General features: G+C 32.5%; 3 protein-coding genes and 1 non-coding gene across 6 annotated transcripts in view; 3 read left to right on the top strand and 1 right to left on the bottom strand.

Moving 5' to 3' along the window:
- The first annotated feature begins 32,801 nt into the window (after positions 1-32,801).
- LOC115711761 (small nucleolar RNA R71) lies at positions 32,802-32,908 on the top strand. Its single transcript, XR_004010638.1, has one exon. It is a non-coding gene; the product is annotated as a small nucleolar RNA R71 (small nucleolar RNA).
- Positions 32,909-37,695: 4,787 nt separating this feature from the next.
- On the top strand, positions 37,696-42,472 carry LOC115711511 (transcription factor MYB27). Of its 3 annotated transcripts, XM_030639861.2 has the most exons (5): positions 38,230-38,299; positions 39,212-39,280; positions 41,381-41,506; positions 41,598-41,727; positions 41,840-42,472. In XM_030639861.2, the coding sequence occupies exons 3-5, from the start codon at positions 41,386-41,388 to the stop codon at positions 42,321-42,323; spliced, it is 735 nt and encodes a 244-aa protein (XP_030495721.1). In that variant the 5' UTR covers positions 38,230-38,299; positions 39,212-39,280; positions 41,381-41,385; the 3' UTR covers positions 42,324-42,472. The 3 variants fall into 3 exon arrangements, with proteins under 3 accessions (XP_030495722.1, XP_030495723.1, XP_030495721.1); XM_030639862.2 differs by lacking the exons at positions 41,381-41,506; positions 41,598-41,727; positions 41,840-42,472 and adding exons at positions 37,696-38,061; positions 39,708-39,950 and having other exon boundaries at positions 38,189-38,299; XM_030639863.2 differs by lacking the exons at positions 41,381-41,506; positions 41,598-41,727; positions 41,840-42,472 and adding exons at positions 37,803-38,061; positions 39,465-39,701 and having other exon boundaries at positions 38,189-38,299.
- Positions 42,473-51,682: 9,210 nt separating this feature from the next.
- Positions 51,683-52,948, top strand: LOC133035952 (uncharacterized). The gene has a single exon (XM_061112404.1). It carries the CDS (start codon positions 51,683-51,685, stop codon positions 52,946-52,948), a length of 1,266 nt encoding a protein of 421 aa, XP_060968387.1.
- Positions 52,949-68,254: 15,306 nt separating this feature from the next.
- LOC115710748 (probable pectate lyase 12) overlaps positions 68,255-72,089 on the bottom strand; it is a 6,899-nt gene continuing 3,064 nt past the window's right edge. Inside the window, exons 3-5 of the mRNA XM_030639102.2 lie at positions 71,571-72,013; positions 69,906-70,114; positions 68,255-68,709 (exon numbers count right to left, since the gene is read on the bottom strand). Of these exons, the coding sequence (XP_030494962.2) occupies positions 68,481-68,709; positions 69,906-70,114; positions 71,571-72,013 (881 nt within the window). The 3' untranslated portion in view covers positions 68,255-68,480. The remainder of the gene's footprint in view (positions 68,710-69,905; positions 70,115-71,570; positions 72,014-72,089) is intronic.

The raw sequence follows: 72,089 nt of genomic DNA, 5'->3' as shown, positions 1-72,089 counted from the left end.
TGATTTTGTGTTAAACCATTATTGATTTCTATTTGTTGATTTCTATTATTTTGTATTATCCTGTATAAGCATGATGAATTCCATGTTATCACTGTTGACTGAAAATAAGCTAAATGGATCTAACTTTCCTAAATGGAATGAGAACATTAATATTGCTCTCATAGGAGAAAGTGCCTTGTTTATTTTAACTGAGCCGTCACCTGAAGTGCCTGGGGATAATGCATCCAAAGCTGTGAAAGAAAAGTATGAGCGTTGGCAGAAAGCAAATGACAAAGCTCTATACTTTATGCTTTCCAGCATGGTTGACACCCTCAAAACTCGGTTTTCTAAAACCGAAAAGGCCGCTGAAGTTATGACGAAGTTAAATGAGCTATTCGGTAGGGCATCACTTCAGTCTCGCTTTGACGCGACTAAGAAGTACATCAAGGCACGGATGGAACCCCATCAAAACGTGCGTGATCATGTTCTCCTCATGGCAAGTTATTTCCAAGAAGCCTAGGATCATGGTGCTGAAATGGATCATACTACTCAAGTAAGTCTTATCTTGAATAGTCTGACTCCAGCATTTCTACCATACACATCAAATTATGTCATGAATAAGAAGGACATAGACTTTCATGAGTTAGTCAATGACCTTCAAACTTATGAAAATTTGATTGGAGGACCCAAGGAGAAAGGGAGTAAACCTCACAATTCTGGGAATGGTAATGGGACGATAAAACCTGAAACAAATATTGCATCTGCTTCAAAACCCAAATCGAAGAAGAAGTGGAAGAACACCAAGAAGCGTGCAAAAGTCATGAAAAACAAAAAGGCCGCTGCTTCTGGTGATGCTACACTTAAAGGAAAGTGTTTCTACTGCAATGAGAAAGGTCATTGGAAACCCCAGTGTCCTAAACTTCTTGCAAAGAAACAAGGTATTTCTATTTATAAACTTTAAGAGTTTTAGTGAATTATTATCCAATTGGATTTGTAATTCTGGACTAACTTTGTTTATTTGTTTTCTTCTTCTTATAGGCCAAGCTACTTGAACTCAGATGAGTTGGATCGGAAAGCTGGACCAAGGGTGAAATCATCCAGATGAAGATGAAGCTCTTCTATCTATTTTTGAATTAATTGTTTTAGTTTAAAGACAATTTGGATTTCGAATTTTAGTTAGGGATTTTTATCCCTGTTTTTTCTCATATTGTTGCAATATTTTTTTTTTATTTATTATTAATAAAGTTTTATTTTCGAATTCAAACCAATTGCAATTAATGAGATTGAGCTTCATTTACTTTATCTTAATCAACAATTACCACATTATATTTGTATGTTTGTATGTGTAAGTGTTTTTATTATTGATGCAAATTCTATAATATTTACAACTCTTCATAGAGTTATATTACATAAACACTAGAAACTAATTCTATGTTTATTAATAATTGTTAATTCTAATACAATTATTAAGAATTTGTTTAATAAAAGGATCTTTTGATCTGATAGGGGTGGAGAAAAGTTAAGAAAACTATGCAGTTCAACGATCTTTTATATCTAATGAACTCTGGATAGTATTCTACTGCACATAAACTCTATTACACTTAGAGAATCATGATCTTTACAACCTTTAGGGGTGGATCATAATCTCTATATACTTAGGGGTGGAGTTTATCCACAATAACCTATATGTATATACTTAGGGGTGGAGTCTATTCCACATTACCCTATGTAACACATATTTTCTTTAAACATGGTAGTAATATAATGACTTAGCTATTATCAATATAAATCCTTGATCTTGATTGTATGTTCCAATTTAGTTTTACTGTTGTATTAAAAGTTTGATACCTATAAAAGTTCTTTGATAAAGTTTCACACTACCTTAATTGAGTGGGAGAATGTTAAAATTCTATACCCATCTTCATTAGGTTGATACTTGTGATAGGTACTTAAGAACACTACTAAAAAGCAAATCTAACCATTCACATGGATAGGTATAACTTATCAGAATTATGAGAATAAGATAAAGAACTCTAGTTCAGTCTATTCGAATGACTTGAACCAAGAATTCTTAATCCTCATAAAATTTTATGGCATCTTAATTTTGATTACTTAATCTCTTGCATGTATTTTTCACTTCAAATACTAGTCTACTATGTTGATGACTTAGTCTTAACTTAAAGTTTCAGACTAATACAAAAAGTCACAACTAGATAACTCTCCAAACAATAAAGAGGTTAAAAGCATTATTTAACCAGACATCTGCTATTGAGTGGGAGCTATCTGAGATGTAATCAAATAAGGAACATTAGAAGATATTCAAGAAAGATTTATGAAAGTGATCTATATGTTAGATATTAAGGAACTGTGTATCAGTTATCCTTGTATCTCACCAACTCAATCGTAGTTCTTGAGATGGTGCTTACTTTGGGGGTGTAGGAGTTATTCTATAATAATTCAAGCTCTACCAGAGAAGACTTATAACTTTGTAAATTCGAAAATACCAGAAAGTTATATTACTGAAGAAAAGTCTACACTGTATTATCTCAATTACATATTTTAAAATATGAGAGATATGTCTTCTGTTTATTCAGATGTACTTTTAAACAGTAAAGATTTCAGTATCCCTTGATGAGTAAAGCATATAGTAAAGGATGTTTCATAAGTGTATTTATGAACTAGTTTCCAGAAATTTGGGTGGATTCAAATATACTACACTTGATCTGAAGATCAAGACATCAGATTGACCTATTTGCACACTTTGTTTTATATTAGTGCAAGTGGGAATTTGTTGGGTTTTATGTCCTAAATAAAACTCTTTATAATCTGATTAGTTATCAATATAAGAAATTTGAAGTGATTTATGTTTGCATGAATTTTACATGCTAATGGTTTAATATGTATATTACATTTACACACAAAATTAGTTAAATCCAGATCATATGTTTATTCACAATTACAGTATCGTCAACACAGTGGAATGTGATTGTGATCATATGAATCAAAAGACTAAGTCCCTGTTTCATCAGTGTTTTGGATTTACACTAATGTGATAATCAACAATGATGTGTACTTACACTTGGAGTAAGTGTTATGTTCTTTCCAGGACATTAGTAAAGTATACTAGTTTCGAATGTATGGAGTATACATTGGACTGGACCGATATTGCAACTTAGTTAAGATATTACAAACCTACCGTTATATCTTTCCAAGTCAATATCAGTAGTTGATCTTAAGATTAAAAGAATCTAAATCCTGATATGCTTAGGCTCAACTCAGGAGTACTATTCATGTTCTTTGATTTATTAGTTAAGCCTACTTTTGGGTCAGGGTGATACGTATATTTTGGGAACATTATAGTATGATTGAGTGGGAGTGCTGAACATAAAAATGGAATCTATAGCTTCTCCTGGTGTATAGAAGTCAAGTGATGATTCCCTTCGAGCTTAGCAAATAGAAGTAAATGGATGAGCTCTTGTTTAAGTGACTAATTCTTAGATCACTAAACACCATCTACAGGTAGCTAAGTGTTTTAAGGGGCAAAATACATTGAGGGGTGAGAACGGTAAAATTATCCCATCTCGATGTAAATCATCTATATAGAGGATCTTTGATCACAATAAGATTATAACAATGGCTAAATGAGATAGCATATCTATATCGTGGAACATATAATATGCTGTGTATAAGTCTGAGAGTGCAATTCTAAGTTCTAAGAGTGGATTCAACGAAGAATTAATAAGTAGGAATTTACTTAGTAAATTCGGTTCACTTATTGGAAGCTCAGCATATAGATCCATGGTCCCCATTCTAGTTGAGAACATACTGCTTGTAAGACTCAATAATTGATTCGTGATTAATCAATTATAATTCTAAAGTTAGACTATGTCTAATTTGTGAATTTTCACTAAGCAAGGGCAAAATTGTAAAGAAAAGAGATTCTAGGTTTATTTATTTAGTAATGGACTTTATATGTCTAGTTAATAATTAAATTAAATGATAATATTATTTAATAATCTATTTTAGTTATTAAATAATTAGTTTTGGCATTTAAATGGTTAGAATTAGAAAATTGGCGTTTTTGAGAAAATAAAAATAAAATTTGTGAAAACTGCAAAATCAAGTGGGGCTCATTCTATACACCTTGGCCGGCCACTTTACGTGGAATTTCAAATTGATATTTTCATTATTTTAATGTCAAATAATTCCTAACCTAAACCTAGTAGTTTCCTATAAATAGAAAGTGATGGCTCAGTCAAAATTACACTTTCATTAGTTTTCTATCAGAAAATTTTCTCTTTAGAAAAACTGAGCCTTCCCTTTTCTATACCTTGGCCGAAACCCCTCTCTCTCTTTTCTTCTTCTAAATTTCGAACCTTAGTGATAGAGTAAGTGCCCACACACAGCAAGTGGTAACTCAATCATAGATTGGAAGACTGTGAAGGATCAAACACAAAGAGAAGGACATTCGGGCTCAGATCTTGATAATACTCTGCGACAGAAAGGATACAAGGGTTAGAGATCTGAGTGGAAGGAGACATTAATTATGCTGCATCAATGTAAGGTTTTCTTAACTTTATATGTGTTTATTTTATTGTTTTAGAAAGTTCATATTTAGGGTGTTAAACAACATACTTGTGAGTAGATCTAAGATCCTGGTAAAATAAATTTCCAACATTTAGTGTGTCCTGTAAAAAGTTCCTAGGATTCATGGTTAATGAGAGGGGCATAGAGGTGAACCCTAGAAAGGTTAAAGCTTTGATAGATATGGAATCACCAAAGAAAAAGAAAGAGGTGCAGTGCCTAACTGGGAGAGTAGCCGCTTTGAACAGGGTCATTTTGCTGTCCACTGACAAATGTTTCCCATTCTTCAACACTCTCAAAGGAAACAAGAAGTTTTCCTTGGGATGAGGAGTGTGAGAAAGCTTTCACGAGCTTGAAGGAGCACTTGGGAAATCCACCTTCGTTGGCCAAACAAAAAAGGGGAGAGAAGTTGTACATATATCTAGCGATCTCCAAACACGCCTTGAGTGTCGCCCTTGTAAGAAGAGAGGGAGAATTCGAAATCTAATAGAGAGGCTCTTTTTCAGTTGTTTGACTTAATAGTCTGATGTAGGTTATTAGGTTATGAAAACAAGAGCCTATCATTATCTATTTATATGATTCCTTCTAAGGTTAAGGTTTAAATTATATAGAATTAAAAAAGGTAAAATAATGGCTAAAAACTCCCTTAAGTGGTCGGCCATACTTGTGGGCCCCACTAGTTTCAATTTTGCTATTTATTTAACAACTTATCTTTTCTTTCACAAATGCCATATTTTAATTTTAATCCTATAAATGTCAAATCTATTTACTTAATAATTATAATTAATTATCAAATAAAATTTTCATTTAACTTATTTATTAATTAGAGCTTACAAAGTCTCTTAATTAACAAATAAACCCTAAAATCTTCTTTCTTCTCAATTAAGTCCTTCCTCGGTGAAAATTCATAAATAAGACATAATTTAATTTAGAATTGTAATTGATTAATTAAACTAATTAACTGAGTCTACAAACTAATATTATCTCAACTAGTGCAGGGACCATGGGCCTATATAATCAAGCTCCGAAGAAGTAGATCCAAAATTTACTAAGTAAATTTCCTAACTTATTAATTCCTCCTGACTCCACTATAGATTTAAAATTACACTCCTGATTATATAGAACGCTATATATGTTCCAAATATAGATCGCTATTAATTATCCATTATTATAATCTAAATAATCGAAGATCCTCTATAAATGATTTACATCGAGTAGAAATAAATTTACCGTTCTACCCCTCAATGTATTTTATCCTTAAAATGCTTAGCTTCATATAAATGATATTTCAGTAAACTAATATAATTAATGAAATAAGAGTTCTTCCATTTATCTCTATTAAGCCAAGCTCAAAGGAAATCATCATTTCACTTCTATGTCATTATAGAAGCTATAGATTCCGTATCTATGATTAGCGTTCCCACTCAATTGTACTACCATACTCCTAAGATGTAAGTATTGGACTGATTAATTTGGCCAGCTTTAACGAACAAGTCAAAGAACTTATATAATACAGTTGAGCTCGAACCTAACCATCTCAGGATTAAGATCTTTTGACCTCAGATCAACTAAGTGATGTTGACTTAGAAAGATATAACGGTAAGTTTATGATATCTTATCCAAGTTTAATATCTGTGCAGCCTGATGTATACTTCATATATCGGTGCAGTCTAGTGTATACATCCAATACTACTCTGATGTATGTATACTCCATACATCCACTTATCTAAGTGTAAGTAAACTTTATCGCTGATTATCACATTAGTGTAAATCCAGTGCACCGATAAATCATAGGACTAAACTTTGAAGCATATAATAATAATTACTTTTTATTGTAATGACATCACTGTAATTATGAATAACTATATGTTCTGAATTTATTAGAATTTGTATATTAAAACATAATCATGAAAATAATATGTAAACTTAAATGATTTCTAATTTTCTATTCATAGAAAATAAGATTATATTAAAATAGGTTTTATTTAGGGCATCAAATCTCAACAACCACATATATGGAATAACCAAAACTGTATGTGTTATGATTGAAAGGTGTGCAAGTTTCTTAAATCTATTTATGGATTGAGGCAAGCCTCTAGATTTAGGAATATCACCTTCAATAAGAGTATTAAAGAGTATGGCTTCAAATAAAAGAAAGACAAAGCCTGTGTGTACAAATACATATTAAGGATAATGTAGTTGTATTCCTAATTTTTTATGATGATGTTATTCTACTATTAGAAACAATGTAGAAGGGTTATCAGATATAAAGAAGTAATTCGCCGATAAATTCTAAAAAAAGGATTTGGTAGAAGCAAATTATGTTCTCGGGATCAAAAATCTAAAGAGATAGAAAACGGAGAATATTAGCACTATCTCAAGCAACTTATATTAATAAGGTGCTCGAATGATTATCCGTGGAGAATTCCAAGAAAGGACAGTTACCATCCAGACATGGAATCAATCTATACAAGGATCAATGTCTAGAGACTCCTTAGGAGATGGAGGACATGAGAAAGTACCCTTATGCATCAGCAGTTGGGAGCTTGATGTATGCAATGTTGTGTACTAGGCTTAACATATGCTACGATGTAGGGATTGTTAGTCGTTATCAATCTAATCCAGGTTTGGAACACTGGGTAGCTATAAAACACATTCTCAAGTATCTTTAGAGAACGAGAGATCTCATGCTTGTATATTCTGCAAGAGAGTTAAATCATATTGGATATACTAATTCTGATTTTTAATTAGACAAAGATAGTCAAAAGTTAACATCTGGGTCAGTATCTACTCTTGGTGGAGGAGTTGTAGTCTGGAGAAGCATTAAGCAAACCAGTATTGCAGATCCAACCATGGAAGCTGAATATATAGTAGCTTGCGAAGTAGCTAAGGAATAAGTTTGGTTGAAGAAGTTCTACATTGCTCTTAAACTAGTTCCAGAAGTAGAAAAACCACTGGTGCTCTACTGTGACAATAGTGGAGTGGTGGCCAACTCCAAAGAACTAAGGAGCCACAATAGAGGCAAGCATATTGAGAGGAAGTACCATCTTCTAAGGAATATAGTGGAGATAGGTGATGTGATGATCTTGGAGATCGTGTCAAAACATAACCTGGAAGATTCATTCACAAAGATGCTACTAGCAAAAATTTTCATGGGTCATATAAACTAAGGGAGATGCCTAGTTTGCTTTTAGGGCAAGTGAGAGATTGTTGGGGTTTATGCCCTGAAAAGCCTATAAAGATATTTCTTATTATATATAAAGAGTTGAATATTTTAATATATACTTGAATGTTAAATTATTAATAATTATTACTGAATAATTTATATTAAATATCAAAAAATTTCTTATTCATATATGAGATTGTGACTTATAGTTGTACATAGAACTAAGACAACTTAGCTATAAATAAAAGAGTCAATAACATATTAAAGTTATGGAATCTTTAATCAACGGTTGCTTGTACGGTTCACTGATACTCATTCTTCAGTGCAAATAATCTTAGTTTAGATTACTGATGTAGTGAGACATCTAAGTGAATGTACTATATATAATAGAGATTATATGTGACAAGGACCGATATGAATGAAGTTTCCTCTATTAACATGTTCATCATAAAGACCTAATTCATATCATAATGATGATCAATAGTAGATTGGCTTAAATCTTGAGTAATCCTAAACTCTTCTTCATGTTATAAGTTTCTTTAATTCACTCGTTAAAGTTTCTAAGAGAAGATGATTCTTACAACTTCTATTTCGGAAATCTAATATGGATGACTGAGAAGATGATCTACAATTATGGAATCTTGATGTTACGAAAATTATTAAACAATACGCAAGTGCACGCAATCAAGTAGTAAACTCACGCAAGTGAGGTCGAACCATAGGGAATTGGATTAATTACTACTAAACTATACTTATGATTCTATTTGGCAAATCAATACTTTTTATGATTTAAAGAGAATAAAAACAATTCAAGAAACTTAAATAACACAAGTGAAAATTAATCAAGATGATACAATAGGGAGGAGAATCCTGTTGCTTGTTTACCCAATTGTTAATGCCTAATTGCTATCCTTTTCTTGAAGTGACTGACCAATTATAAATTAACCTAACTCTTTTCAGATCTTTTAGGTTCTAAATCACATGTTCTCTAATTAATCTCTTAATTAAACTAACATGAAATCAGCATTAAGCAATAATCTAATTGTCACATAAGTCATGTGAATACTCTCGTTTCACAAAGAGCCTCGATTATCCAATTTTAGCATTCTCAATTCTCACTTTTCAGATTTTGAATTGGGATCATAGAACATGTAGAAGGTGATCAAGCTTACACATGGAATTAAACACAAATATAGATAATTTCACAATCAAGAATGGAGGAATGGCAATTATTCATTAACTATGAAAAAACTTAAAACAACATTCATCATCCTCCCTAAATGGGAAATTTAGTTCATATTCAAATCCATAACCATTCCTAAAACAGAATTCAACATAAAGAAATTAAAAAGGAATAGAGAAAGAAACTGTTGGTGGAATGACTCTGGATCTTCACTTTGCTCCTCTAGCCGCTCTTCACTATGTTTTAGGTCTCCAAATCGCTTCTTCTAATTTTCAATCACAACTTTCTATTTATTTCTCATTTTTAGGGTTCAACGGATGAAAATACCCCTGCTCGTACGAACTCTCGCCGCAGCCACAAGTGCTCTCGCCGCGGCGACTAGAGCCCCAAAAAACTCCGTTTCTGTTTTCCACTTTATGGTCGTGGCCATGGTGATCTCGTCGCGGCCAAAAGTGCGTCGAGCCTAAATTTGGCATTTTTCTTGGCTCCACTTGTCTTTTATTGCACTTTTACGTCCCGGGGCCTCCATTACTCCGAGAAACCTGAAAACATAGAAAACAAGCATAATTCTGTCCTAAAACATCGAAAAACGAACATAAAAGAGATCCAAAATATAGGCTAGAAATAGCCTAACAAATTCCCCTAAACTGAATCTTTACTTGCCCTCGAGTAAAGCTAAAACTCAAATAGAAATTAAACAATGCATTATATAACTAAACCTTCCAATGATTGAACTACCACTACCACCTGCACAACTTCAAGCAAATAAATAACTAGAATTTCAACTCAATAACTCTAAGAATTAACTTGGATGCACAATTCAGAAGTAAGCAATTCATATAGACATAAAGCACCCCTTTTGACACCCATATCACAACCATTCTACACTCTCCGACATTCTACTAAACCATGTTCAATAAGCTTGAATGACATACCTTTCTCCACTAATGTCAACAATTCTTGCTCGGAATCAAAAGGTCTTTTTCGGTTACAATATCATGGCTTAGGTAAAACGGGTAGATGAGAAGTCATTTAGGCTATATTATACCATAAGCAAAACTATACCGAACAAGCACCCACAATTATCCATTCTTTCATCCCAAAGAAACTAGCAAGAGATTACACTTTTCTCTTTTATGTGCCTACCTCATTGTTCACATTTGTTTTCTCAAGAAGAATTTATCACATTTATTTATGTTTTTCTTTTTTTTTTTCTCCTTTCTTCTTTCTTTTTATAGTAAAGGCACATCATGTAACAAATTTTTTCAATCTCTTACTTTCAAAATATTTCCCACTTACAACACTTCATTCCCCCCAAACTCGATTAAAAGCTTATGGCATAATAAGGTACGTTGAGAATGAACGTATTTAAAGATAACAAATTAAGATTAGTTAAGTTGTGAGAAGTTTGAAACAGGTTAAGGCTCAACTTTGGGTAAACTAAGGATAAAACTTTTCAGGTAAGCTCGAAAGGCTCAAACGATCCAAAGAAAAATTTGCCTAAATCATTTTCCAAGAAAAAATCATCAAGGATTTCGCTTCAAGAGAGTATGTCACACAAGTTCTATTCCATGTCAAGCCATCATTCCACAATCCACGTAGAATAAAAGTGATACACATCAAAAGTAAATGCTTTACATCTAAATGAACAACCTTCTTACACAACATCCAACTCAATTCAAAGAGTTCATGACTCAAGCACACGGTTAAAATTCCAATCCATTGTACAAGTAAACAACAGTAGTTCAATCAATCTTCCAGCTCAGATATCAACACATGACACTAACAATAACAAAGACTAACTCAAAAACGAAAAACTGAAAAAAAAAAAAAAAAAAAAAAAAACTGTAAAAAATTCAATCTCTCCCCCCAAACTAAAGATACACATTGTCCCCAATGTGTTAAAATAAAACTGCAGTTGAGAGAGACTTACCTGAGCCCCAGCAGAAGGGGTTTGGCGGAGACTGTTGTGATGCAGGACTATCAGTAGCCTTCGACTCTGTTGATGTTGGGGTTGGTGCCGGTTGATCTTTAATTTCTTCATCCACTGGCTGTACCATGTCAGGCCCCTCATATTTCTTTCCACTTCGCAGGGTGATTGCCTTGCAGTTTTCCTTAGGATTCACTTTGGTTGTACTAGGCAAGTTTCTCTGAGGACGAGTTGCTAGTTGCCCCATTGAGTTTGTAAGTCTTTAATGGAAGATCTCGTCTCTGTCATGAATTGCAATAATAAATTTGTCTAAAGACCAGAATTTCCACTAGAGCTTTGTTACTGAGTCTGTTGTTGGTTCTGTGACTGGTTCTGATTTCTCTATTGATAGAACCCACTATTCCTTCGATTTCCTCCTTGATTAAACCCATAGTTGTTGTTGTTTTGAGTGTAATTTCCAATGGCTTTTGCTTCATCCATTGGCAAATTATTTACATCTTCTTGACATTCTGAATAGGGATGAGGACCTCCACATAGCTCACAGACCACTTGAGCTTGTTTTACTTGAACAGACATCAGTTTTGTTATGGCCTCTACCTGAGCTGTCAACTTGGTAATATCATCAACCTCAAGCATCCCAGCCACCTTCTTTGTCTGGCTCCTTTCAGTTGGCCACTGCTGATTATTCAGGGCCATCTCTTCCAGCAAATCATAGGCCTCATTTGCACTTTTCCTCATAAATGCTCCACCAGCTGCTGCATCTATAAGTGTAACACCCTAACTAGCATAGGCGTCTTAACGTGATTTTAAACATACTGTGCAACTCGTTTCTAATCAACGAGGTTAATGAAAATCGTGATTAATTAAAATTTTGCTATTTAATTGAAACTTATAATATTACATACAAAATATTTCGGGATCCCGTTTACAAAATACTTTACAAAAGTTTGCTGGTCATTTACAAAATATTTGTCGCCCAGCGACTAACAACAAAAGCCCTGATGTCCCGAGGATCGTACGCTCCAGGCCTAACCGCCCCAACATGTACAATCTTCACCTGCTCGTCCTCACGGATCCTCAACTTTAGCCTTGCCCTTCCCTACACATAAACATTGCAGTGTGAGTCGACAGACTCAGTAAGAAAAGCACAAATCATATAACATACATATATCCTGGATTATGATCAAACGCCCATACCCCTGACCATAACCCTAATCCCCGTGTCCCACACGGTACTGTGTCTCGAACGTTCGTACGACGGTACTTTTGACATAGTAACAGCCTATACTCGGTACGCTAGTCATACTCTAGCCGTACCGATGTGATACTGTCAAATAGTACGGTACTATCGACCATAATATCAGCCTATACTCGGTACGCTAGTCATACTTTAGCCGTACCGATGTGATACTCTCGGATATCACGAAGCCAACATACATATCTAATGTAATGTAACAGGCTTCCTAACATGCACGATAAATATGTAAATACACATGCATACTGTTATACTAATCTTACCTCGATTTCGAATTCAGGTGTGCCGGTCAACCTGAGTGGAACAATTTGCTCGGCAAATTACAGGCTCTTAAATTACATCAATCACAACACTGATAAGCGATACGCTAAATCACTTCCCGGGGACTTAAACTTGAAACTAAAAGTTTCCCTATCGATAAATAACCTGGCCATACCCTAAATATCTCAAAAATGGGAAAAACTAGGGTTCCCAAAATTGCCCCAACCGGTAGACCGGTTCCCGAACTGGAATTCCGGTTCTGGGAAAAATTCCTGGAAGCCAACCAGAATTCTGATTCCTACAGGCCTCCCTGAACCAGAATTCCGGTTCAGTGCAGGAATTTTTCAAAATTTCATTTCTCAACCAATTCAACACCAATCCAAGCCAAACTTTCCAGACCTATTCTAAACACCCTAAAGAACATTTTCCAAGCAATAAAACTAGTACCCAAACTTAAAATCAAGTTTCACCATGCGAGAGCAAAGTTTGAGCTCTAAAGCTCAAACCTTGAACAAACCTCACAAACAGCCATCAAAACCTTCCAAATCAGCATAAATAAACATAATCTAACTCTAGAAAACAAATTCATACACCAACAGCAATTAGAGAACTCAAACACCCAATTCATGCAAAAATCTCTTAACTAAAAGCTTAAGAAAATAAAGGAGATTAAGTCTAAGAATTCTACCTTGGATTAGATCACTAACACTTGCTCTACAACTCTGATTACAGTAAGAAAACACCCCCATAGCTGCTGGTCCTCTAGGGTTCAACCAAGAGGAAGAGAGAAAATGGTTTTTCTCTCAAATTTCCTAAATAACAACATAACACTTAGATTATTCTAACATATTATGGCCAGCTGCCACTTTAAAATTCAGCCACCAATTCTAAGGGTAAATGACTAAAATACCCTTCCCCACAAGCATAAACATCAAAATGGTCCATGGGATAAAATGGTCATTTCTAAAATCTTGACAAATCCTGACATTCCCAATGTCTAACTATACCGCCCTGCTATACTAGAATACTAAGATGTGAATCTACTAAGCCATACACCGCGTTCTAATTTTGTCGGGCACCGAACATGCAAAAATATTAAATTTCTATATATGACATATAAAATGCATTCTGAATTCAAATAAATCACCATAAATAATTATTAAATATCAATAAATAATTTTTCATAATTAAACCCTAATTATCTGCTAATTTCCAAATTTAAATTAAGCGGTCTTCACAACTATCCCCCCTTAAAAGGATTTCGTCCTCGAAATCTAACCTGAATAACTTTGGATATTGGGTTATCATGTCTGATTCTAATTCCCAGGTGGCTTCATCCACCTTGCTGTTTCTCTGGAGTACTTTGACCAAGGCTATGGTCTTATTCCGAAGGATTTTATCCTTTCTATCAAGGATCTGTACTGGCTGTTCCTCATATGACATGTCTGACTGCAGCTCAAAGTTCTCATAACTAAGTATATGAGTAGGATCTGAAACGTATTTTCTCAACATAGAGACATGAAATACGTTGTAAACTGCTGCAAGAGCTGGAGGCAAAGCTAATCGATACGCTACTTGTCCAACCTTCTCGAGAATCTCGAAAGGTCCTGTGAATCTAGGGCATAACTTGCCTCTTTTCCCGAAACATTTATTCCCCTTCATTGGAGACACTCGTAAAAACACATGATCCCCTACTTAGAACTCAACATTTCTGCGTTTCAAATTTGCATAACTCTTTTGTCTACTCTGAGAGGCAAGCATTCTAGCTTTAATTTTCTCAATTGCCTCACTGACTCTGACTCTTTGGTCCGCTGCACTGACTCTGGACCTAGATATTTCTTCTCCCCTGTTTCATCCCAATGGATAGGAGATCTACACTTTCTTCCATATAACAGTTCATAGGGAGCCATTCCTATAGTACTCTGATAACTGTTATTGTACGAAAATTCTATCAATGGTAGATACTTACTCCAAGAGCCTTCAAAATCCATAACACAGGCTCGCAACATATCCTCCAATATCTGAATCGTCCTTTCGGACTGCCCATCTGTTTGAGGATAGAATACTGTACTAAATTTTAGTTTCGTACCCATGGCTCGTTGCAAACTCTGGCAAAACTTGGAGGTGAAGTTCGGATCTCTATCCAAAACTATAGACTTTGGTACCCCGTGAAGCCTTACTATTTCTTTAACATATAACTCTGCCAACTGATCCACTGAATAGATTGTTTTAGCTGGCAGAAAATGAGCAGACTTCGTGAATCGATCCACCACAACCCAAATAGAATCGGACAATCCTGTGGTTCTAGGTAACCCAACCACAAAGTCCATCGTGATGCCCTCCCACTTCCATTCAGGTAAGCTTAAAGGCTGTAACAACCCTGTTGGTCTCTGATGCTCAGCCTTGATCTGTTGACAGGTTAGGCATTTCGATACGAATTCTACCAAATTCTTCTTCATTCCGCTCCACCAGAAGTAAGGTTTAAGATCCTCATACATCTTGGTGGTGCCGGGATGTAGGGAATATGGAGTGGTATGAGCCTCCTCGAGAATTTCATTTCTAAGTTCCACACTATTTGGAACACAAACCCTGGCTTTAAACAATAATATCCCACTATCTGACGTTGAAAAATCTCGAGCTTGACCAGCTGAAACCTCTTCTCTGATTTTTACTATCTTTGGATCAGTCATCTGAGCGACTTTAATTCGTTCTAGCAGATCAGATTGCAGCGTTAAGTTGTGAAGCTTGCCTACAACAAACTCAATGCTAGATCTGACCATGTCCCCTGCTAACTGCGGTGAAATCTGAATCATACTAGCTACCTGCCTGGGACCCTTCCTGCTCAGGGCATCGACCACTACATTGGCCTTCCTAGGATGATAAAGGCTCTCACAATCATAGTCTTTTACTAATTCCAACCATCGCCTCTGTCTCATGTTCAAATCTTTTTGAGTAAAGAAATATTTGAGACTTTTATGGTTGGTATAAATTTCACATTTTTTTTCTCCATAAAGGTAATGCCGCCAAATTTTCAAAGCAAACACCACTGCTGCCAATTCTAGGTCATGAGTCGGGTATCGCTGTTCATAATCTTTTAATTGACGGGAGGCATAAGCGATAACTCGATTAGCTTGCATCAGTACGCATCCCAGACCCTGTCTGGATGCATCACAATAAACCACAAACTTTTCTTTATCAGAAGGCAAAGCTAGCACTGGAGCTGTAATCAATCACTGTTTCAGCTCTTGAAAACTAGCCTCACATTTGTCTGACCATACAGAACGCTGATTCTTTTTGGTGAGCTCGGTTAGGGGTGTTGAGATTTTGGAAAACCCTTCTACAAACCGATGATAGTAACCGGCTAGACCCAAGAAACTTCTGACTTCTATCACAGTTTTTGGTCTTAGCCAATCCCTGACAGATTCTATTTTTCCTGGATCCACCTTCATCCCATCTTTGCTAACAATTTGCCCTAGGAAGGACACCTGAGATAGCCAAAATTCACATTTCTTGAATTTGGCGTAAAGCTTGTGTTCTCGAAGTCGCTGCAAAACCATTCGAAGATGTATCTCATACTCCTCTTCCGATTGAGAGTACACAAGGATGTCGTCACAATTACACAGATATCGAGGAAATCCTTGAATACTCTATTCATCAAGTCTATAAATGCTGCAGGAGCATTAGTTAGTCCAAACGACATAACCAAGAATTCATAATGTCCATACCTAGTACGGAAAGCCGTCTTCAGAATGTCCTCCTCTCGGATTCTCAGCTCATGATAGCCCGATCGGAGATCAATCTTCGAAAAGACCGTCTTCCCCTGAAGTTGATCAAAAAGATCATCGATCCTAGGTAATGCTGTTAGGCTAAAATTAGTCTAAATTTTGGGCCATATTTCGGTTAGTTTTCACTCTTTGTTTCTAGTTTTAGGGCTATTTTATGCTTGATTCTTTTGTTTCAGGTCCCTGGGTGTTTAAAGAAAGTATTTACAAGAATTGAGGACAAGTGGTGAAAGAATTGAGAAGAAAAACCAAAAATCATATGTTGCTGCCAAATCCCGTCGCGACGGGCAATATCCCAGTCGCGACGGGAACTGCAGAAAGATTTTCAAGAAATCGCTGCTTAACCCCGTCGCGACGGGGGCATTGCCAGTCGCGACGGGGACCCAGAGACGGGATTTTTGGGCAGTTTTGTAATTTCACGAATTTTAAAGATGAGATTTGGTTTAAATAGAGAGAGTTCGTGAAAATTAGGATTCATTCAGAATTAGAACCCTAGAAACAAAGAAGGAGGCTAGAAGAGCGGCTTGTGGCGACCCGAATCAATTGCTTCAACTAGTTCTTTCTCTTCTCTTTAATTTTTCTATGCTATTTTCTGTTTCAATGTTAATTATGGATTTGATTATGGATGTTTTGAACTAAACTCCTATTTAGGGAGAATGATGAATGTTGTTTAAGCTTTTCCTAGTTAATGAATAATTGCCATTCCTCCATCTTGATTGTGAACACTATTCATATTTGTGTTTAATTTCCATGTGCAAGATTGATCACCTTTTACATGTTTTATGATCTCAATTCGAAATCTGAAAAGTGAGAATTGAGAATGCTAAAATTGGATTGTCTAGGTTTTGATGTGAAACGAAAGTATTTACATAGCCTTTGTGACATTTAGATTATTGCTTAATGCTGATTTCATGTTAGTTTAATTAAGAGATTAATTAAAGAGCATGAGATTTAGAACCTAGAAGATCTGAAAAGAGCTAGGTTAATTTATAATCTGTCATTCACTTCAAGAGAAGGCTAGCAATTAGACATTAACATTGGTAACTTAACAACAGGATTCGTCTCCCTATTCTCTCATCTTGATTAATATTCACTTGTTTCTTTAAGTTTCTTGAATTTCTTTCTTCCTTTTTCAATCATAAATACTTTTGATTTGCCAAATAGAATTATAAGTATAGTTTAGTAGTAATTAATCCAATTCCCTGTGGTTCGACCTCACTTGCGTGAGTATACTACTTGATTGCGTGCACTTGCGTAGTGATCATAAATTTAGCAACAAATGCATATTTATTCTTAACTGTTAGCTTATTTAACTCCCGATAGTCGATGCACATTCTCAGAGACCCATCTTTCCTCTTGACAAATAATACCGGAGCTCCCCAAGGTGACACACTAAGCCGAATAAACCCTATGTCAAGCAACCCCTGGAGCTGAATTTTCAATTCCTTAAGTTCAACTGGAGCCATTCTATAAGGAGCCTTGGGAACCGGTTCGGCTCCCGGTGCCAAATCAATTATAAAATCAATTCCTCGCTGAGGTGGTAAACCTGGAAGTTCTTCAAGAAAAACATCTAAAAATTCTCGAACCACCTTGATGTCTTCTGGCCGAACAAAGTCTGGCCGACTGGTGTCTAATACCACGGCCAGAAACCCTAAAAATCCGTCACACAACAATTCCTTAGCTGATAAGGCCGAAATCACTGGGATTCGAGATCCCTGAACCGAACCGACAAAAACAAACGGTTCTTTCCCTTCTGGTTGGAAGATTACCATCTTCCTCTTATAGTCAATACTAGCTGAATATTTGGATAAGAAATCCATTCCTAGTATGATATCGAAATCTGCTACGCTCATTTCTATTAGGTCAGCACTTAACTCCCTATCGTCAATTCTGATCGGCATAGACCTAATCCACCTTTTGGAGATAACTAACTCTCCGCCAGGTAATAGGGCTCCAAACTCTGATTCGTAACTATCGTGTGGTCTATCCAATTTACTAAAGATTATGGCTGCCACATAAGAATGTGTGGCCCCAGAGTCAAACAATACAGAGAAGTAAAAGTCATTGACCGAGAGCTGACCTGTCACCATTGAAGGACTGCTTCTGCATCAGCCTGAGTAAATGGCGAACACCCTTGCTGGAGTGGATTTCACTGGAGCCTTTGGTGCTTCGGTTCTGAGTTGAGGGCAATCCCTCTTGTAATGTCCTGGCACGCCACATTGAAAGCACCCTTGTCCTCTACACTCCCCCAGATGGTGCCTTTTACAACTGGGGCACTCTAGGTAAGTGAATCGGGTCTTAGAACTACTCTGGCGACTGCCTCGACCCTGGTTCCCCCAGAACCTCTTGTTCTAACCTGAGCCACCGGTTGCAGTGGATGCTTTCCTTTTCTGATCTATGGCCGAACCACTGCCTCCCCTGCTAAAGCCTAAAGAAGGAGGGCTAGGAGCCCCACCAACCACTGGAGTCCTAGCAGACTCTGTCATGCATCCAACTGGGCCCTCAGCTCACAGTGCTTTTTCCACCATTTCAGCATAGGTGGTTTTATCATCGATGGTAATCATCAAATCATGTCGAATCTTCACATCCAACCCATCCAGGTATTTTTCCTTTTTATTGAAATCGGTTGGCACAATTCCCGAGGCCAACCTCGCTAAACGATCAAACTGGGTCGTATACTCTATAACACTCATGTTTTCCTTCTGGGTCAAGTGAGTGAACTCTTTTCTTTTGGCACTTCTAACAACCTCATTATAATACTTGGCATTGAAAAGTTCCTGGAACTTTTCCCAAGTCATTGTAGTGACGTCATGTATCATGGACACCATGTCCCACCAAACTAAGGCATCCTCCTGGAACTGAAAAGTGGCACAGACCACTCTATCATTTCCAGTAACGCCCATGAAATTCAAGATTCTTGTAATCACTGTTAGCCACTACTCGGCTTTCATAACGTCCGGACCTCCCAGAAAAAACTGGAGGTGCTTTCTTGCGAAACCTTTTATACAGTGGTTCCATCCGATTCGTTGCAGCAATCGGTTCAGCCTACACAGTAGGGGCAGGAGTTACTGGTATTTCTGGAGCAAGGACTGCAGGAGCACCCTGCTGTCTTAACTGCCGAATCTCTTCAACTTGATCAATAATCCTGGTTTACATTTCTGTAAACCTATTTCCCAATCTTGGGCAGCCTGGGCAACCTGCGGCGAGCTAGCATAAACCCGACCTCGTGCCCTGCCTCTAAGGCCTCTGCTCCAGCCACAAACGTTTAGGGGAATCTGAACTTCCTGACCGCCACAGGATTTAACCGAGTTACCTAACTCCTGGTATTTCACCCGGCGTTCACACTACTGGAATGGCCTTCGTAACCAAGAGCTAGTCTGGTCTTATCGTGATCAAGAAAAACTTACTAATGCCGCTAATTTAGAAATTAAAAATATGCGCCTATTCTAATATCAGGCTACTAACATGCTTCCTAACAGGCTTTTCTTAATTCATACTATTAAAATAAACTACTAAAGCAATAAAAGCTTACTGAACCGTGGAACGAGCTAACTGCTGATGATGATTGTACATGTCGTGACGATCTTCGAAAGACAACCTGACGACTCTGATATCAAATTGTAACACCCTAACTAGCATAGGCGTGTTAACGTGATTTTAAACATACTGTGCAGCTCGTTGCTAATCAACGAGGTTAATGAAAATCGTGATTAATTAAAATTTTGCTATTTAATTAAAACTTATAATATTACATATAAAATATTTTGGGATCCTGTTTACAAAATACTTTACAAAAGTTTGCTAGTCATTTACAAAATATTTGTCGCCCAGCGACTAACAACAAAAGTCCTGATGTCCCGAGGATCGTACGCTTCAGGCCTAACCGCCCCGACATGTACAATCTTCATCTGCTCGTCCTCACGGTTCCTCAACTTTAGCCTTGCCCTTACCTACACATAAACATAACACTGTGAGGCGACAGACTCAGTAAGAAAAGCAGAAATCATATAACATACATATATCACGGATTATGATCAAACGCCCATACCCCTGACCATAACTCTAATTCCCGTGTCCCACACGGTACTGAGTCTTGAACATTCGTACGATGGTACTTTTGACATAGTAATAGCCTATACTCGGTACACTAGTCATACTCTAGCCGTACCGATGTGTTACTGTATCAGCCTATACTCGGTATGTCAGTCATACTCTGACCATACCGATGTGATACTGTCAAATAGTACGGTACTATCGACCATAATATCAGCCTATACTCGGTACGCTAGTCATACTCTAGCTGTACCGATGTGATACTGTCGGATAGCACGAAGCCAACATACATATCTAATGTAATCTAACAGGCTTCCTCACATGCACGCTAAACATGTAAATACATATGCAAACTGTTATACTGATCTTACCTCGATTCCAAATTCAGGTGTGTCGGTCAACCTGAGTAGAACAATCTGCTCGGCGAATTACAGGCTCCTAAATCACATCAAGCACAACACTGATAAGCGATACGCTAAATCACTTCCCGGGGACTTAAACTTGAAACTAAAAGTTTCCCTATGGATAAATAACCTGGCCATACCCTAAATATCTCAAAAATGGGAAAAACTAGGGTTCCCAAAATTGCCCCAACCGGTAGACCGGTTCCCGAACTGGAATTCCGGTTCTGGGAAAAATTCCGAGAAGCCAACCGGAATTCCGATTCCTACAGGCCTCCCTGAACCAGAATTCCGGTTCAGTGCAGGAATTTTTCAAAATTTCATTTTTCAACCAATTCAACACCAATCCAAGGCAAACTTTCCAGACCTGTTCTAAACACCCTAAAGAATATTTTCCAAGCAATAAAACGAGTACCCAAACTTAAAATCAAGTTTCACCATGCGAGAGCAAAGTTTGAGCTCTAAAGCTCAAACCTTGAACAAACCTCACAAACAGCCATCAAAACCTTCCAAATCAGCATAAATAAACATAATCTAACTCTAGAAAACAAATTCATACACCAACAGCAATCACAGAACTCAAACACCCAATTCATGCAAAAATCTCTTCACTAAAAGCTTAAGAAAATAAAGGAGATTAAGTTTAAGAATTCTACCTTGGATTATATCACTAACACTTGCTCTACAACTCTGATTGATTGCAGACAGAAAACACCCCCATAGCTGCTGGTTCTTTAGGGTTCGACAAAGAGGAACAAAGAAAATGGTTTTTCTCTCAAATTTCCATTTCCTTAAATTCCCAAATAACAACATAACACTTAAGTTATTCTAACATATTATGGCCAGTTGCCACTTTAAAATTTAGCCACCAATTCTAAGGGTAAATGACTAAAATACCCTTCCCCACAAGCATAAATATCAAAATGGTCCAAGGGTAAAATGGTCATTTCTAAAATTTTGACAAATCCCGACATTCCCAATGTCCAACTATACCGCCTCGCTATACTAGAATACTAAGATGTGATTCTACTAAGCCATAAATAAATATCTTTTTCAGATTTTATGATTTAATTTAAATAAATAAAATAACAAAATTTAAAAGTTAGCAAAATATCTTACTTCTATTTAAAATTACATGATTATAGTTATCTTATTTTTAAATTTAAATAAGGTCAAATTATTTAAAAAATATATATATTTAATTTAAAATTTAAAATCTGACCTTAAATTTAAAAATAAGATAAGATATAATCAAATTTAATAATAAGATAGATAATTAAGCAAAAAAGATAAATATTTACTATTTTTAAATTCAAATTACTCTAATATCATGAATTAATTTTAAAAAAAAATTAATTAATTTAATTATGATATTTAGAATTGAATTAGGAATAGTAAATGTCTAAATACAAAACTACACAAAAAATCGGAAGTTAAATCCATGAAATAGCATGAAAAATCGAAGAAAAACGAAAAAAAAAAATGCGAGCTGTACGGACAGTATGCATTGCATACTGTCCATGGGAGCGAATGGGAGTTCTTGGGCGAGGAAACATGGCGCAGCAAGGGTGCTGCATGATTTCCGCGCGCGCGTGATGCAGTAACACCACCCCAATATTTTCGAAACTTCAAAAAATCATAACTAATTCAAATTAAATCGAAATTGAGTTCTGTAAGAAAGTAAATTGCTTAATTTTTTCCATACTATCCAATAAAAATAATTCCAGAAACAGATATTCAATTATTTTTCACGAAAATTCACAAACATCAATCAATCATCAAACAACACTCAAAACAACATGATACCATCCAAAACACAAACAAATCGTTTTAAGTCCAAATTTCTTGCAAGCAAATCAATTACCATGGCTCTGAGGCCAGTTGTTGGAAATTATTTTACCAGGATCTTAGATCTACTCACAAGTATGTTGATTAACATCCTAAATATGAACTTCTAAAAACGATTATGAAATAAGCACATATAAAGTATGAGAAACCTTACATTGGGTGCAGCGGAATAATATGACTCCTTCAATTCAGATCTCTAACCCTTGTATCATTTCTGTCGCAGAGTATTATCAAGATCTGAAACTGGATCTCTTTCACTCATTCTTTAGTGCTGAAACTCCTTCTTGTTGAATGTCTTTCTTCACGATCTTCCTCACTATGATTGAGGTATCACTTGTTGTATGTGGGCACTACTCTAACACTAAGTATTTCAAAATTTAAAGGAAGAAGAAAGAGGAGAAGGTGGCGGCTATGAATAGAGAGAGAAGGCTCAGGTTTTTCTCTGAAGGAAAAAGTAGAAAGTTAAGTGTAAATTTCCTCAAGCCTTCACTATCTATTTATAGCATTCCACTAGGGTTAGGTTTGAATTATTTGGCATTAAAATAATGAAAATATCAGATGTAAAACCCTACAAAAGTGGTCGGCCCTATACAGTATGGATTTGGGCCTTACTTTTTGCAATTTTGCAGTTTTATCTTTTCTGCATCTCATTTTCTCAAAAACGCCAATTTTAAAATTCAACCATTTAAATGTCAATTCTAACTATTTAATAACTATAAACAATTATTAAATAATATTATCATTTATCATATTTATTAATTGAACCATACAAAGTATCATGATTAACAAATATGCCCCTAAAACTCTTTCCTTACAATTTCGCCCTTACTTAGTGAAAAATTCACAAATAAACATAGTCTAAATTGAGAATTATAATTGATTAATCAAAACCAATTATATGAGCCTTACAAGCAATATTATCTCAACTAGTGGGGGGACCATGGGTCTATATAACCGAGCTTCCATTAAGGAGATCAAGAATTTATAACCTAAATTCACTCACTTATTAATTCTTCGTTGAATCCACGCATAGAACTTAGAATTGCACTCTCAGTATATAGAATGCTCTATATGTTCCACCATATAGACACATCATTAGTTATCCATTGTTATAATCCTAATTTGATCAATGATCCTCTATATGAATGATCTACACTGTAAAGGGATTAGATTACCGTTACACCCTACAATGTAATTTATCCTTAAAACACTTAACCCCGTATAAATGATATTTCAGCTTATTTGAAATGAGTACTCCTCCATTTATTTTCGTTTGGTCAAGCTCGAAGGAGATCATCCTTTACTTACTATTCGCCAGATAGAAGCTATAGATTCCATGTTTATGTTAGCGCTCCCACTCAATTGCACTACCGTGTTCCCAAAATGTACGTATCACCTTGACCTAAAAGTAGGCTTAACTAACAAATCAAAGAACACGAATAGCCTCTTGAGATTGAGCCTAATCATAACAGGATTAAGATCATTTGATCTAGGATCAACTAGGCGATATTGACTTGAATAGATATTACAGTAAGTTTAATAAATCTAAGTCAAAGTTCAATATCGGTCCCTTCTGATGCATACTCCATGCATCCAACCTGAGCTTTACTTTAACCAATGCTCTGGAAAGAACATAGCATTTCTCCAAATGCAAGTAAACTCTGTTGTAGATTATCATATCAGTAAAACCCTATGTCTGATAAATCTAGGAATCTTTATTCACATAGTCATGTTCACTTTCCAATGTGTTGACAGCACAATAAACAGGATCAAGTATGTGAAAAGGGTTTCAGATGAATTCATACATTATGTACATATAATCATGAAATTAATCATGTAAACCATGCAACTTTAAATGATATTTCTGATCTATATTAATAAGTAAATCTGATTATATTGAAATGAGTTTTATTTAGGGCATAAAACCCAACAAACTCCCACTTGCACTAATATAAAACAAAAAGTGCATTTCAAATAATCTCAGCACCTTGATATACAAATCAAGTGTAGTAGTAGTAAACTCCTCGTAATAGGATCTGAAAGGTTGATTTAAACACAACCTTTTCTCCACCATTACTCTTCCTTAATCACAAAATCATTAATAATGTAAAATTCCTCTCTATATGTCTACTCTTTTTGGGATACTGGATTCTATACTTTTGGCAACTACTTTTGGTTAATCAGGAAATTAACACTAGTAGTTAAGGCAATTTGGAATGGTACCAAAAATGTATAGAACTTTCCTTAGACTGAATAAGTACCTTTCCTGCAACTTTAACATTCAGTCCCTTTCTGGTAGACCTAGAGACTTCATATAGGTTTTTACACTTCTCCAAAATCACTATTCCACCCCCAGAGTAATCACCATCTTATCAGAAAGATTTTCTAGCACAAAGGCAAATCTCGAAATCTGATGTGGTATAGTCTAAGAGTTTTAAATACACCCTTATTGACTAACATATAGTTCCTCTTCTTAATCTTAAGATTTACTTGATTGTCTTCCAATGTTCTTCTCCTGGATTAATCTGATAGCTACTCATTACTCCCACTCAACAGCAGGTGTCTGGTCTAAGGCATACAAAAGCATATCTGAGACCTCTCATTGTTGATATAAGAAATTCTTTCATGGCTTTATCTTTTCTGGAATAGTTGAGACTTTTCCTTAGATAAAATCTATGCCTAGAAGTCGAGAAGCTTCTATAGATTGCCATTAGAAAGAAAATGCTTCAGCATCTTACTAAAGTAAGTTGCTTGCATTAGAGTAAGTAATTACCAGGTGTACCATAAGCCATAGGTTTAGATAAACTCAAACCTATAATACTAGGAACAGGAAGTTTTGTTAAGTCCATTGAATAGACTTATACACAAAATTTCCTTTTATGTCCCTGTAATAGAAAGTTTAGGTTACACCATGTGAATGGATTAAACCATAGTTCTATTGGCTTTTCTTCTTAGTTTCTTATCTTGACAATCCATTACTTGTTTAAACTCACAATAGATTTTAATCACTAGTGTCTTCCAAGTCATAAGAAGGTGAGTTCCTAGAAACTCTCCCACTACGACAAGGTACCGTGAATTATGTCTAAGAAAACTAAATGGTATTAACCTCTTTGGTTGTGACAAGACAACAGAAGCAGTGGGATCATCATATGTCAAATAAGATGATAGAACACTTTTGGAATCAAGAAATAAATATATCCTTTATTTGCTACTTTGTTTTTCAGACTTAGTCATTTTCTTAGAAAAGTAGTATTTGTTTAAACAAACACTTTCTTATCTAATGACTATGGGATGGTCCACCCCTAATCACTTAGAATAGCTAACAAACATGCAAACCATGGTTAACAGTTCTAGCTTTTCTTAAGATTTTGATTAGGTCATCCATGAATCTAGTAATGATTTACATTAAGTATACAACCATTACATCATTCTGAAATTGTATTACCATAGAAGGTTTTAGGCAACAACTAGTAACTAATCATCAATATGCAAATCGAAATTTCTGGGGAAGTAAGTTTGGATATGATTCAAAAATCACTGTAATGATCTTTGAACTGCATATCTACTAACTATTTCTCCACCCCTATCAGTTCGCAAGATCTTTAACCACTTACCTTAATGGTTTTAACCATTGCTAGAAATTTATGAAATTTTTTAAACATTTCAAATTTCTTTGCATAAGGTATAATCTAGAGTGATCGTTTTAAGAATACAACAAAAAACTCATATCCACCCCTGAATGTACATCCATCTACGAATGAGATGAACAACTTTCAGTGGATATAGGCAGATTAACTCTTTGCAAAGATTGATCTTGTCTAAACCACTATGAACAAGATACAAATGCCATAGATTAATAAAATGTGGTTGTGTCTTTTGATGACTTAGGTTTAGTTACAGCAAAGAGTTATTAGAATAGTGCAAGTGGATCCTGGTCACAGAATACTAAACTCATATTCCATACAGTTTGAATCCATTAATAGAAGATGGATATTAAACACTTGTGAAAGTGTAACTGTAATGTATTATGGAATTAGAAATATAAGAAAATTTTTGTTTGGAATCTAAAATTAAAGTCAAAGACTTAAATTTATACCAAATATAATGAGTAATTCTTTCTTGGACCACCACGACTAATATAATTCTAAGTCTGATTTGCCCATACAAGTAGGAGATATCTAAGATTGAGGATTTATATCATTTTGGGATAGAATTTCGGGAATATAATCAAAAGTGTCGTTTAATTTCTTAAAAGAAAATAGAATGACATTAAATGATTTATAGACCATTCATCCAATGATATGTTATTGAGCTAATTCGAAATGAATAAGCTAAGAGGAATTAGGATAATTTCGTTTATAAATAAGAATCCAACGATGCTTCGACTAGCGAGAGTCAAAGTAATCTTATTTATATATATAATCTTCTTGTTCCATATCGTAAAAATACTAGTCTAAGGTGTCATCAATTGATAAACAGCTAGATGTTGCATATACAATATTTATCTTTCGAGATCTAACACTATTATGTATGTCTAATGGTGAAAATCCACTAGGGATTTATCTCATTAGATAAACAAACCATGTTAGACCAACAATGAAGATTCAAAATTAAACTACAACTTAATAACAGAAAATAACATGGTTCAATATAAATTCATACACAATTCAGAAATTATTAAACATATAGCAAGTAGGAATGACAAGTGAAAATACTAAAACATACAATCCTAAATGATTTCCAAGATTTCCAACAAATTGATACAGTGTCCCGGTAGGCGAGAGTCAAAGTATCATTCATTGAATAGATTTGTCAGCTCATCTAAAATGCAAACCATTCTAGCAACCTTTTATTCGATCAAAATAAGAATCCAACATTGTCCCGGTAAGCGAGAGTCAAGGTTATTCTCATTTTATGAGCTTCCACCATTGTTTCATGTTTTATAAGTTTATCTCTAAGTAGTCACCGTAGGGGGGAGTCTAATAGAGACGAAAACTTACAAAACACTTATCAAATGAGATCTTACGGTGTTAAATGCGTTCAACGAATAACCATCCATAAGGGGGACGAAGTCTAGCGTCTCGAGGTTATATTGAAAACATTTAACTATTGTAAGACCAACAATGGAGATCGAATGTCCTAATAATAATAAAGCTCATTATTTAAAGAGAGTTGCATTTTCTTTAATACTTATTTTAATCTATTTATTTTAAATATATATTTATTTAATTAAAATTTCCAATTTAGAATGAAAAATTCTAAATATAAATTTTAATTTAATATTTATAAATATTACTTAGATGGATATGAAAATAACATGAATTATTTCCATCTTAGTAATAATTTCCAATAAATATTTAGTAAAATATTCAATTTAAGTTGTTACAAAATTAATTTAAATTAACTTACAACTCAAATTTAATTTTCTATAAATATATATTGCATTTCGAAAAATTGAAGTATTTAAGAATACAATTTTCGAAATTGCTTTAAAATAAAATAAAAATAAATTCTGGAAAAAATCATTCTAATTTAATGTTGGCCGAAAATTAATTAATAAAATTAATTTACAACAAAAAATATAATTTTCCTATTTAATTAAATATATAAGAAAAATTTCAAATATTTAAGTATGATGATGAAAATCAACTTAAATATTAATTTTCTATTTAATTAAATACACTAAAAAAATACTTCAAGCAAAAACAGATAATATCTATCCAGATTTTCATGGACTAATTAATTCAATTTCTAATAATATATTTTAATTCATTTATTTTAAATTAATCAATAAATGAAAAAATCATTGATTTAAGTTGGTCCAAGAATTAATTGAAATAAATCATTAATTTACAACTTAATCTATTTTCAAGGTAAATTCAAAATCATCTTGCATTATGAAATGCAATTTCGAAAATTGATTAATAAAATAAAGAAAAAATATATTTTAAAAATTATTTAAATTTAGTTGAAAAAATAAATTTCAACTAAAACTAATTTTCTATTTAATTAAGTGTCATGAAAAGGAAATATTTAAGTATCATGATGAAAATCAACTTAGATATTTAATTTTCAATTTAATTAAATGTATTAAATTCAAGAAATAAATAATTAAGTGTAGAAAAGGCTTAAATATTAATCTCTAGTTTAATACTAGGAAAAAATATACTTAAAATAAATTGTACCAAAATTAATTATTTAAATAATTAATTTCACAATGTATAATATTTTCCTATTTAATATTAGAAATAATAAGTAGTGTAGAAATAACTATCTAGAAAATATCTTATTTGACTAAGTATCTTTTCCACAAAATTTGAAAAAAAAATATCTTGTTTAAGTTGTTTTAGAAGAATCTAAAATCAACTTAAATATCTTTCAAATTAGATTTAATTAAATTTAAAATTAAGTCATAACCACTTATTTAAAAATATTCCATTTTAAGTTAATATTTGAAAAAATATCAACTTAAAAAATATCTAAAGAATCTTAATAACCAATTCCTAAAATTCCTCAACTTAATTTTGAAATTTTAAATCCAAAAGATATTCAGATTTAAGTTGATTAGTTATAGATAACTAAATATCAACTTAAATAGGAATATTTAATGAAAAATTTAAATTAAGCTTCAGAAAGAATCTAGATGGTTATAATTCTATATTTAATTAAATACAAGAAAATACATATAGTTTAGCTTAGAATAAAATTCTTTAAACTATAGTTTTCTTAAATTAATTTCAAAATAAATGAAATTAATTATGTTGCTAATCAATTTTATTAGGTTAAACTAATTTAATTAACCTAGTACAGTTATCCAAATCACGCAAATGGGTCTTCACAATTGGGGTAGTTCATGTGAGGGGGGGATGGGTTCAGTATGTCGTACCCACTACTATGGCTCCCAACTCTCACACAAGGCCCAAAAGAGAGAAATTTAACCTTCAAATGAACAACTGTTATTAATTGAATAGGCCCAAAAACTAAATGGGCCTAAATAAAATCTATCAAAAACTATAATATTTTATTTAGCAACAACAACCTATATGCATCTATAACAAAATTAAACATATAGGCTCACACAGGCACACAATTTGGATGGATCCTATCATGTTGCTAGGTCATACACAGATGAAAGAAGATTGTGAAAATTACCTGTTACAAATTATTTACTTGACCAAGGGAGTCATGAGTTAAAATCAGATCATTGGATATGTCAACAAGTTAACCATGGCTATTTGCAATCAAGCAATAATAGGTTTTAAAAACTTACAAACAAGCTAAAACACATACTCCTGCAACAAGGTTAGCTGGATAGTTGGATGTATGATTTATTTAATTTTAAATAATTAAATTTCGAAAAATAATTAAATAAAAAATAATTAATTTTCGAAAAAAATAATATAATAAAATATATATTTTCAAAATTAATAAAAAAATATTTAAAATTAAACCTACAATTTTGAAAAATTAGGTTTCAACTAACCTAAATATCATTTCAAAATTTGCTAACTACTTTTAAAAATTTAATGTTATTTTATAAATTAAATATTCAATAAAAATAAAAAAAAAAGATAAATAAATATCTTTTTCAGATTTTATGATTTAATTTAAATAAATAAAATAACAAAATCTAAAAGTTAGCAAAATATCTTACTTCTATTTAAAATTACATGATTATAGTTATCTTATTTTTAAATTTAAATAAGGTCAAATTATTTAAAAAAAAATATTTAATTTAAAATTTAAAATCTGACCTTAAATTTAAAAATAAGATAAGATATAATCAAATTTAAAAATAAGGTAGATAATTAAGCAAAAAAGATAGATATTTACTATTTTCAAATTCAAATTACACTAATATCATGAATTAATTTAAAAAAAAAATAAATAATTTAATTATGATGTTTAGAATTGAAATAGGAATAGTAAATGTCTAAATACAAAACTACACAAAAAATCGGAAGTTAAATCCATGTAATAGCATGAAAAATCGAAGAAAAACGAAAAAAAATGCGAGCTGTACGGACAGTATGCATTGCATACTGTCCATGGGCGCGAATGGGAGTGCTTGGGCGAGGAAACATGGCGCACCAAGGGTGCTGCATGATTTCCGCGCGCGCGTGGTGCAGTGACACCACCCTGATATTTTCGAAACTTCAAAAAATCATAACTAATTCAAATTAAATCGAAATTGAGTTCTGTAAAAAAAGTAAATTGCTTAATTTTTTCCATACTATACAATAAAAATAATTCCAGAAACAGATATTCAATTATTTTTTACGAAAATTCACAAACATCAATCAATCATCAAACAACACTCAAAACAACATGATACCATCCAAAAAACAAACAAATCGTTTTAAGTCCAAATTTCTTGCAAGAAAATCAATTACCATGGCTCTGAGGCCAGTTGTTGAAAATTATTTTACCAGGATCTTAGATCTACTCACAAGTATGTTGATTAACATCCTAAATATGAACTTCTAAAAACGATTATGAAATAAACACATATAAAGTATGAGAAACTTTACATTGGGTGCAGCGGAATAATATGACTCCTTCCGTTCAGATCTCTAACCCTTGTATCCTTTCTGTCGCAGAGTATTATCAAGATCTGAACCTGGATCTCTTTCACTCCTTCTTTAGTGCTGAAACTCCTTCTTGTTGAATGTCTTTCTTCACGATCTTCCTCACTATGATTGAGGTATCACTTGCTGTGTGTGGGCACTACTCTAACACTAAGTATTTCGAAATTTCAAGGAAGAAGAAAGAGGAGAAGGTGGCGGCTAGGAATAGAGAGAGAAGGCTCAGGTTTTTCTCTGAAGGAAAAAGTAGAAAGTTAAGTGTAAATTTCCTCAAGCCTTCACTATCTATGTATAGCATTCCACTAGGGTTAGTTTGAATTATTTGGCATTAAAATAATGAAAATATCAGATGTACAACCCTAAAAAAGTGGCCGGCCCTATACAGTATGGATTTGGGCCTCACTTTTTGCAATTTTAGAGTTTTATCTTTTCTGTATCTCATTTTCTCAAAAACGCCAATTTTCAAATTCAACCATTTAAATGTCAATTCTAACTATTTAATAACTATAAATAATTATTAAATAATATTGTCATTTATCATATTTATTAATTGAACCATACAAAGTATCATAATTAACAAATATGCCCCTAAAACTCTTTCTTTACAATTTCGCCCTTACTTAGTGAAAAATTCACAAATAGACATAGTCTAAATTGAGAATTATAATTGATTAATCAAAACCAATTATATGAGTCTTACAAGCAATATTATCTCAACTAATGGCGGGACCATGGGTCTATATAACCGAGCTTCCAATAAGCAGATCAAGAATTTATAACCTAAATTCACTCACTTATTAATTCTTCGTTGAATCCACGCATAGAACTTAGAATTTCACTCTCAGTATATAGAATGCTCTATATGTTCCACCATATAGACACATCATTAGTTATCCATTGTTATAATCCTAATTTGATCAATGATCCTCTATATGAATGATCTACACTGTAAAGGGATTAGATTACCGTTACACCCTACAATGTAATTTATCCTTAAAACACTTAACCCCGTATAAATGATATTTCAACTTATGTGAAATGAGTACTCCACCATTTATTTTCGTTTGGTCAAGCTCAAAGGAGATCATCCTTTACTTACTATTCGCCAGATAGAAGCTATAGATTCCATGTTTATGTTAGCGCTCCCACTCAATTGCACTACCGTGTTCTCAAAATGTACGTATCACCCTGACCTAGAAGTAGGCTTAACTAACAAATCAAAGAACACGAATAGCCTCTTGGGATTGAGCCTAATCATAACAGGATTAAGATCATTTGATCTAGGATCAACTAGGCGATATTGACTTGAATAGATATTACGGTAAGTTTAATAAATCTAAGTCAAAGTTCAATATCGGTCCCTTCCGATGCATACTCCATGCATCCAACCTGAGCTTTACTTTAACCAATGCTCTGGAAAGAACATAGTATTTCTCCAAATGCAAGTAAACTCTTTTGTAGATTATCATATCAGTAAAACCCTATGTTTGATAAATCTAGGAATCTTTATTCACATAGTCATGTTTACTTTCCAATGTGTTGACAGCACAATAAACAGGATCAAGTATGTGAAAAGGGTTTCAGATGAATTCATACATTATGTACATATAATCATGAAATAAATCATGTGAACCATGCAACATTAAATGTTATTTCTGATCTATATTAATAAGTAAATCTAATTATATTGAAATGAGTTTTATTTAGGGCATAAAACCCAACAGTGTTACCAACCAGCCCATTGTAGTTGTTGTGATCCAGCATCCACTTCTCAATACAATGATGAGGGCACTTTCTGATGAGATCCTTGAACCTCTCCCAAGACTCATGAAGAGATTCATTATCCTGCTGACAGAAGTTGTTGATTTCTCCTCGCAACTTGGCAGACTTTGCTGGAGGAAAGAACTTAGACAGATATTTTGTTGCCAAGTCATTCCATGTGGCTATGGAGTTTGGAGGCAAGGAGTTCAACCAACTCTTGGTTCGTTCTCTCAACGAAAATGGAAATAGTCTCAAACGCATGGCATCATCACTAACTCCATTGACCTTGAAAGTCTTACATAGTTCGATGAAGTTTGATAAGTGCAGATTGGGATCTTCAGAAGGGAGTCCTCCAAACTAGACTGAAGACTACACCATTTGAAGTATGGCAGGCTTAATTTCGAAGTTGTTAGCATCCACTGCTGGTGGCCTGATGCATGACTGAACCCCCGTAAGAGTTGGGAGGATATAATCTCTCAAGCTGCGGCCATTAGCTTGATCTTCAACGGCACCTCCGTTATTACCGTTGTTTTCTCCATTATTTGCAACATTAGCGTTATCAACCATGATTACTGGTGTTTTAGCAGGTGCTGAAACTCTCTCTTGCCTTTTGTTCCTTCTATTTCTCCTACAAGTCTTCTCAATTTCAGGATCAACGGGCAATATGACTCCTTGACCTTGACGGCGCATACACTAAAATTCCTAAGATAGATAAAGACAGTATTGCAAGAAACAGATTAGAAATTTAGCAAGAGAAATAAACCAAAGTAGAAGTTAGTATAATTTTATTAAACAATACGCAAGTGCACGCAATCAAGTAGTAAACTCACGCAAGTGAGGTCGAACCACAGGAAATTAGATTAATTACTACTAAATTATACTTATGATTCTATTTGGCAAATCAATACTTTTTATGATTTAAAGAGAATAAAAATAATTCAAGAAACTTAAATAACACAAGTGAAAATTAATCAAGATGAGACAATATGGAGGAGAATCCTGTTGCTTGTTAACCCAATTGTTAATGCCTAATTCCTATCCTTTTCTTGAAGTGAATGTCAGATTATAAATTAACCTAACTTTTTTCACATCTTTTAGGTTCTAAATCACATGTTCTCTAATTAATCTCTTAATTAAACTAACATGAAATCAGCATTAAGCAATAATCTAATTGTCACATAAGTCATGTGAATACTCTCGTTTCACAAAGAACCTCGATTATCCAATTTTAGCATTCTCAATTCTCACTTTTCAGATTTTGAATTGAGATCATAGAACATGTAGAAGGTTATCAAGCTTACACATGGAATTAAACACAAATATAGATAATTTCACAATCAAGAATGGAGGAATGGCAATTATTCATTAACTAGGAAAAAACTTTAAACAACATTCATCATCCTCCCTAAATGGGAAATTTAGTTCATATTCAAATCCATAACCATTCCTAAAACAGAATTCAACATAAAGAAATTAAAAAGGAATAGAGAAAGAAACTGTTGGTGGAATGACTCTGGATCTTCACTTTGCTCCTCTAGCCGCTATTCACTGCGTTTTAGGTCTCCAAATCGCTTCCCCTAATTTTCAATTGCAGCTTTCTATTTATTTCTCAATTTTAGGGTTCAACGAACGAAAATACCCCTGCTCGTACGGACTCTCGCCGCGACGACTGGAGCCCCCAAAAACTACGTTTCTGTTTTCCACTTTATGGCCACGGCCATGGTGATATCGCCGCGGCCAAAAGTGCGTCGAGCCTTAATTTGGCGTTTTTCTTGGCTCCACTTGTCTTTTATTGCACTTTTGCATCCCGGGGCCTCCATTACTCTGAGAAACCTGAAAACATAGAAAACAAGCATAATTCCGTCCTAAAATATCGAAAAGCGAACATAAAAGTGATCCAAAATATAGGCTAGAAATAGCCTAACACTTGACTTTCTTAACGGGTCGAATGTTGGTTCCCTTTATGTGTTATTTCTAGTACTGAAAAGTTGCGCGTAAATGCAGATGGGATCTGGAATTATACTTCCACTAGTGAATTGATGGAATTAAAGGATAAAGAAGTAATTAGAAGGGTAAAACGGTAATTTGACCAAAACTAATTACGAACCAACACATAGAGGGCTAATCACTAGAATTGATTATAACAATGGACACTGCAGTTAAACTTAGTAAATATAATTCTATAATTACTAAGAGTTCAATCTCATATTTATAGTGGAGTAATAATGGAATTAATAAATAATTTATTATTTGGTTGATGAGACTCAATAAATAGTCTAGTTTATTGGAGCTTAAAATTATATGTCCATGGTCCCCGAATCGCCACCTTAAAATACTATCAAGGGAAAGGATAAAGTGTTGTATAAAGTTGTTCGAAAAAAATTATTTTGAACTGGAAAAATAGTAATAATTTATTTTTGTAATAAATAAATAATTTTTTTCAAATTAGTTAGGGAAAAGACAAAATTCGTTAAGAAAAAAATTGTCGAGACAAGATTTGTTAAGACAAAACCTATAGCATTGTCCTATCCTCATGGAATTTGTATTTTTGGGTTAATTGATTAGTTCATTAATTCAATTAGGTAAATATCTAATTTGAAAAGTGGTTATAGACATTTTAAGGTTGTTGAGATATTCTATCAAGTAGTTGACAAATTCTCTCATAAATATAAGTAATTGAATTCGATTATAAATATTTATTTATTTAAACAATTAAATAAGATTTAATTAAAGGGATTTAACTATTATACATAGGAGCCAAAATTGAGAAATCAGATTCACTCTTTTATGTTGCTATTTTCAAAATAAGGAGAGAAAAAGAAAGAAAAAAAGAAAGAATTTTTTTTTCTCTCAATTGTTCTTGCTCATGTGTTGAGAACTCAACAAGAATAGCTTTATACACTTTATCCTAATAGCCCACACTATTCGAGTATACCCTGATAGGCTTTAAGAGGTATATTCTAAACTTATTATTTTTTATGTTTTAATTTAATGTACACACATCTGGAGATCCATTGGATATGGAACGATGATAATCAGATAATACGAAATTTTTTCGCAGCGTACCTAATTTAGTACCATAAAATCAATAGACATATTGTGTTGGGCCAAGCGCCTAGGTCAATTCAAGTTATTTCCAATCATTTTTTTTAGAAGTCTTCTGGCATATTTTCCATTTTCTCAAATAACTGAGATACGAGTATTTTTTGGAATCAAATGGAACCATCCAGTGGCAAAAAGCTAGACCAAGCGCCCATGCTGACACTGGTGCTCGGCCTAGCGCCCAGGTTGACATTTTGTCAACCTGGGCTATTTCTAGTCATTTTTCCCAGAATGTCTTCGTTGTATTTTTTTTTTTTTTTGCTTTTAAAAAATAATAAAGATACAAGTGATCTTGAGGAGCAAACAAGATCATATGGGGGTTGACCAGGGACCCAACGTCTAGGTTGACATGAGCACTGGGCCCTACGCCTAGGTTGACATGCAACTTGGTTCGCATGTTTCCGCTCCTCAAACACAAATTCTGCTCCAAAAATTCTTCTTATTTTGGTCAAAAATGGGGTAGGAAACCTCGTTTGCAATCTCAAATGCCTTAGAAGCATAAAAACGAGCCTTAGGAAGCCACCAGGAAGCACCCAACGCCCAAGTTGATGTGCATTGGGTTCTGCTTATTAGAATCTGATTTCGCCTCGAGCATCTGGCTATTTTTTCGTAGTAAACGAGAGCTACAACTTGTGACTGGTCAAATTCACACTTTGATATTTCACTCTTCCAGCAAGGTGGAATATCAGCAAAATCGAGAAGTTTAGAGTCTACTTGATTTTACCAAAAAGAGACATCTCTGAGAACTAGTGAACAACTTCACCAAATCAAATAAATTGGCTAAGTGATGTCAACATATCACTTAGGCATCAAAAAATACAAGTCTGGGATATTTTTTTTTCACTTACCGAGCGTCCAAGTTAAGGTCAAAATGTCAACTTGCGGACTGGATGTCAACCTTAGCGCTAGGTTGTCAACCTGGGCACTAGGTGCTGAACAATCTTCAGTAAAACGGTCATAGCTCCTTCAATATTTATCCGATTGTGCGATTCAACTTGCGTTTTAAAGCTCTTTGAAGTCATGTCTCACACCTATATCACAATTCTGAAGATTTAGGGTGCGTTTGGAAAGCCACAATGTAATTGGATTTGTGTGTAATTGAACGTAATTACACAATTTGACATGTTTGTCTAACCATGTAATTACACTGTAACTGTGTAATTAGAAGTAATTGAGAGGTTCCAATTACACTCTCCAATTCTCATGGCCCCCATGAGAATTGGATGTAATTACACTGTGTAATTACTGAAAACTTTCCATATTAAACATTAGCTACTAAAAAATATTATTTTTCCATGGATTTACTAACAATTTTACCAAACAAGATATTAGGAATTCATATGTAATTACCACCTAATATCCAAACACACATTGACAATTTTAAAGTCCAAAATTTATCCCCAAGACAAGCGCCTTTTTTCCACAAATCACCTGAAAAACGATCCGTCGGAGGAAATTCAAACTCCAAAAATTAACAATTTTCATCAAGAGTCAATTTTCACCCTTAGATCATCCTCAAGGCCAAGATCAACCCAAAGTGAATTTTCTATATTTTTTGTATTATCTTATTAATATTTTAATAGGGCTTCATTCCTTATAAAGGGAAAATTTCTCTAGCACACTTTTTACATTTTACTAAGTTCTCACAATGTTGGAGCATCTCTCTAGAAATTTGAGTTATTTTCTTAGTTAATTCTTTTATAATTCTTTAGACGTAACTCCATTACCATTATAATATAAAAGTGAATAACTAAAAATTTTGTCTCTTTATATTATTCAGTTAAAATTTTATCCATCTCCAATCTAACTAGTATTTTTATTAGAATGAAGTTATTTGTTTATTTATTTATTTATTTTATAAAAACATTATTTAAATATGGTATTATTTGGGGATTAATTTTTTTTAAAAAAAAAAAACAAATATAATCATAGAATTGAAACGTGGTTGAAGTTCTGCTCTTTATCCAGAAGTACCTAACCTACCTGAAGAAGAAGAAGAAGAAGAAGAAAAGAAGAAAGCCATGTCCCGTAAAGGAGGCTCCGCTACCTCGTTGCAGAAGGACGTACCATGGAGAAACACTTCTGTCAAACCCCTCCCCAGAATCAACCATTCTCCTATTCTCCGCGTCGCTAATACTCCTACTTCCAATTATGCCCTCTTCGTCATGAAGGTTCCTACCTTCTCCTCTCTTTTCTGCTTCACTTTTCTTTTCTCAAATGAAAGAATGAAATAATAGATGTTATTGGTTATCGTTTCATGGGTTTTGTTTGCTGATACGGATTTTTTTTACTGGACAGGAGTCGAATCCAGTTGGGAACGGCTTAGCTTCAGAAGCTATTGTAGAATCAGCTGGCCCTGATTGCATCGTCCCAGGGCAGATTACGCCCATCAAATTACTTGGTCTCAAGGTTATTTATTTTCTTTCACTTCTTTGCTTTCAATGAATATAATTGTATTTGATGCATTTGGGGTTTTTCAAAGTTTTTTAATTTAGTATATTTTTGGCCAATGTGTATGTAGGAGCATTTTTACTATGTTGAATTGAGTTGTTTAGTATATTTTTGCTACCTGTGAAATTTGCAATTTAACCACTGTAAATTTAAAGTCGTTTTAGGGTGGCTTAATGTGATTTTTGGATTGCTGGAATATATAACTTTTGATAATTTATTTTGCTAATATTTTTTTCTCATATTCTACTTGTAATGTGGAAAGAACCTTGTGCCTGTAGCTGGGTAATTTGGTAAACTAACAATATGAATGTTTGAAATTAATAAACTAATTCCAGTGTAAATTTAGGGTCGCTTCAGGATCGTTTTAGGCTGCTTAGTGTAATTTTGGTATACCATGTTATTTTACAATAATGCTTTTTGAAAAGTTGTATGTTAATGAATATTTTCATTAAAGTCTACAAAAGACTCAACTAAGTTTGTGCTATGCTTGTTTTCTATTTAAGGCTGTTTCCTACTGAAGAACATACCAAAGTGTGCCGTTAACCAAGTTTGTGCTGTTATCTTTTTTTCTTATAATGAACTGTATGATTATTTTACCTATGATTTCTTGTAACTGATTGATACAAGTTTCCTTCAAGTTGTGTTCAGTATTGTCCTTCGAAGTTTTTTCGTCCAAGATTATTCGTTTTATATTTTGTACAAACTTGAAGAGTAGAGCTGAAATTTATTCTATTATTAGTATTTTTCTTGATGTTTTGCTTCTTATCTACTTAGTAACTTGTGTTTTGTCCCTTTTTATTTATTTATTTATTTATCTCACCTAGTTCAATTTTCAGTCACCATTTTATTTGATCAGTCTTTTCCTTATAGGTATGGCCTGTTGAGGTTGACCTGAAATTTTTGGAACCAGTTGGAAGAGAGCTTAAGTTGCTTGGAAAGGTAGAACTGCTTATTCTTGAATTCACTTTTGATTATGAATTAAAATTGTTGAAACTATATCTATTTCAACACCAAATAAAGAACCCAAGATTAGATGCCTGCTTGTTTAAAACGTTTAATTAATCAACTAAAAAGGTCTAAGATTCATTCCAGTTTTAATTTTCTTGAGAGGAGAATTAAACAGTTGGTGATGCGTTTTTGAAAGTAGACATGAATGAGTTCCTATGCTTGTCAAAGAAAGTCCAGAGAACAAATATAAGCCCTTTAATTTACGGGGATCTTGCGGTTTTTGCTCTGCTGCTGTTTCTGTGTGTCGAAAACATTTGCATTAATCGTCTTTTCTAACTTCTCAATCACGATCATCGTCGACATTTCTGCTTCCTAGCCTGTCTTGACTAATGCATTGGCTCCTAATTCTCTTATGCAGTTCATGGATGATGCTGTCAACCTTATGAATAAATCTTTCATTGATCGTTAGCATCATTGATCTGCAGAACAAATTGCTGAAAGTTTTGGGCTCAAAATTTTGTTTCTTATTGGTATTCTTGCAATCAATTGAAACCCTAACCTGGAAGAGTGGCTATATAAGATCTCCCTTTTCTTTGTGTTTAAATACATACAACAATTATGTACTAAATGTCAATAAAAACGCAGCGCCAGTTACTTTTAATTTTATTTTTTTGCTTTTTAATATTTGCTATTAGTCTCTTCTTGTTTTACTCAAATGATCTTGAAGTTTTTCAATTTGATTCTCGGACTGCAAAATGATTTGCAGAAAACAAAATGAAGTACACCAATATGCTGTAGTAAATGTTAGAAATTACTTAAAATGAATAAATATTAGATTAGTTTTGCCCTATTGCATAGCCAGAGAAAGGAGCTCTCTGGGTACTCTGCTACGAGGCCTTAGGTGAAAAGATGTAACAAAGATGTTTTAAATTGACTTCAGAAACAAAATGATACAAATACAACTAATTTTCTATTCACTAAACCTCCAATAAGAAATAAAAATTCAATCATTGCAAGTGTTAGAACAATTTTCATTTGTTTGGTGCATGTTGTTGAAGGGTTTGTCATATTGTAAGAGCTATTTTCTTTTACTCCCACAAGCTGTTTTCTTTTGGAAAACGTTTCCTTTCATGGTTTTGTTCTTCATAATTTGACAGTAAGATGTTTGGTCACTTGATAAACTATTGTTCTTCTCTTCACACCAATTAGAGTCAAACCAAAGTCTATAGGAAATTAATAGTGTGATGGACCATGGTGTTTGAAAGATAATTGAACTTTTGTTTTAATGATTGGAATAATAAAAAACTGTACGAGACTATCAAATATATCTATTCAAAGTTCATCGAGTAGTTGTATTTAATAATATTATTATATTATGTTCACTAAAACTTATTTTTCTGGTTAAGGAGGGGGAATTAGATGCATTTCCTAAGATAAAAAATGATGATAAGGAAATTAAAACTACAGTAACATTAACTTGAAGAGGCCATTAAAGAAATTCACACATTCTATAGGGAACGTGATCAGCGGCATATGTTAAAGTAGAGAGAAAATCTATCCCAAGATTCAAATCTTACCCTTTTCTGCATAACCTACTAAAACATTATCTTGTTCCTTAAATTTTCATTTTCTATTACTTTACATAACTGGTAGAGACAAAAAATCCTATCTGCAAACTACAATAATATAATAATTAAGTATTGTTTTGGGTCCTAAAAGGTGAAGGACAGCCTTTGAAATATGAATGCCAAAAAAGAAAAAAAAAAATAAGAAAAGGTGATGCAACAAGGGAAGATAGAACTACATATCCCATATCCTTAGCTCAAGGAAAGATATATAATTAGACAAATGAGAGTGACCTAAATATTAAAGATCATCATCTTATTATTGAATAATATTAGCCTAAATATTATGTAAGCCAATGGTGGGTGGAGCTCCCACAAAAACTACTAGTAAGTGTTTCTGGTCACACGTATAGCTCTGCTTTTTTCCCACCAAATCTTTTGCTTCATTGTTTTGTGGTATAAAAAGGGACTTCATAACTCTCATTTTTTGGTCGCAAACAAATTAATAATATGGATTTTCAAATAGGAGCCATGCAAGGAGAGCATGATCAACTTCGTAAAGGGACATGGCTTGAGGAAGAAGATGAAAGACTCATTTCTTTTGTACAACTTATGGGAGAGAAGAGATGGGATGCTTTAGCCAAAGCCTCAGGTATATATTTACATTTATATATATATATATGAGTATATAAATAGTTTTAAAGAAAGTGATATTGATTAGTGCCTTTATTATTGATTTGTAGGTTTAAGAAGGAGTGGTAAGAGTTGCAGGCTAAGGTGGCTTAACTATCTTCGTCCAAATCTAAAGCATGATCAAATTAGTGCTGAAGAGGAGAATATCATCATTCAACTTCATGAGAGATGGGGTAACAAGTAAGGTTTCTGGTTGAGCATGATGATGATTAATTTATTATTAGCAAGCCTTGATAAAATGCAAAAATTAGTATTAGTATCCTAATAATTCTTTTTCTATTTTTATTGTCAGATGGTCGAAAATCGCGAGAATTTTGCCAGGAAGAACTGATAATGAGATAAAGAATTACTGGAGAACTTATTTAAGAAAAAAATTAGCACAAAATCAAGAAGAGAAAGGCAAAGAAGATATTGCTACTACTGCTATTGGTGATAAAATATGGAAGTGTGAGAGTGATGAATATGATGAGAATTTATGGGGAAGCAAAAGCAGTAGTTGGGATGGTTGTTCTGATGGGTCTGGATTATTATTATCATCAGGAGATTTTGAACTAACAAGTTCACCATATGAGAATCGATTATCAGATTATTGGATATCATTATCAGTACTTTCTAATAATGATGAGCAAGATAGTAATGAAATGAAATGCTATGATGAATGTAATAATAGTATGGTAGATCATGATCAATATTGGAGTACTATTGTCCCTGGTCATCATGATTATGATCAATGTGACACTTGGAACACTTCAGGTTCTCTCTGGGACATGAACTAAATGAATAACATCAATATGTGTAATATATTTATTATAATGTCTTTAGTAGTTTAGTGTGTATATATAGAAGTATTACTTTTTCAGTGTGTGAAAATATCAAATGAAGAAAGCTTAGAAAGTTATTAATAAAGTTCTATTGGTACCCAAAATCATCCGAAGGAATGGCATTAATTATGGTCATGACATTGACTTTGGTAATTCTGAAATTTTGCAGTAAATTAAGGCAAGATTTTTTTTTTTTTTTTTGAAATAATAATAACTAACAAAGAATTGCATGAATATTTGTGTGAATTAATCCATTTTTTTTCCAGTACGATTTTTTCTTTTTTCTTTCTGAAAAAGTTTTCCAAATCTAAAACAAATTACAAAGACTGTTATTAAAAAAAAAATAACAAAGAAAGTATAGCATGAATTGTGTGTAAAAAAAGGACAAAGTGCAAAAGCCAATAGCCACGGTATAATTACTTGTATGGGCATTTCTATTTAGTTAGCACCTTAAGTACCCATCCATTTCTATATCCATGTAACACCGGTCCTTTAATTAGACATTTATTTAAGGATTATTTTATAATTATTCAAAAATAACTAAAAAAATTTACATTTTTACAAAATTTCAAGTTTTGTTTTTTTTTAATAATTTTACGGATTTTTTTTTCTTACAAACCATTAATACATGTTTTCAAAAAACCGTTGTTTACACATTGTTCTAAAAAAATTGTTATTTACATGTTATTCTAAAAAAACGGTTGTTTACACATTGTTTTCACAAGAATAATTATATAACGTTGCGACAATATAAAATTGAAACAACATAAAATTATAAAAATTTTAATTAATAAAAAATAGTAAAAATGTAAAAAAAATTCATTTTTAGGTGTATTGTGTGTAAATTTATTGTTTATTTATATTTAATTTAAAATGAGTAGGAGCGCCCCATATATTAAAATGTACTAATAACAATTTGTCAATTTTTATGGTGCTTGATATCTTTTAGCATTCCAATACTTAAATCTTATTCTCATTAACATACCAATGATAGAATGTCATAAAACAGATAAGATCTAATAATGGAGTTTTTGAGTGTTTATGTAGTCTTTATGATATTTAAAAAGAAATAATAGGTAGAGCCTGTTAAGCAAATCATGTGTGATTTAATTAAACAATGTGGGGTCAATGTTGAGCTGTGTAGGAATTTCATTCTTATACATCACTACTACTTCGCTCTATATAAATATATATGTATATATAAATTGCTTGTATATATTTTGCAAACAATAATTTCAAATTATCAAATTAGAAATTAAAGATTTGTTGAATTTTTATTCTTTCTTAAATAACAATAAATAATACACAATATTTTCTGAGTATAAAAGGCTTTGATGACAAACAGAACCGGCTAATTTATCATGACTACTGAAGATAATTTTATCAATGGCAGCAAGACATTATTGTTAAGTTATGTATTTAATATATATGAGAGTTTTATATATATCTAACTATGGTCTATACATGAGCTTTTATATGTCAATTTTTTTATGAGTGCCAAAGTTGATGATTGAAGGTGGATGAGTGATTAATGTCGTCATTAATCCACAAAAGAGTACTTTATGAATTAAACCAGCTAATAAACCAAAAGTGGTTGCTCGTGGCTACTTGATCTTCTGTAAAAGGCTTATTCTTTTTTGATTTGAGCAACTAGTTTAAAGCATGCAATGGCCAAAATATATAACACAAATGTGCACGTACGATTATGGCAAACATGTTTTGGTCAAAGCAATATATATATAATCAGATTGTAGAAGATAATATTATCCTTTCATCACAACTAGAATATGATACTGAGTAAAGCAGCAGTACAAGACTGACCTACTCTACATATATGCATTTTATAAAGCTACTTAATCATAGTCATATATATATATACATATGTTTCGTGAGGACAAAAGTATTAAGAGTGACATACTGCACCGTGAAAAAATTAGTCTGTTTTTTGCATATTGCACACATATCATTAATTACTGGAATATTAAATCTCATAATTAAAGAAAGAAAGAAAAAAAAAAGGAATTGAAGGAGCTTAGGATTTGGCATAAAAATCAACCAGCAATAACGTCATGAATCATGATCAACTTCTATCTATCTATCTACACATATATACTATATAAGGCAAGACAAAATATTATATTTATGCATTAATTTTTATATGTATTTATTAAATGGAATGGATATAAAGTTCAAATTAATATATATATATATATAGCTATGCATCACTTCATCAGCTAGCAGACATCCAGCTCATATAGTGAGTTGGTTAATTTGGTATTTTATGAATAGACATGAACTACATACATATAGAAACTGCGTCATCTTTAATTTATCCAAAATCATCATGATCTGTCACTTGTGGGAGATATTTTTCCCTTTCAATAAACAGTAGCTAGCTTAACTTGTATTATATAAAGAAAATACGTTTGATAAAACTTACAAGGAAAATGCCAACAAAGAAAACATCTAAATTAAGGAAAATTTGAAATTATAATTAGGGAAATAATTAGGATACACTTAAATTATATACATTTTTTACACACAATAATGTGTAATTAATTTCAACCATACAATTAAAATAATATGATTATACTTAAAAATATAAATGAATAATATTTATTAATTATTGTGTGTAATAAATGTGTGCAATTTAAATGTGTATATATCATTACTCTAATAATAATTAAGAGTCACTCTTTGTTGTAGATACTACACCGAACTAAAGAATATAAAAGAAAAAGTGTCGGAGTAGGGTTATGCTCTGTTGCAGTTATTTCGAGTTTCCTTCCTTGATGCCCAAAATTGCTTCTCTGATCACCTTGATCATCCCATGAACTCCCTTAACCGCCTACCTCCGACCCTATTTCACCATGATCTCCATCTTCCCCTATTTCATCCTTTCACCACAACACCTATTTATTCTTAGGACTAGAGTATCTTTGCCCTGTTTCTTTGCTTTTTATTTCATTCTCCGATTTTTTGTCTTTTATGGATTCAATTATCAAAGATATGAATTCAAATTTCGCCTTTTTTGAGAAGGAGCAAGTACGTGGTTCACACTTTCAATGAGGCTGATCTCAGTGACTCTAATCACTCCACAAAATTTTTTTTAGTTGCTCGTTGCCTTTCAAATACCATTAATCCTAAAACCTTTATCAAGAAAATTGGGGAATTCTGGACTAAAGATTACAGATTTAAAGTTATTGTTTCGGAATTACACTCTGAATTATTTTTGTTAACTCTTTGTTTGCAGGGAATAAGCTTCACATTCTTGAGGGTGAACCATGGCACTCCAACAACAACCTTGTTATTTTACACTCACCATTTGTTCTACATAACGTCTCTAAAGAAAATTTGCACAAAGTTCAATTCTGGGTTCAGACTCATAGACTCCCATTCCTTAGTAAATCTCGGGCTCTTGCTAAAAAGGTCGAAGAATGGGTTGGTGAATATATTGATGTTCATGAAGACTCTTCATGAAGGATGGGGGTTGTTTATTCAAACTAGAGCTTGGATTGATATCAACCAACCACTTATGAGGGAAAAACTGGTTAATCTCCCAAAGATTTGGGATGAACATTTGCTATAGAATTTTCCTATGAAAATCTGCCCATTTTCACTTCAAGTGTGATTTATTGGGACACCCTTTTGATCGTTGTGCCTCTTTCCTTGAATTAGTTGAGGATGGAATCGACCTTGAACTTCCTTATGGGCCTGAAATTATTAGGGACAAGTTGCCTAAGTCGGGGTATGATCGATATAGATATGATTTCCCATGGCCAATGCTTACCCTCTCTTCATGACACAATTTTTTACCTTTACTAAACAACCTTCCTTGTCCAACATTGCGACTCAGATGAGGTTCCTCTTGATCTCAGGAACATTCCTCACCTATTGTAGTTATATCAAGCGACCTCCTGTTAGGTTTTATGCCCTAAATAAAACTCTATTTCAATGTAATCCATTTTATTCAACATCAATAAAGAAACAGAAGTATTTTTCATTCATTTGTGTATGTTTTGGTTCATCTTGATTTATAAATTCATCGCAAACCCTTTTCACATACTTGATCCTGTTTATTGTGTTGTCAACACTTTGGAAAGTAAACATGACTATGTGAATAAAGTTTGCTAGATTTATCAGACACAAGATTTTACTGATATGATAATCTACAACAGAGTTTACTTGCATTTGGAGAAATGCTATGTTCTTTCCAAAGCATTGGTTAAAGTAAAGCTCAGGTTGGATGCATGGAGTATGCATCGGAAGGGACCGATATTGAACTTTGACTTAGATTTATTAAACTTATCGTAATATCTATTCAAGTCAATATCGCCTAGTTGATCCTAGATCAAATAATCTTAATCCTGTTATGATTAGTGTAACGCCCTAATGCTAAGGCACGCTACAGTGCTTTTTCAATTATAGTGCAATCTTTGCTAATCAAAGAATTTTCTCGAAAATCGTGTTTAATTAAAACTTTTGCATTAAATATTAAACTTTGTAATATAGTAAAATATTTACAAGTGCCGGGATCCCGTTTTCAAACTTTGTAAAATTTACTTTTTAAAATATACATTCCAAAATACACAATTTACTGGTCGCACATCGACTTTCAAAATACAACTCCCAGATGTCCCGAGACCGAACACTCCAGGTCGCGCTGCTTGACATGTACAATCCCATCTGAGCTCGGGTTCACTCCTGTTCAGTCTTAGCCTTTCCTTTACCTACACATGGAAGCAGAACTGTGAGTCGACAGACTCAGTAAGAAATGCATATAACATATCATATAATTTTCGACCTGTAAATAGGCGCACATACACCTATTTACAGAGCTTATCAGATGAGTATAAACGTTCAAACTACTTGTGCTATTGACCATGATATCACTCCTACCAGCTTTATAATCGAGTTGTAGGACCGGCACTATGTTCGTGCCGCTATGATAGCGTCAACAACACCCAAAAGTATAATTGGCCATGATATCACTCTTAACCAGTACGATGCCTGTACTGCTGAACCGACACGATGGTTGTGTCACTATGATAGTACCAATTCATACTTTCGGGGGAGAATATCACTCTTAACCAGTACGATGCCTGTACTGCTGAACCGACACAATGATTGTGTCGATATGATATCACCCGAACATATACAATAATACAAACAGCATGCATATATATCATACAGATACATACACCCAGATAATCACATCACACATTATACACAGTTCTTACCTGTTTTCCGAATTCAAGTGTGTTGGCCGATCTGAACGGAAATCTTGTGCTAGATGGATGCCCTAATCACAATAATTGTAACACAGATGAGTGACTCGCTAAATTACTTTCCGGGACTTAAACTTGAAACTAAAAGTTTCCCTATCGATAAACCACATGGCAATACCCTAAATATCACAAAATTGGGCAAAACTAGGGTTCCAAAAATTCCCCCAACCGACAGACCGGTTGCCAACCGGAAGTCCGGTTCTGGGTCACCAACCAGTCGACCGGTTGCCATAGGTCCCCCAGAACCGGAATTCCGGTTCTGTGCTGGGAACTCGAAAAATCTCCCCTATGACCTCAAAATTCAACCAAACTTTACCAAACTCTCCAGTACACCTAAACAATGCATATACAATAAAACCCAGCCAGTATTTCACAGAAAAACACACCAAATCAATTTATGCCATTAAAGCTCAAAGCTTTGAAATCAAAGCTTAAAAGTGCATACAACCTAATCCAACCATTAAAACCAGCCACAAGAAGCTAAAACCAACTCAATTAAACCCTATGATTCAAATCTTAAGCAAGTCTGAACCTAACAGCCACTAAATCTCAAAATTACAAGTTCAAACTAACTTTTAAAGCTTCAAAATATAACACCATAGTTCTAGGGTTACCTTTGATTGCTCCTCCTTGAATCCCTAGCTTAAATTCAGAGAATTTGGAAGGAAAAATTGATACTTGCTCTGGTTTTGTCTCAGCCGAAAGAGAGAAAGAGAGAGTGTTCAAGAGAAATGCAATTTCCTTTAATTTTTGACTTTTCCCTTCAAATGAAAAGGATTAACCTAATCTAATATCTTGCTGAATAAAATGGACAGGTGTCCCTACCCTAGGCAGCCACCAAATCACTTAACAACAAATTACCAATTTGCCCTTTAAGTTAACCACTAAGGTGTTTCAAAAGCTAGGGGTAAAATGGTCAAATTCCATAACCCCGCTCAATCCCGATAATTTATTTTCTCTAAAATATTTCTAACTAAGAAATAAGGTTCTAAACTTACCCATGTGATCAATCTAGCCATCCATCGCATTTTCCGTTGTTGCCGAGCAAAAATTACAAAAATAACATATTTCACATATAAGCTAAATAATACCCCTAGAGTTTAATAAAATCTTCAGAATTGAGAAATTATAACTCTAATATTTATTTCTAAATATTGGGGTCCACAATTAAATAAATTCACAAATAATAATAAAATAATAAAAATTAGTGCTAATTGCCTTTACTAATCCAAATTACTAAAGCGGTCATTACAATTAGGCTCAATCTCAAGAGGTTATTCATGTTCTTTGATTTGTTAGTTAAGCCTACTTTTGGGTCAGGGTGATACGTACATTTTGGGAACACGGTAGTGCAATTGAGTGGGAGCGCTAACATAAACATGGAATCTATAGCTTCTATCTGGTGAATAGTAAGTAAAGGATGATCTCCTTCGAGCTTGACCAAACGAAAATAAATGGTGGAGTACTCATTTCACATAAGCTGAAATATCATTTATACGGGGTTAAGTGTTTTAAGGATGAAATACATTGTAGGGTGTAACGGTAATCTAATCCTTTTACAGTGTAGATCATTCATATAGAGGATCATTGATCAAATTAGGATTATAACAATGGATAACTAATGATGTGTCTATATGGTGGAACATATAGAGCATTCTTTATACTGAGAGTGCAATTCTAAGTTCTATGTGTGGATTCAACGAAGAATTAATAAGTCAGTGAATTTAGGTTATAAATTCTTGATCTGCTTATTGGAAGCTCGGTTATATAGACCCATGGTCCCCCCACTAGTTGAGATAATATTTCTTGTAAGACTCATATAATTGGTTTTGATTAATCAATTATAATTCTCAATTTAGACTATGTCTATTTGTGAATTTTTCACTAAGTAAGGGCGAAATTGTAAAGAAAGAGTTTTAGGGGCATATTTATTAATTATGATACTTCGTATGGTTCAATTAATAAATATGATAAATGACAATATTATTTAATAATTATTTATAGTTATTAAATAATTAGAATTGTCATTTAAATGGTTGAATTTGAAAATTGGCGTTTTTGAGAAAATGAGATGCAGAAATGATAAAACTACAAAATTGCAAAAAGTGAGGCCCAAATCCACATTGCTTAGGGCCGACCACTTTTATAGGGTTTTTCATCTAATATTTTTATTATTTTAATGTCAAATAATTCAAACCTAACCCTAGTGGAATGCTATAAATAGATAGTGAAGGCTTCAGACTTAACTTTCTACTTTTTACTTCAGAGAAAAACCTGAGCCTTCTCTCTCTATACCTAGCCGCCACCTTCTTCTCTTTCTTCTTCCTTGAAATTTCGAACCACTTAGTGATTAGAGTAGTGCCCATACACAGCAAGTGATACCTCAATCATAGTGAGGAAGAACGTGAAGAAAGACATTCAACAAGGAGTTTCAGCACTAAAGAAGGAGAGAAAGAGATCCAGGTTCAGATCTTGATAATACTCTGCGACAGAAAGGATACAAGGGTTAGAGATCTGAACGGAAGGAGTCATATTATTCCGCTGCACCCAATGTAAGGGTTCTCATACTTTATATGTGTTTATTTCATAATCGTTTTAGAAGTTCATATTTAGGGTGTTAATCAACATACTTGTGAGTAGATCTAAGATCCTGGTAAAATAATTTCCAACAACTGGCCTCAGAGCCATGGTAATTGATTTTCTTGCAATAAATTTTGACTTAAAACGATTTGTTTGTGTTTTGGATGGTATCATGTTGTTTTGAGTGTTGTTTGATGATTGATTGATGTTTGTGAATTTTCGTGAAAAATAATTGAGTATCTGTTTCTGGAATTATTTTTATTGGATAGTATGGAAAAAATTAAGCAATTTACTTTTTTTACAGAACTCAATTTTGATTTAATTTGAATTAGTTATGATTTTTTGAAGTTTCAAAAAATATCAGATGACATCACTCACCCACGCGCGCGGGAATCTCTTGTCTCTCGGTTGTGTGCGGGTTCGGACAACCCCTTGTTCGAGATCTCTCGGTCTGAAGGCACCGTGTGTGCCTGGGGCTGGGCTACGTGCGCGTAGATGCTGCTAGCAGCATCCGTGGGCGTGTCTTTAAGCCCATTCTGCCCGTGAGCATGCCTAGGATGGTATGCATTGCATACCGTCCGTACTGCATACATTTTTTTTCGTTTTTCTTCGATTTTTCATGCTATTTCATGGATTTAACTTCCAATTTTTTGTGTAGTTTTGTATTTAGACATTTACTATTCATTATTCAATTCTAAATATCATAATTAAATTAATTAATTTTTTTTAATTAATTCATGATATTAGTGTAATTTGAATTTGGAAATAGTAAATATCTATCTTTTTTGCTTAATTATCTATCTTATTTTTAAATTTGATTATATCTTATCTTATTTTTAAATTTAAGGTCAGATTTTAAATTTTAAATTAAATATTTTTTTTAAATAATTTGACCTTATTTAAATTTAAAATAAGATAACTATAATCATGTAATTTTAAATAGAAGTAAGATATTTTGCTAACTTTTAAATTTTGTTATTTTATTTATTTAAATTAAATCATAAAATCTGAAAAAGATATTTATTTATCTTTTTTATTTTTATAGTATATTTAATTTATAAAATAACATTAAATTTTTAAAAGTAGTTAGCAAATTTTGAAATGATATTTAGGTTAGTTGAAACCTAATTTTTCAAAATTGTAGGTTTAATTTTAAATATTATTTTATTAATTTCGAAAATATATATATTTTGTTATATTATTATTTTTCAAAAATAAATATATTTTTTATTTAATTATTTTTCGAAATTTAATTATTTAAAATTAAATAAATCCTACATCCAACTATCCAGCTAACCCTGTTGCAGGAGTATGTGTTTTAGCTTGTTTGTAAGTTTTATAAAACCTATTATTGCTTGATTACAAATAGTCATGGTTAACTGTAAGAACTTGAGATTAACGAACCTTTGCTTTGCAGACGATCTCATTATTTTTTGTAAGGGAAATATGAATTCTGTGGAGTTAGTCAATGAAGTTTTTCAAGATTTCAGCCGAGTGACTGGGTTAGTTTCTAATAAAAAGAAGTCCCACATCTATTTTGGGGGGGTCAAGGAGGAGATCAAGAATGCAATCTTGGAAATAACTCAAATGGAAGAGGGGTCTTTCTCGCTCAATTATTTGGGTGTGAAACTTAGACCAACAAAGTGGAGAGCCGAAGATTGTGGTGTCATTTTGGATAAGCTTAGCTTGAAATTAAATGGGTGGGCTAGTAGAAATTTATCCTTTGCTGGCTGTGCGCAATTAATTCATTCGGTTTTGCTTGGGATCCGGAACTTTTGGATGAGCCTCTTTATTCTACCCCAAAAAATTGTGGTAGCCGTGGATAAAAAATGTCGTGACTTTCTCTGGGGTGTGAATGGTAATAGGAGTAAGTTGCATATGCCGTCATGGGAAAAAGTTTGTCTCCCTAAACAGTTCGGTGGTATTGGTTTCAGAGAGGGGAAGAAATGGAACATGGCGATGGTTGCCAAACACTTGTGGGCGATTTCGAGCAAGCAAGATAATCTTTGGGTGAAATTGATCAACTCCATTTACTTAAAGAATCAGGACGTGTGGTCTTGCCCGATAAAACCGGACCTGAGTTGGTACTTCAAGAAGCTTTTGAAGATTAGAAATGTGACGAATGCAAACATGGTGAACCAGGCAGTGAAAGGTAATAAATTCAAAGTGAACAGGTTTTATAATGAGTTGATTGAAGCTGATAGAACTCCCTATACTGCTACTGTTTGGCATAAATATATTGTTCCTAAACACAGGTTCATGTTTTGGCAAATCATAAATGAAAACCTGCTCACCCGTGATCACTTGAGCAGATTTTTTCCCATTCATTCAGGGTTGTGTTTGGTCTGTGATGATGCTCCGGAATCCCATAATCATCTATTCTTTGAATGCATCTTCACAAGGAATCTCATTGTGTTTGTGGAAAAATGGGCTGGGCATATGCATTGGCCGAAAAACATCTCAGAACTTCATGACCGGGTTCTTCCAGCTAAAGCTAACTTAGCTTCTAAAATCATGAATGCCATTACTGCTGCTGCCTTGTATTTACTGTGGAAGAATAGAAATGACTGCTTGTTTAGTATGGTTTGTAATTCAGTTGCTTCACTTAGCAAAGAGATTAAGAGTGTTGTTAAGGCTAGAGTTCTTGGGCTTTATTGTACTAGTCAAAGGAAGAAAGATCAATATGTGTTGAGGTTACTCAATAGTTGGTAGCCTTTTCTTTTTCTCTTTGCTGGCGGTTGGTTTCCCTTCCGGCCTTTGTTGTGTATTGTTCTGTTCTTTTGAATAAAATTATCCTTTTGTTCAAAAAAAAAAAAAATAGTCATGGTTAACTTGTTGACAGATCCAATGATCTGATTTTAACTCATGGTTCCATTGGTCAAGTAAATAATTTGTAACGGGTAATTTTTACAATCTTCTTTCATCTGTGTATGACCTAGCAACATGATAGGATCCATCCAAATTGTGTGCCTGTGTGAGCCTATATGTTTAATTTTGTTATAGATGCATATAGGTTGTTGTTGCTAAATAAAATATCATAGTTTTTGATAGATTTTATTTAGGCCCATTTAGTTTTTGGGCCTATTCAATTAATAACAGTTGTTCATTTTAAGGTTAAATTCCTCTCTTTTGGGCGTTGTGTGAGAGTTGGGAGCCATAGTAGTGGGTACGACATACTGAACCCAGCCCCCCTCACATGAACCACTCCAATTGTGAAGGCCCATTTGCCTGATTTGAATAACTGTACTAGGTTAATTAAATTAGTTTAACCTAATAAAATTGATTAACAACATAATTAATTTCATTTATTTTGAAATTAATTTAAGAAAACCATAGTTTAAAGAATTTTATTCTAAGCTAAACTATATGTATTTTCTTGTATTTAATTAAATATAGAATTATAACCAACTAGAAACTTTCTGAAGCTTAATTTGAATTTTTCATTAAATATTCCTATTTAAGTTGAAAATTAGTTATCACTAACTAATCAACTTAAATCTGAATATCTTTTGAATTTCAAATTTCAAAATTAAGTTGAGGAATTTTAGGAATTGGTTATTAAGATTCTTTAGATATTTTTTTTATGTTGATATTTTTTCAAATATTAACTTAAAATGGAATATTTTCAAATTTAGTGGTTACAACTTAATTTTTGATATTTAGTTAAATTTAAATTTGAAAATATTTAAGTTCTAGATTTTTTCTAATACAACTTAAATTAGATATTTTTTTAAATTTTGTGGAGAAGATACAAAGTCAAATAAGATATTTTCTAGATAAGTATTTCTGGACTAGTTATTATTTCTAATATTAAATAGGAAAATATTATACATTGTGAAATTAATTATTTAAATAATTAATTTTGGTACAATTTATTTTAAGTATATTTTTTCCTAGTATTAAACTAGAGATTAATAATTAAGCCTTCTCTACACTTAATTATTTATTTCTTGAATTTAATACATCTAATTAAATTGAAAATTAAATATCTAAGTTGATTTTCATCATGATACTTAAATATTTCTTTTTCATGACACTTAATTAAATAGAAAATTATTTTTAGTTGAAATTTATTTTTTCAACTTAAATTTAAATAATTTTCAACAAATATATTTTTTCTTTATTTTATTAATCAATTTTCGAAATTGCATTTTATAATGCAAGATAATTTTGAATTTATCTTGAAAAATAGATTAAGTTGTAAGTTAATTATTTATTTTAATTAATTCTTGGACCAACTTAAATCAATGATTTTTTCATTTATTGATTAATTTAAAATAAATAAATTAAAGTATATTATTAGAAATTAATTAGTCAAAGGAAAATCTAGATAGGTGATATTTTTGCTTGAAGTATTTTTCTAAGTAATTATTATTTAAGTATTTCGAAAAACATAAAGTTTTTATACTTTCTTTTTCAAAATACAATAAATATATTCTCATGAAAATTTATTTTGAGTTGCAAATTAATTTAAATTAATACAACTTAAATAATCTTAATATTTATATATCAAAATTACTACTGAGATGGAAATAATTCAACTTATTTCAATCACCATCTAAGAATAATTTTATAAATATTAAATTAAATTCTAAGTTAGAATTTTAATTCTAAATTCGATATTTAATGAATATATTTTATTATAAATAATAATGAAAATACATTTTAAAGAATGAGCTTTATTATTAAGATATTCGATCTCCATTGTTGGTTTTACATAGCGTTTGTTTTAGTGAGTAGTCCTCCCTAATGGAGGAACGTTCATTAGCAATTTCGCACCGTTTAACCTCGCATGATAAGTAGTTTGTAAGTGTTTTGTATGGTATGGATCACCCTAATGGTGGCGACTGTATTTCACTTGCAAAATATGAAACAATGGTAGAAGCTCATAAGATAGAATAGCCTTGACTCTCGCCTAAACGGGAAAACGCTGGATTCCAATCTTGATCGAATAAAAGGTTGCTAGAATGTTTAACATTTTAGATGAGCTGACAACTCTACTCAATGGATGGTAGCTTTGACTCTCGCCTAAACGGGACACTGATATCAGTTTGTTGAAAACCTTGGAAATTATTTAGGATTGTAAGTTTTAGTATTTTCACTTGTCATTCCTACTTGCTATATGTTTAATATTTCTGAATTGTGTATGAATTTACATTGAACCATGTTATTTTCTGTTATTAAATTGTAGTTTAATTTCGAATCTTCATTGTTGGTCTAACTTGGTTTGTTTATCTAATGAGATAAATCCTTAATGGATTTTCACAATTAGACATACATAATAGTGTTAGATCTCGAAAGATAAATATTGTATATGCAACATCTAGCTGTTCATCAATAGATGACACCTTAGACTAGTATTTTTACAATATGAAACAAGAAGATTGTATAAATAAGATTACTTTGACTCTCGCTAATCGAAGCATCGTTGGATTCTTATTTATAAACGAAATTATCCTAATTCCTCTTAGCTTATTCATTTCGAATTAGCTCAATAACATATCATTGGATGAATAGTCTATAAATCATTTCATGTCATTCTATTTTCTCTTAAGAAATTAAATGACATATGATTATAACCCGAAATTCTATTCCACAATGATATAAGTCCTCAATCTTAGAAATCTCCTACTTGTATGGGCAAATCTGACTAAGAGTTTAAATTAGTAGTGGTGGTCCAAGAAAGAATTACTCATTATATTTGGTATAAATTTAAGTCTTTGACTTTAATTTTAGATTCCAAACAGAAATTATCTTATATTTCTAATTCCAATACAGTTACACTTTCACAAGTGTTTAATATCCATCTTCTATCATTGGTTTCAAACTGTATGGAATATGAGTTTAATATTCTGTTACCAGGATCCACTTGCACTATTCTATGAACTCATTGAAGTAACTAAACCTAAGTCATCAAAAAGACACAACCACATTTTTATTAATCTATGGCATTTGTATCTTGTTCATAGTGGTTTTGACAAGATCAATCTCCGCAAAGAGTTAATAGGCCTATATCCACTGAAAGTTATTCATCTCATTCGTAGATGGATGTACATTCAGGGGTGGATATGAGTTTTTCGTTGTATTCTTAAAACGATCACTCTAGATTATACCTTATGCAAAGAAATTTGAAATGTTTAAAAACTTTCATTAATTTCTAGCAATGGTGGAAAACCATTAAGGTAAGTGGTTAAAGATCTTGCGAACTGATAGGGGTGGAGAAATAGTTAGTAGATATGCAGTTCAAAGATCATTAAATTTGATTTTTGAATTATATCCAAACTTACCTCCCCAGAAATTTCGATTTGCATATTGATGATTAGTTACTAGTCGTTGCCTAAATCCTTCTATGGTAATATAATTTCAGAATGATGTAATGGTTGTATACTTAATGTAAATCATTACTAGATTCATGGATGACCTAATCAAAATCTTAAGAAAAGTTAGAACTGTTAACCATGGTTTGTTAGCTATTCTAAGTGATTAGGGGTGGACCATCCCATAGTCAATAGATAAGAGAGTGTTTGTTTAAACAAATACTACTTTTCTAAGAAAATGACTAAGTCTGAAAATAAAGTAGCAAATAAAGGAGATATTTATTTCTTGATTCCAAAAGTGTTCTATCATCTTATTTGACATATGATGATCCCACTGCCTCTGTTGTCTTGTCACAACCAAAGAGGTTAATGTTGGAATTTATTTTACCAGGATCTTAGATCTACTCACAAGTATGTTTATTAACACCCTAAATATGAACTTTCTAAAACGATGAAATAAACACATATAAAGTTTAGGAAACCTTACATTGGGTGCAGCGGAATATAATGACTCCTTCCGTTCAGATATCTAGCCCTTGATTCCTTTCTGTAGGAGAGCATTATCAATATCTGAACCTGGATCTCTTTCTCTGAATCTTTGATACTGAAACCTCCTTCTTGCTGAAAGTCTTTCTTCACGATCTTCCTCACTATGATTGAGGTATCACTTGCTGTGTGTGGGCACTACTCATACACTAAGGATTTCGAAATTCAAGAGGGAAGAGAAAGAAGAAGTGGCAGCTAAAGATAGGGAGGGAGAAAGGCTCAGGTTTTTCTCTGAAGGAAAAATAGAAAATTTTAAGTGTAATTTTCCTGAAGCCTTCACTATCTATTTATAGCATTCCACTAGGGTTAGGTTTGAATTATTTGGCATTAAAATAATGAAAATATCAGTTTAAATTGCCTACAAAAGTGGCTGGGCCAGGCTTAGTGGATTTTGGCCTCACTTTTTGCAATTTTTGCAGTTTTATCTTTTCTACATCTGATTTTCTCAAAAACGCCAATTTTCTAATTCAACCATTTAAATGCCAATTCTAACTATTTAATAACTATAAATAATTATTAAAAAAATATTGTCATTTATCATATTTATTAATTGAACCATACAAAGTATCATAATTAACAAATATGCCCCTAAAACTCTTTCTTTACAATTTCGCCCTTACTTAGTGAAAAATTCACAAATAGACATAGTCTAATTTGAGAATTATAATTGATTAATCAAAATCAATTACATGAGTCTTACAAGCAATATTATCTCAACTAGTGGGGGGACCATGGGTCTATATAACCGAGCTTCCAATAAGTAGATCAAGAATTTAGCACTAAAATTCACTAACTTATTAATTCTTCGTTGAATGCACGCATAGAACTTAGAATTGCACTCTCAGTATATAGAATGCTCTATATGTTCCACCATATAGACACATCATAAGTTATCCATTGTTATAATCCTAATTTGATCAATGATCCTCTATATGAATGATCTGTAAAGGGATTAAATTACCGTTACACCCTACAATGTATTTATTCCTTTAAACACTTGACCCCGTATAAATGATATTTCAGCTTATGTGAAATGAGTACTCCACCATTTATGTTCGTTTTGTCAAACTCGAAGGAGATCATCCTTTGCTTACTATTCGCCAGATAGAAGCTATAGATTCCATGTTCATGATAGCGCTCCCACTCAATTGCACTACCGTGTTCCCAAAATGTACGTATCACCCTGACCTAAAAGTAGGCTTAACTAACAAATCAAAGAACACGAATAGCCTTTCAAGATTGAGCCTAATCATAACAGGATTAAGAACATTTGATCTAGGATCAACTAGGTGATATTGACTTGAATAGATATTACGGTAAGTTTAATAAATCTAAGTCAAAGTTCAATATCGGTCCCTTCCGATGCATACTCCCTGCATCCAACCTGAGCTTTACTTTAACCAATGCTCTGGAAAGAACATAGCACTTCTCCAAATGCAAGTAAACTCTGTTGTAGATTATCATATCAGTAAAACCCTATGTCTGATAAATCTAGGAAACTTTATTCACATAGTCATGTTTACTTTCCAATGTGTTGATGGCACAATAAACAGGATCAAGTATGTGAAAAGGGTTTCAGATGAATTTATACATTATGTACATATAATCATGAAATAAATCATGTGAACCATGCAACATTAAATGTTATTTCTGATCTATATTAATAAGTAAATCTGATTATATTGAAATGAGTTTTATTTAGGGCATAAAACCCAACAGTTAATACCATTTAGTTTTCTTAGACATAATTCACGGTACCTTGTTGTAGTGGGAGAGTTTCTAGGAACTTCACTTCTTATGACTTGGAAGACACTAGTGATTAAAATCCATTGTGAGTTTAAACAAGTAATGGATTGTCAAGATAAGAAACTAAGAAGAAAGCCAAGAGGACTATAGTTTGATCCATTCACATGGAGTAACCTAAAGTTTTCTATTACAAGGACATAAAAGGAAACTTTTGTTAATAAGTCTATTCAATGGACTTAACAAAACTTCCTGTTCCTAGTATTATAGGTTTGAGTTTATCTAAACCTATGGCTTGTGGTATACCTGGTTAATTACTTACTCTAATGCAAGCAACTTACTTTAGTAAGATGCTGAAGCATTTTCTTTCTAATGGCAATCTATAGAAGCTTCTCGACTTCTAGACATAGATTTTATTTATAAGGAAAAGTCTCAACTATTCCAGAAAAGATAAAGCCATGAAAGAATTTCTTATATCAACAGTGAGAGGTCTCAGATATGCCTTAGTATGCCTTAGACCAGACACGTGCTGTTGAGTGGGAGTAATGAGTAAGTATCATATTAATCCAGGAGAGGAACATTGGAAGACAGTCAAGTAAATCTTAAGATTAAGAAGAGGAACTATATGTTAGTCAATAAGAGTGTGTTTAAAACTCTTAGACTACACCACATCAGACTTCGAGACTTGCCTTTGTGCTAGAAAGTCTGTTGATAAGATGGTGATTACTCTGGGGGTGGAATAGTGATTTTGGAGAAGTTTAACAAACTATCTGAAGTCTCTAGGTCTACCAGAAAGGGACTGAATGTTAAAGTTGCAGGAAAGGTACTTATTCAGTCTAAAGAAAGTTCTATACATTTTTGGCACCATTCCAAATTGCTTTAACTACTAGTGTTATTTCCTGATTAACCAAAAGTAGTTGCCAAAGGTATAGAATCCAGTATCCCAAAAAGAGTAGACATATAGAGAGGAATTTCACATTATCAATGATCTTGTGATTAAGGAAGAGTAATGGTGGAGAAAAGGTTGTGTTTAATTCAATCTTTCAGATCCTATTACGAGGAGTTTACCACTACTACACTTGATTTGTGTATCAAGGTGTTGAGATTATTTGAAATGCACTTTTTGTTTTATATTACTGCAAGTGGGAGTTTGTTGGGTTTTATGCCCTAAATAAAACTCCATTTCAATGTAATCCATTTTATTCAACATCAATAAAGAAACAGAAGTATTTTTCATTCATTTGTGTATGTTTTGGTTCATCTTGATTTATAAATTCATCTGAAACCCTTTTCACATACTTGATCTTGTTTATTGTGTTGTCAACACTTTGGAAAGTAAACATGACTATGTGAATAAAGTTTCCTAGATTTATCAGACACAGGGTTTTACTGATATGATAATTGTTGGAATTTATTTTACCAGGATCTTAGATCTACTCACAAGTATGTTGATTAACACCCTAAATATGAAATTTCTAAAACGATGAAATAAACACATATAAAGTTTAGGAAACCTTACATTGGGTGCAGCGGAATATAATGACTCATTCCATTAAGATATCTAGCCCTTGATTACTTTATGTAGCAGAGCATTATCAATATCTGAACCTGGATTTCTTTCTCTGAATCTTTGATGCTGAAACTCCTTCTTGCTGAAAGTCTTTCTTCACGATCTTCCTCACTATGGTTGAGGTATCCCTTGCTGTGTGTGGGCACTACTCATCCACTAAGAATTTCGAAATTTGAGAGGGAAGGAGAAAGAGAAGGGTCGGCCAAAGATAGGGAGAGAGAAGGCTCAATTTTTCTGAATCAGAAGTGTCAGAAGAAAAGTGTAATTTTCCTGAAGCCTTCACTATCTATTTATAGCATTCCACTAGGGTTAGGTTTGAATTATTTGGCATTAAAATAATGAAAATATCAGAGGTAAATTCCTATAAAAGTGGCCGACCCTATACTAGTGGATTTGGGCCTCACTTTTTGCAATTTTGCAGTTTTATCTTTTTTGCATCTGATTTTCTCAAAAACGCAAATTTTCTAATTCAACCATTTAAATGCCAATTCTAACTATTTATAACTATAAATAATTATTAAATAATATTGTCATTTATCATATTTATTAATTGAACCATACAAAGTATCATAATTAACAAATATGCCCCTATTAACTCTTTCTTTACAATTTCGCCCTTACTTAGTGAAAAATTCACAAATAGACATAGTCTAATTTGAGAATTATAATTGATTAATCAAAACCAATTATATGAGTCTTACAAGCAATATTATCTCAACTAGTGCGGGGACCATGGGTCTATATAACCGAGCTTCCAATAAGTAGATCAAGAATTTAGCACTAAAAGTCACTAACTTATTAATTCTTCGTTGAATCCACGCATAGAACTCAGAATTGTACTCTCAGTATATAGAATGCTCTATATGTTCCACCATATAGACGCATCATTAGTTATCCATTGTTATAATCCTAATGTGATCAATGATCCTCTATATGAATGATCTACACTGTAAAGGGATTAGATTACCGTTACTGTTGGGTTTTATGCCCTAAATAAAACTCTGTTTCAATGTAATCCAGATTATTCAATATCAATAAAGTAACAGAAGTAATTTTTCATTCACTTGTGTATGTTTTGGTTCACTTAATCAATTGCTTGTCTATTTGATTTATAAATTCATCCAAACCCCTTTTCACATACTTGATCATGTTTATTGTGTTGTCAACACAGTGGAAAATAAACATGACTATGTGAATAAAGTATTCCTAGATATATCAGAACACTGGGTTTTACTGATATGATAATCTACAACAGAGTTTACTTACATTTGGAGAAATGTTATGTTCTTTTCAGAACATAGGTTAAAGTAAAGCTCGGATACATGGAGTATGCATTGGAATGGACTGATATTGAACTTTGAATTAGATTTTTAAACTTACCGTAAACATCTATTCAATTCAATATCATAAGTTGATCCTAGATCACATGATCGAAATCCTGATATGGTTAGGCTTAATTTCAAGAGTATTATTCGTGTTCTTTGATTTGTTAGTTAAGCCTAATCTTTAGTCTGGGCAATACATACATTTTGGGAACACAGTAGTGCGATTGAGTGGGAGCGCTAACATAAATATGGAATCTATAGCTTCTATCTGGCGAATAGTAAGCAAAGGGTGATTTCCTTCGAGCTTAACCAAACGAGATAAATGATTGAGTACTCATTTCACTTAGTTGAAATATCATTTATACAGGGTTAAGTGTTTTAAGGATAAAATACATTGTAGGGTGTTACGGTAATTTAGTCCCTTTACAGTGTAAATCATCCATATAGAGGATCATTGATCACATTAGGATTATAACAATGGATAAGTAATAATGTGTCTATATGGTGGAACATATAGAGCATTCTATATACTGAGAGTGCAATTCTGAGTTCTATGTGTGGATTCAACAAAGAATTAATAAGTTAGTGAATTTAAGTGGTAAATTCTAGATCTGCTTATTGGAAGCTCGGATATATAGACCCATGGTCCCCTCACTAGTTGAGATGATATTACTTGTAAGAGTCATTTAATTGATTTTAATTAATCAATTAAAAATTCTCAAGATAGACTTATCTATTTGAGAATTTATCACTTATTAAGGACAAAACAGTAAATAGAGATTTTGAAGGGCATATTTATTAATTAGGAAACTTTAATTAGTTTCATTATTAATAAAATAAATGATAATATATTATTTGATAATTAATTTTAATTATTAAATAATTAGATTTGACATTTATGTGGTTGAACAAAGGAATTGGCAGTTTTTGACAAAACAGGAAACTATCAGTGTAGGAAAAGGAAAGTTGGAAAAGTGGCAAGCCTTGTTTCCACAATGCCTAGGCCGGCCACTTAGCTTCCTTTTCTCTTTGATTTTTTCAATTCCAAATGTCAATCATAGCCCTGGGTGGTCTTCTATAAATAGAAGGCAAAGGCTTCAGAGTTGAACACAACTGTACAACCTTTTCACAACATTATTCTGAAAGAATTTTCTCTCAGAAAATTCTCTCTGAGCCGCCACCCTCTCTCTCTCTTCCTTCAATGTTTCGAAAAGTATAAGTGCTAGAGTAGTGCCCACACACATCAAGTAATACCTCAATCATAGTGAGGAAGGCTGTGTAGAATTCAGAAACAACAAAGAAGGACTATTGGGCTCAGATCTTGATTATACTCTGCTACAGAAAGGAATCAAGGGTTAGAGATCTGAGTGGGAGGAGACATATATTCCGCTGCAATCACTGTAAGATTTCTGATACTCTTATGTGTTTAATTTCCTATCGTTTTAGAAGTTCATATTTAGGTTGTTAAATCAACATACTTGTGAGTAGATCTAAGATCCTGGTAAAATAACTTCCAACAGTTACACCCTACAATGTATTTATTCCTTAAAACACTTGACCCTGTATAAATGATATTTCAGCTTATGTGAAATGAGTACTCCACCATTTATGTTCGTTTGGTCAAGCTCGAAGGAGATAATCCTTTGCTTACTATTCGCCAGATAGAAGCTATAGATTCCATGTTTATGCTAGCGCTCCCACTCAATTGCACTACCGTGTTCCCAAAATGTACGTATCACCTTGACCTAAAAGTAGGCTTAACTAACAAATCAAAGAACACGAATAGCCTTTCAAGATTGAGCCTAATCATAATAGGATTAAGAACATTTGATCTAGGATCAACTAGGCGATATTGACTTGAATAGATATTACGGTAAGTTTAATAAATCTAAGTCAAAGTTCAATATCGGTCCCTTCCGATGCATACTCCATGCATCCAACCTAAGCTTTACTTTAACCAACGCTCTGGAAAGAACATAGCACTTCTCCAAATGCAAGTAAACTCTGTTGTAGATTATCATATCAGTAAAACCCTATGTCTGATAAATCTAGGAAACTTTATTCACATAGTCATGTTTACTTTCCAATGTGTTGACGACACAATAAACAGGATCAAGTATGTGAAAAGGGTTTCAGATGAATTTATACATTATGTACATATAATCATGAAATAAATCATGTGACCCATGCAACATTAAATGTTATTTATGATCTATATTAATAAGTAAATCTGATTATATTGAAATGAGTTTTATTTAGGGCATAAAAACCAACAAACTCCCACTTGCACTAATATAAAACAAAAAGTGCGTTTCAAATAATCTCAACACCTCGATATACAAATCAAGTGTAGTAGTAGTAAACTCCTCGTAATAGGATCTGAAAGGTTGAATTAACCACAACCTTTCCTCCACTATTACTCTTCCTTAATCACAAAATCATTGATAATGTGAAATTCCTCTCTATATGTCTACTCTCTTGGGATACTGGATTCTTATACCTTTGGCAACTACTTTTGGTTAATCAGAAAATTAACACTAGTAGTTTAGGCAATTTGGAATGGTGCCAAAAATGTATAGAACTTTCCTTAGACTGAATAAGTACCTTTCCTGTAACTTTAACATTCAGCCCCTTCCTGGTAGACCAAGAGACTTCAGATAGGTTTTTACACTTCTCTAAAATTACTATTCCACCCCCAGAGTAACCACCATCTTATCAGAAAGATTTACTAGCACAAAGGCAAATTTCGAAATCTGATATGGTGTAGTCTAAGAGTTTTAAACACACCCTTATAGACTAACATATAGTTCCTCTTCTTAATCTTAAGATTTACTTGATTGTCTGGTCTAAGGCATACTAAAGCATGTCTAAGACCTCTCACTGTTGATTTAAGAAATTCTTTCATGGCTTTATCTTTTCTGGAATAGTTGAGACTTTTCCTTAGATAAATAAAATCTATGCCTAAGAAGTTGTGAAGCTTCTATAGATTGCCATTAGAAAGAAAATGCTTCAGCATCTTACTAAAGTAAGTTGCTTGCATTAGAGTAAGTAATTACCAGGTATACCATAAGCCATAGGTTTAGATAAACTCAAACCTATAATACTAGGAACAAGAAGTTTTGTTAAGTCCATTGAATGGACTTATAAACGAAAATTTCCTTTTATGTCCTTGTAATAGAAAACTTTAGGTTATTCCATGTGAATGGATTAAACCATAGTTCTTTTGGCTTTCTTCTTTGTTTCTTATCTTGACAATCCATTACTTGTTTAAACTCACAATGGATTCCACGTGAGTTTTTTTTTTCCTTAATTTCTGACTTTCTTTTGTGTTCTTTAGACATCAATGCACTGTGGATCTCTTACAATGTTAAAGAACTCATACCATACAATATGGTGTTTATGAAATATTCATAATGTTCTATAGGTAGAGAATTAAGAAGAATTATCGCTTGATCTTCATATTTTATCTTTTTCTCAATATTTTCCAAATCAAGGATGATCTTGTTAAAGTCATCAAGATGATCTTGAATCAATTTCTCAGGTGCTAATATAAAAACATACAGCTTCTGCTTCAAGAAAAACTTGTTTGCCAGAGACGTTTTCATGTAAAACTGCTCAAGTTTCTTCCATAAACTCGCATCATTCTTCTCCTTGATACCTTTCTCTAAGTCTTCATCCCCAAGACATAGAATGATTGCACTGTGAGCCTTTTCCAATAGTTCAGACGTCTCCTTCTCTGCCTTCCCCTTGATCTTGCCTTCACCTTTTATGGCACCTTGTAGTCCATTTTTTACCAGAAGAGCTTGCATCTTTACCCTCCACAAACTGAAGTCGTTCTTCCCTGTAAATTTTTCAAGATTAAACTTTGCATTCCCTATTGTTTCCAGGACCAATTATCGAGCAGCTAGAGATGATAACCTTCAACTTCAATCTCAAAAATCATGCATGTAGCTCTGATACCAATTTGTTGAGAATAGCTTGAGCTTGATCCAACTCACAGCTCTTATTCGAATAAACAAGAAAATAAAAAGAGAAGAAAGAAAAGTGTTCTTTATTAAATGTGTATCAAAAATTTGTACACAAGTATTAATTTTAGCATTTACATGATTAGCTATATATATAACTTTAGGCATAGAACTGAAAACAAAAGAGTTGATAACAATTTGTTAACAACTCTAACTAACTTTGTTTTGACTAACACTAACTACTAACTGTTTTGGTACAAATTAAAAATGACAGAGGGGACACACTTATTAAATATTTTTTTATATATATAAAGTGTGACTATCTAATAAAAATTATTGTTTTAACAGATTTGTTTTTTTTTATTAACGTTAATAGTTAAAATTGACACAATTACATCAATTAATTAATTATTAGTTTTGAAAAAAAAATTTAATTATTTTGTTTAAAATATTTAAATTAAATATAACTCATATACTTATTTAAAAGTGTTATTTTTTCAAAAAAGATATGGTACATATTTTTATATAAGTTTAAAACAAATTAATTGAAATTAAATGTTATATATTTAAAAAATATAATAGAATTAAATTAAACTTATTATTGTTATTTAAATTAATATTTTTTATCTCTTCTAAAAGAAAAAAGATAAGAGACAAGTAATATTTGCGTGATAACTTGAAGAATACATAGTTTTTGTATAAGTTAACTAAAATTATCAGCAAACTATATTCATTTAAATTATACCCACTTTTATAAGGAGATTGCCCAATATACTCCCACATTAGCATTAAAGACTGAAAATTAAGTCCTATTGTTTTTAGTTGAAGAAAGAGTATTATTGGAACACTGACTATTAAAGTGGGTAGAAAAAATGAAATATAAAAAAAAAGGGTAAAAATTTAAATGACTAACTTAAAGTGAGTACCCCACGTAATTTCCTCAATATTTTCTTTGCCTAGCTATTAGCAATAATTTGTTTTTGCAACTTTTACAAATTTTTAATGGTTATTCATATACATGTTTATAAATATAAATATATATATATATATATATATATATATATATTCGTGATTATATGTAGTGCATTTGGTAACATTTTTTTAATCAATTTTTCATTTTTAAAATTAGAAAAGTGAAAATATTTTTCAAAAACATATTCTATAAAACTGTTTCTACTTTTCAATTTTTTAATTGAAAATCAAAATTTTGAAAAAAAAAAAAGACTTTCATTATGTTTTTAAACAGTTTTTTTTAATTAATGTTTTGGACTCTGATCAATATCGGACCCAGACTCAAACTCGGCCCTGGCCCTGGTGCCGAACCTAGCACCCAACCTAGTCCCAAACCTAGCCCCAGATCCAGACCAGACTTAAATAAAATCAAAAAATAAAAATAAATTTTACGAAATACCCTTTTGTTTTTTGATTTTAAAATTGAAAACAAAAATAGTTATAAAACGTATTTTTATTTTTTAAAAATAAAAATTCTACTTTTATTTTTATAATTAAAAAATTAATGGATTGTCATCAATTATCTTTTCATTAACAACAAAATAAATTGCGAAAATGATTGTATTAGATTGAATAGGGGTGTTCATCTGATCCAATTCGCACTTTTTTGGTCAAACAACATCCAATTCGCACTAAGTACGGATTTCATATTTTGGATCCAATCCGTCCGCATAATAGTTTAAATCCAATCCAATCCAATCCGCAATAATGCGGATTGGATCGGTTGTTTTTTTTATGTTAAATTATTTAATATTTCCTTAAATAAAAAATAAAAAAAGACTATTGTTTCTTAATCTCCAATAATAATCTATTTCCATCTCCATTTATATATAAATCAAACCAATATACATATATGTCAATATATATGTACTCATATTTAAATGTACACTAAAATATATATGTATTTATTACTAAAATAAATAAGTTAGTATATATATTTAAATTTATGTGTATGTGTCTATGTGAATAAGAATAGTTTTTTTGGTATTTTTTATTATAAAACAAATAAAATACACCAACTCAATATATTACTAAAAAAAGTTAAGAAATTAGAAGTTTATGTGTTTTTTTTTTTTAATATTAATAGAAAATTAATATATATTATATATTATAATTTTATAAAAATACATATAATTAAGTGCGAATTGGATTTGATCGGTTACTTTTTGAGGTCAAACAACATCTAATCCGCACAAGTGCAGATTTTAGATTTTTCAATCCAATCAAATCCGTGCAAGTGCAGATCTCCGCATTTTGTGGATTGAATTGGATTGAATCATGCGGATTGGATTGGATCAGCTACTTAGTGAACACCCCTAAGATTGATTCTCTGTATGTATAATTTGTTGATTAAATTTTTCAATACAAATAAAATAATAAAATTTCTAAATAAAATTAAGTAAATATACATTGAATGTTACTATTATCTGTGTATATAGATTTTAGCTAGGCGGTTTTAAAAAAAAACATTCATAGTGTATACATGCATATCAATTAATTATCAACAAAAAGAGAAAAGTAATTAATAGCAAGCTAAAGTAAAGCCAAACCCAAAAATAGTCTTTTCTTACAAGGTTTTTTCAGTCTTGAACAGTTGATGAGTGAGTTAGATGAAGAAAAGAAATTGGTAGCAAATTACTGCATGCATCATACCTTTATGCAATTTTCTACCAGAAACACAAATTTTTTTTGTGCAATTTCTTTTAATTAACTTGATGAGGATGATGGAGTCTTTTTTCTTTTTTCTTTTCAAATCAAAGCTTAGTGTCATAAGTTGTATTTGATAGTAAAGTAATGGGTGTCAGAAGCAGCATACCAAAATAACAAGGTTGAGAGTGATAATAACAATGAGAAGAAGAGAATAAAGGCAGATGAAGTTGATATAGGGACACTTCTATTTCCATTTCCAGACATCTCATCTGTATAGTCAGGCCCTGATCCCAAACCACTTGTTCCACCATTTGGTCCTGTGCTCCACATTCCCACATTGTTGTCCCTGTAAATTCATTCATTAATTATTCACATCTTTAATTATTAATATTTTCCATTAATAAGTAATGATATCAATATCATGTACTTAATATTGCATTCAAATTCTAAATATTGAAAAATGCTAATTAAAGATAAGTGGTATAATACCATTTAAGGTAAATATGATAATATTATTAGTGTACTTTAATTTAATATTAGGTAATGTATTTTAATTTAATAATTATTATTAAAATTAGAATAATTTGTAATAAAATTCTTTTATGTTTTAATTTTTATACACGTAATCTTTGTATGTTTGTTTTTTTGGCCCACTTAAGTTTATTTTTCTTTGCAAATTTGACGACAATTAAAAATTACCGTTAAATATATCAACTAGATAACTACTATATACATCTGTTTATATGTAACGATAAAATCTCAAAGTAAATACAGTATTAATCTAGTTAAAATTTAACGGTAATATATAAACTTAAAATAAGTTTATACCAAAAAAAAAAAATAAAGAAATTAAGCTAGTGTATAAAAATTACGCCTCAAATTCCTCTAAAAACTACTAAACCCCACTTATAATGCATCATCCTATGGTGATGCACAATTCGTTACTCATCAAGAAAAGCAATCAGATTAAATCAAGTAGTACGACTTAGAAAGTTCTTAGATCTCATATATCTAAATATTGTCATTATTTAGTGACTAAACATAAATTGAAATGATACATTGAAATTAGACAAAGACTCTTATTAATTTATGTTAATAACTATCCAGATAGGATTATTTAATGAAAATATTGGCAAGTGGATCCTAACTATAATTTGTATTAGGGTTATAAATAGTGAAGAATCACTAGTAGAAAAAACATTATGAGACAAATAGTAACAGTGATGTCACCAAAGGTGACGACAAATTATATATGTTTTGCTTTCAAGAAAGGGACTGGATACGACTAATGAGTACATGTTCATATGTAGTCCAACCACATAAAATTATTGGAGGATCTCATCATCAGCCAGCCTAGCATGCATCCAACTTTTGGTTTGAAAATTTTATCTCTTATATATATACCCTACACTACTTACTACTGTTTATACATTTATAGGGATATTACTCAAAGAAAGGAAGAAAAAGTAAAACCTAATGGAAAATAAAATCAAAGAAAGAAAAAGTGATGAGGAAAAAAAATGCATTAGTATATATATATACCTGCTACCAACTCCAAGTGGACCAGCATGTAATGTGAGCATATCGATAAGCACAGCTGATTTAGGCTCCACACTATAAGCCTTCTCATACTTAACCTCAACGCCTTCACCTGAGGCCACAAAGTATGCACCATTCACCATTATATCTCCTTCTGATCTCCAATTCCAGCTCCTCCATTCTCCTTCGCCAGTCTCTACTCTCTTTGTTACCTGAACCCAATTCAACCACTCAAATTAGTCATACTCAAAATAAAAATTAAGAATATAATTAAATATACTTGTATTATACATAATATCAGGGAAAAATCGAGAAAAAAATGTATATGTATTTTACTTAGTTACAACATATATTTGTATTAAAAGATGATATTTATAGACATAATAGTAATCTTGGTATAATGGTTAAGGTAGTTGGTAAATAGGTTAGAGGGTAAAGGTTCAAATCCCATTAACTACACTTTATATTTTCTTTTTAAATTTATTTATGCCCCCCCTCACTTTAAATTCTGGGTCCGCCACTGCATAATATTAACCTAGTATACTGTCACCTTCGAGCATCTTCAATTGTAGTATTTTTTAAAAATATTAAAAATTTCCATATCATCTAAAAATATAATATTTTATTTTATCTCTTTTTCACATCATTTTTTATACTTTTAACTCTAAAAACACTCTAATTGTACACCCTTCAAGAATCATATAATTATGATTTCATTCATTATTATTTAATATATTATTTGTTTTAATTATAAATATTAGCACATTACTTATTATTTTTATTTTTTTTATATATTTTTTAAAATAAAGATAGTATATCATGTAATAGTATCAACACAATTTTTTATGATAATACTTATTTATTTTTAATGGTATAGTATTTTTATATTTTGCTAAATAAATAACCCACTTAAGTAAACATCCTTCAAAATTTAACTATTGGATGCTCATACTTGTCATAACTAAATTTTATTTTATATTTAGCAAATATAAAAACTATTATATCTTTAGTGAACTTTTATGAAATAATATTGTCAGTAAATTTAATATTTTGGGATGACAATTTTTCTAAATATCAAAATGTTCGTATTTTTCAGTTTTATTATTATTATTATTATTATTTTATATTATTATTGTGTGCTAATTTAATTTTATTTCCTTAATTTTTTATTATTAGCACATTTATTATTAACATTATACTAATAATAAAAATTAAAGAAATAAATTTTGATATTTGCCTTAAGAATCCTTTATCGATTTTGCTAATAATTTTAGTGTTATGTGGACTAATTTTGCTATGTGAATGTGATTTGTGGAGAACATTTGCTGTTATCATAGTTTTATAATCTAAATTTTTAAAAAATTACGAGGGCCCTTGTCCCTTTGTGTGTTTACCATAAGAATCCTATATCGATTTTGTGTGTATTTGCCTTGTCCCATCGGTTGTGTGTGTAGATTTTTTTGGAGTATTTAAATTAATTCAAACCGGATACCATTTGTTAATAACCTGTGATGTATTCCGTATAGATTGTTACAGTAAAGTTGTTTAGCTATTTTTTCTTCTTATTTTTCACTTTTGCTAATCTACGTTTCTAAATTTATTCAGAAAAAAAAAAAAAAGAAAGGTAGATATATATAAATATTAAGTAAAGGGGTGAAATTAAAAAACCTCCTTGGCATTGCGGTCAATAGGCGCAGTGTAGCGGTTGCCCTGGCTATTAATGGTGGGGTTTCCGCTACCGCCGATGGCGTACATCTCCCAACGAGTGAAATCATTATTAACGACGTGGATGTAGCCACGTCGACAGCGAGGCATGCGCTGAACGAGGTTCTCGCCGAAGTGGTTGAAGGCAATGGTGACTTGCATGCCTGAGTCGGGAGTGTAATCATCGCTGTGGCCGAGCAGCATGACCTCGTTGTGGTGGGAGAAGAGGTTGTTTGATATGGTGATTCCTGTTGAACCCATCACTGCGTCTATTAACCCATCCTTACAGTGTGAGAGTGAGCAGTGGTCGATCCATATGTCCTTTGCCCCAAATATGGAGATTCCATCACCGTCTGATTCTGTTCTGTATCCGTAGTGTGATGGGCTCGACCGCACATTCGCATTCCCTATGTATACATATATACATACAAATTCGGTCACATTAGAATTTAATACTGATTCTTGTGCCTCTGGTGTTCCGTG

Source organism: Cannabis sativa, chromosome 3, assembly GCF_029168945.1.
Source record: "Cannabis sativa cultivar Pink pepper isolate KNU-18-1 chromosome 3, ASM2916894v1, whole genome shotgun sequence".
Classification (NCBI taxonomy): Eukaryota; Viridiplantae; Streptophyta; class Magnoliopsida; order Rosales; family Cannabaceae; genus Cannabis; species Cannabis sativa.
This window is presented reverse-complemented; position numbering and strand designations above follow the sequence as displayed.

What these genes read in the sequence shown, in the direction of transcription:
- LOC115711511 (XM_030639861.2), top strand. Translation starts at nt 41,386, where the DNA reads ATGCAAGGAGAGCATGATCAACTTCGTAAAGGGACATGGCTTGAGGAA. An exon ending in TGCTTTAGCCAAAGCCTCAG is followed by an intron (nt 41,507 to 41,597) that starts GTATATATTTAC and finishes ATTGATTTGTAG; the next exon opens with GTTTAAGAAGGAGTGGTAAG. An exon ending in CATGAGAGATGGGGTAACAA is followed by an intron (nt 41,728 to 41,839) that starts GTAAGGTTTCTG and finishes TTTTATTGTCAG; the next exon opens with ATGGTCGAAAATCGCGAGAA.
- LOC133035952 (XM_061112404.1), top strand. Translation starts at nt 51,683, where the DNA reads ATGAATTCTGTGGAGTTAGTCAATGAAGTTTTTCAAGATTTCAGCCGA.